This window comes from Macrotis lagotis, chromosome 1 (genome assembly GCF_037893015.1).
Source record: "Macrotis lagotis isolate mMagLag1 chromosome 1, bilby.v1.9.chrom.fasta, whole genome shotgun sequence".
In the NCBI taxonomy this organism is placed as follows: domain Eukaryota; kingdom Metazoa; phylum Chordata; class Mammalia; order Peramelemorphia; family Peramelidae; genus Macrotis; species Macrotis lagotis.
The window spans coordinates 99,662,973-99,735,061 of NC_133658.1; the positions used below are offsets into that span (position 1 = coordinate 99,662,973).

General features: G+C 38.9%; 1 protein-coding gene across 1 annotated transcript; it reads right to left on the reverse strand.

The window, feature by feature from the left end:
• Positions 1–1,053: 1,053 nt before the first annotated feature.
• Positions 1,054–53,223, reverse strand: KCNK12 (potassium two pore domain channel subfamily K member 12). The gene is made up of 2 exons (XM_074205424.1): positions 52,635–53,223; positions 1,054–1,949 (listed from the first exon to the last, which is right to left on the reverse strand). Exons 1-2 carry the CDS (start codon positions 53,014–53,016, stop codon positions 1,054–1,056), a joined length of 1,278 nt encoding a protein of 425 aa, XP_074061525.1. The 5' UTR covers positions 53,017–53,223.
• Between the last annotated feature and the right edge of the window lie 18,866 nt (positions 53,224–72,089).

Below are 72,089 nucleotides of genomic sequence, written 5' to 3' on the forward strand. Positions count from 1 at the left end.
AGCGGGGGGGAACCTGAGAGTTATTCTTGGCAACTGGAATATGAAATCAAATGATTGATACAGTGCTCTGGGGAGCTGTTTTCCCATGGTGTCATGTTATTCTGAGGCTATATGGGCTTGTGGGGTGGTAGGTGGGATTGGGGAGTGGGTGAACACCCTGAAATTTCCCTTCACTTTGATTTCATCTGGCCCTTACACCTCTCTTCATTTTTCTCCTACCTCCCCATGTAGCAGTGTTCCTAGGTCATGGAATTCTGTCTCATTGTCAGAGTAGGTACTTGACTCACCTGTGTCTAGAGACTACTAATGGAGTTGTTTCCAGATCAAGAAAAGGATGAAACAATTCTCCTTATCTGGTGCAAGTTCAGAATGGGGGGGAGCAGTAGTCTTTGACTAAGTGATATGTTTCATCTCATTGCATCAAACTGTGTGTATAATAGGTGTACTGTATACATACATATATAATATATACATATCTATATACACACATACACATAGACATATATATGCAACACATAACTCTCCCCACCCCCAACCTCTCCTAACTAGAACTGCTATTTTTGGAGAATCAAAAAGAAATTGCTATTTTTGGTCCAAATTGTAAATCCTGGACAATTAATATCAAAGCCATAAGAAAGTGCACCATACATTTTGGGGTTTAGAAGAAATGCTATTTCTTGTAGGGACTTGGTGTTGTCCTCACAGATGACCCTCTGGCAGGGGAATACTCTCCAGGTTTCTACCAGCAGAGAGAAACCTAGGACTGTCTTTCTTCTCCAAAGAGCTGAGGTGTCATCTCAGTGCCTGCTAGGTAGAGGCGAAGATTTCCAACATATTTGGGAAGAGACTCTTGAGTTAGCAGATAGCTTAGGATGTTCTTAAATCAACTGGTGATCCTATTAGCCCTGGTAGGATCACTTGATATTTGGTATCTTATTTCGTCTTGTTAGATAAAGAATTAGATAGTGCCACTTTCATAGGGCAAATTTAAAAAGGAAACCAAAAAGCTGCATCTTCTGTCCTTCCCACCCCACCCCACCCCCAGCACCCTATCTACCTGGAATCACTTGTTTCTGCCAGTCGATTGTTCATGATCCCAAGAGCCCCCACACCCCCTGAGAAGCCATTCTGCCGTGTGTTGACACACACACTTCGGGGATAGCCATTAGCTGTCTCAGACAACTGCTTCTGTAAGAGGGCCAGGGAGACCTTGTTGGAAGCAATCAAGTCCCTCATAGAGATCATCTCTCCTGATAACCTCCGGCCTTCTGCATCACTATCATAGTGCCCATCAGCCTCCATTGCGGTGAGGTGGTGGCGGAAGCGAGAGCCAGGGGTGATGGCATTGCGTCTTCCCAGGCGAGAACTGGGTCTCCGACATCGGTTGCAACACTGGCAGCTGAGTTTCTTCAGCATCCAGTTCAGAACCTGCTTGATGATGATGGAGATGACATTGAAGAGGGAATAGATGCAGCACACCCCCATGAGAATGAAGAGGAAATTGCCCAGTCGGTACAACCCTTGGTTTCGGTAGGCCTCTTGCTGACTGCTGACCAGGTCCCCAAAGCCAATGGTGCTGAAAGTCACAAAGCAGTAGTAGAGGGAGTCCATGTAATCCCAACCCTCCACACTGGTGTACATGGCAGAGGCACAGCAGGAGAGGATAATGGCAAAGATGCCCAGGATAAGCATCACGTGGTAGACTGAGGGCTTCCAACCCACCAGGCTGTCTGCCTCTGACAGAGCCGAGCCACGGCGAAAGTTGGGGGGCAGCAGGCCACTCCGGCGTAGCTGCCGTTCATGGCAGGCCCTCATGATGAATGCCAGAAGAGAAATGATACGCTCCAAGAAAAGGTTAAAGAAGAGAATGGTCCCTGCACACCCAAACAGGCCATACGCAATGAGGAAGGCTTTCCCAGCCACAGTTGAAGGTGTAGTCATGCCAAAACCTGTGAAGACAGAGCAGATATCAGTGAAAAGGAGACTGGTAAAATGGTGAGCTCTGGGAATTGTAGCCGTTGGGCATGGGCTAGACAAGATTCTTGCCCTGAGGCAACCCTTAGTCTATGGATGCCACCCTTTGAGGGCTCCAACATTATTGCATCTCTCTTCTTTCCCTGCCTTCCCTCTGTAGCACCAAGCAAGAGGTGATGTTTTGTTGTGGTGGTGGTGGTGGCTTTTAGGTTTTTGTAAGGCAATGGGGTTAAGTGGCTTGCCCAAGGCCACACAGCTAGGTAATTATTAAGTGTCTGAGGCCGGATTTGAACTCAGGTCCTCCTGACTCCAGTGTGCCACCTAGCCGCCCCCAAGAGGCGATGTTTTAATTGTTTGTCCTCTGTTCTCAAAGGGGGCCAATGTCACCTGAAGGACGATGTCTTGACTTTCAAGTGAATTGAATTTAAGTGAGGCAGAGCTGTGCAAATTCACCGTCATGTTGACCTTAAACCCAAGAAGATTGCTGAGTAGGGAAGCCTGTGCCATTTGTTATATATTATCATCTATGTTGGCAGCACGTGTGGGATGCTCTGGAGTCTTTGCCTCTCTTCATTCTGACTTCTTTCTTACCCCTTCTTTGCCCCCATCTCAGTCCCAAATGTACTGCCCTAGTTGCCATCATTCTGTTATAGTTCTCACCAAGCAATCAATCAAGAAACATTTAGAAAGTGCTCATTACTTGCCACTTATTGTGCTGATCACTAGAGATAAAAAAAAGTGGCAAGTCTGTCCCTGCCCTCAAGGAGCTTACAAAAGAATGGAGTAGATGACTTGCAAATGAATATATACAAAGCAATCTATGTTCAATATAAATAGGAAATAATTAACAGGGAGAAGGCATTAATATTGATCAAATGGCATTGACCAAATCTTTCTTATGTTTAGGCAGTCCCTGTATGGGGACTGAACTCCATAAAAGAGGTCAGGTATAGTCTGGAGCTCAGTATTCCTTCGATCAATCAATCAATCATAAAAATAGTTCTTGAAATTGGAAATACTGCAGTTATCAGTCTCTGACATAAGTTTGGCCAGCATTGCCCTGAAGAATTCCATGAACAAATTAGTCAATTGTTTTCTAAGGAAGACCAATACTGATTTTTTTTTTCTTTTCTTTTAAGGCAATGGGGTTATGTGACTTGCCAAAGGTCACATGGCTAGATAATTATTAAGTGTCTGAGGTTGGATTTGAACTCAGGGATTCCTGACTCCAGGGCAGGTGGCTCTATCCACTGTGCCACCTAGCTGCCCCTGATACTGAATTTTAACATACAGGCTAACTCAAGGTCCATGGGAATCTTCATATAATATGTATACTAGATTTTTTTTTAAATGAAAGATGCAGCTTGATAGTGTGCAAAAAGCACACGATTTGGTGTCTGAAAGACCTGAGTTCAAGTATACACCTTAACACTTAACCAACCTCTGAGCAAGTCACTTAATCATTCTTAGCCTCAGTTTAAATCTAATCTCAAGTATTTACTAGCTGAATAACTCTGAGCAAATCATTTAACCTTATTTGCCTCAGTTTCCTTATCTGGAAAATGAGCAGGATAAGGAAAGGGCAGGCCATTTCAGTATCTTTGCCAAGAAAACCCCAAATGGCATCATGAAGAGTTAGATATGACTGAAATGATTGAACAACAACAAGCCTTGGTCAACTCCTTTTCAGTAAAATGGGCCCACAACCACCACCGACTTCCTAGGACTGGACGAAAATTGCATCAAACCTTAAATTTTTTTTATTATAAAACATGAAGTACAACAGAATAGTAAGGGTTACCATGGTGTCACTGCACTGAAGTCTCCCTTTGATGCTTCATACTGTGTCATGGAAGTATCCTTTTCTTAGCAGATTAGAAAAGTTTTGAATAAGGCTAGTAGATAGATTAGATGTCTATTATCTCTCCTCTTGGAGGACAGGAATTGTTTTATTGTTTGTCATCTGTGACCCCAGTGTCTAGCCCAGTGTTTGTAGGATTTAGTACATATTTAACACTTGCTTATTGTTATTCTCACATTTGCTCAGAGTTCTGAGAGGCTTATAAATGAGGAGCTTTGCTGTTGCTGTTATTTTTGTTTGCTTTGCTGTAGAAGCAGATTGACTGTATTTTCTGTCCTCTGACTGTATTTCCTGATTCCTCCCAGGGACATACTGCTGATATTGTCTATGGATCAGGACTCCACATCTTTACTTCAGGACTTGCTCTTAAATTATCCATGGAATGGCCTGTTGGTTTACCATAAAGTGTTATCTGGTTGATACCTCTTTGTGCCACCAGGATTCATGTTTATTATGATTGTAAAAATAAAATCACTGGTATTCATTGCATATCAGGAAAGTACCAAATAAAAACAAGCTCATTCTGACCTATGTAATAATGATCACCAACCTTAGCCCTAGAGAAGAGATGGAGAATTACACGTTTCTTCCCTCTTTTCAGGAGTGAGGACCTATTGTTGTGTAATATTGCCTATATTGTTGATATTTTGCTTAGTAAACTAAGTTCAGTAAACTGAAAATCCCCCCCCCTCTTTTTTACTTTTTACCTTTTTACTCTACCTTTTTACTTTTTTTTTTTTTAAACAAGGGATGGCTGTCTTGGTAGGCGGGGGAAGAGAAATATTTGGAAATGAAGGTGATGTTAAGAGATATCAACATCAAATAACCTCAATGATTTTAGGCAAACATGGAAAAACTTGCATGAAATAATGAAAAATAAAATGAAGAGAACCAAGAGAACTTGTATGCAATAATAGCAATATTGTTTTAAGAATGACTTCGATCAAATAATTTACTTTGGCTATTATAAAATACCCAAATTAACTATAGAGGACATGTGAAGAAAGACACTAATTGTACAAAGAGAAAGAACTTATAAATAGAAGGTTAATTTTATTTGTCTATATCTATATCTATTTACTTATCTGTCTAACTATATGTATCTATGTATCCGTCTATGTATCTGTCTGTCTATCTATCTATCTATCTATCTATCTATCTATCTATCTATCTGTCTGTCTGTCTAATGTGTAGTCCTCTCTAGGGTGGGGGAACAAAGAAAAGAAAAAAGGAAGAGAAAAAATTTACATGATAATTTTGTTGCATGTTTGAAAAGAATAGCAAGTTATGTATGGTAAATTTGTGTTTCAAGTACAATCATCTTATTTATAGAAATGTTTGTGTAATTCCATAAATTAAAAATAAAATTTAGTAATAAAAGAAAAAAGATATCAATAAAATTTCTTTAATCAGTTCTGAACAAGCACAAAATAATTGACTTTTCAATATGCAAATTACCCTTTCAGGGAAGCTCTGTGGCACAGTGGATAGAGAACCAGGTCTGGAGTCAGGAAGACTAATCTTCCTTAGTTCAAATCTGACCTCAGACACTTATTAGCTGTTTGAACCTGGGCAAGTCACTTAAGCCTATTTATCTCAGTTCCTTATCTGTAAAATGAGCTGGAGAAGGAAATGACAAACTACTTTAGTATCTTTGCCAAGAAAATCCCACAGACATAACTGAAAATGTTTGAACTACAGTTCTTTGGAAAAAAACACCCCTAGTGAGGGCATTACTTTGCTAAATATTTAAAAATACAAAAGAAAATTTGAGTCATCTATTCTGTAAAATCAAAATAACTGACTAAGTAGTTCTCTAATGCAAGAAGCAGGGGAACCTGTGATTTCATTGAACTACTTTTTTTTTTATGCTCAGGGTTAGCATATTGCTATCTACAACAACATACTCCTTTTATTGTTCCCGATATTGAAATTTGGACACCTCATTATTCCTGAACCTGTCTACTAAGGCACTTTTATTTTCAGAGATGGGCTCTGCTTTAAAGAGAAGTAGAGCATCAAAACCTGGATTTTCTTCACAAATGCAATGTTCCTCTCTTTGCAATTCCAAAGCCAAGGAAAGCTGTAGTTATCCTTTCTACCACTTGACAGAAGTCAGGGTAGTAAATTTTTTTTGTGTGGTCTTTCTTTTTTCTTTTTGAATAATCATTTTTGGAAAGGTTTTGAGTTTCACATTTTTCCTCCCACCTTCTTTCCCTCCTCTTACCCTGACAAAGAGCAATTTAATAGTTATAAATTTATTTCCATATTAATCATGAAAGAAGGATCAGAACAAAAAGAATAAACTAAAAATATAAAACATTTTTAAAATTGAAAATAGTAAACTTTGGTCTGCATTCATACTCCATAGTTCCTTCTCTAGATGTGGATGTATTTCCCATCACACATCCTTTAGAACTGTCTTTGATTATTGTACTGCTGAGATGAGCAAATCCATCATAATACAATATTGCCATTAATGTACACAATGTTCTTATGGTTCTGCTCAATTCACTTAGCATCAGTTCATGTAAATATTTAAAAACCTTTTGAAGTCCTACTCCTTATGATTTGTATAGAATGATAGAACTCCATCACATTCAAAAGGGATTGTCCTCGTGGGTTTCAAGTCATCAGATCAGAGCACAGGGACTTTTGAAGAAGAGTTCATCCAACTTTTACTTTTGCCAGTATTTTAATATCAAGGTGAGCACCTTTTGGACATTAGTCAAGTCCAGGGTTAGCACTGATGGTGCTAAGGTGATTGAGAAGCAGACAGTGATTGGAGCTCAGTCACTGTGACAAATGCATGGGCCAAAGCAGGTGTCATTAGTCAAGGGCTCTTCCCACTCTTATCATGGCTCTACCCAACACTGTAAGACCCTTTGAGTAAATGTCATATTACTGTTCAGTCATTTCAGTCACATCTGAGTCTTCATTAATTCCATTTGATTTTTTTCTCAGCAAAATTACTATATTGTTTTGTCCTTTCCTTCTCCAGCTCATTTTACCAATGAGGAAACTAAGGGAAGTAGGCTAAAATGACATGTCCAGGGTCACACAGTTCGCAAGTGTCTGAGACTCAGGAGAAAATGAGTCTTCTTGCCTCCAAACCCAGAACCTCTAACTGTGACTAGCCACAAGCTGGCTATTATTTTCCCCTTGACACTACCCCTTTGTGAGAGTTATAATATTTTTCTCATTGGTCTAAGTGATTTATCCAATCAAATTTCATGAATTACTTCCATTCTACTCTAGGAAAAAACCCCTTTTTTTATCTTGATCCCTGCTGTATTACCTAATTACTCAATCTTCCATGTAATTTTAGAATAAATGTTTAATTGAAGTAATTAAAATGTGTCAAGAGAGTAATATCAATTCTCATTCACCCATTCACATGATTTCTATTTTTGATAACTCAATCTATCTTGTTTTATCCATCTTTGGAGTGCAAACAGTGGGAGGGAGTCAGAACAGAGTCAGGGCTTGGAAGATCCAGTTGTCCCATCACATCAAAAAATGTGGCATTTACATAGTTAGTTCATTCTTTCCTGCTCCAGATCCCCTGTAATCCCTGCTCCATTTTCTGGATACAATAAACCCAATGTAATACCATGCAAATCCAGACCTCACTCATACATGAATGAAGACATTGTCATTAAAACACTGGCAAAGGTAAACAGCTATACCACATGGCGCTTTGGCCCTATTTTAATTACTATTTTTGCTTCTGCTTCATTTCAACCCTTCTTCCAAAGTCCTAAAAAATTAGAAATTAATTTTAATCCCATTTTGCTAAGACAATCAAGCTAGATTTAATAATATTCCTTTTTTATTACTTACCTTTGAAAACTTCACCCATCAGGGTGGCTAGGTGGCGCAATTGGGGCGGCTAGGTTGCGCAATGGATAGAGCACAGGCCCTGGAGTCAGGAGTACCTGAGTGCATATCTAGCCTCAGACACTTCATAATTACCTAGCTGTGTGGCCTTGGCAAGCCACTTAACCCCACTGCCTTGCAAAAAAAAAACCCAAAAAGCTTCACCCATCACCCATATCCCAGAGAAACTTGGCTAATGTTTATTTTTTGTCTTTGTAATACCATCTTTGTAACCCCACCCATCACCCATTTTCTAGAAAAATGGGGTCAAATTCCATCAATTCCCAACATATGAAAACTATTCCCATTACCTGGAAGCCTTTTTTCCCCCATTCTTTTCCTGTGGTTAAGGGTTTTTCAGAAAGGGAGGACCAAATGATGTAATCTCAATGTTGATTATATCTTTGATGGACAATCAGAAGAAGTAATTCCTATATTGCTTGAAATTCTGCCCTGTCATTTTACTAATTGTTATAAAACACCATTGTCATTCCTCACTTAAGGTCTTAGGTCATTGAAAGAGGTCATTGACCCAATTTATTGGTTACTGATAGTTGAATTAATAAATTAATCATTCTTAGAACTTTACTACCTTGTTTATCTTAACTTTAACATCATCACTGTCTATCCTGAAGACTCTTCAGATTGCCTGTGCAATCTCTCAGCTCCATGTTTTTGAATTAGACCAAACTTTTTTTTTTTTTAGTTTTTTGCAAGACAATGGGGTTAAGTGGCTTGCCCAAGGCCACACAGCTAGGTAATTATGAAGTGTCTGAGGCTGGATTTGAACTCAGGTACTCCTGACTCCAAGGCCAGTGCTCTATCCACTGTACCACCTAGATGCCCCAAGACCAAACTTTTTAAGAGTTAGTACATACATTGCTAAATTAACCTTACCAACTACAAGAACAGGTTACCAAGTCATGTCAAATAATGAGAGTGTTGAGCACTGAAAGACATAAGCTTAAAGAATGCTAAATGTCCTTCCTCAAAAAGCTCATAACAATGGGAGGAGACTGAAAAGGGAGAAGAGTGAGAGGGTTTGGTGGAGAGAATCTGGTGAGCAATGAAGACATGGTTGCCCCTTAAAATGGAGGTCTCAGAAGAAGGGATCCCAGGGCGATTGGATTACCAAGTGTGTGGAGGAGGACAGGAACAAGCCTTTATCAAATGCCTATTCTATGTCAGACACTATGTGAAGCATTTTACAGACATTATCTCATTGGACCTTCATAACAATTCTGTGAGATCTTTATTTATTCCCACTTTACAGTTGAGGAAACTGAGGCTGCCAGAGGTTAAGTTAACATTGAGGGTCTCAGAGCTAGTAAGTATGGAAGGTGGATTTAAATTGAAATCTTCTTGATTCCAGCTCTGCATTCTTATTTATCACACCATTCAGATACCTGTGGGGAGACAGAGAGTGGGCAACTAGCTGATATCTGAGCCCTTGGACAGGACCCTGGACCTGTTTTCTTGGGGAGGTATCTGAATGGCTCTGGGCAAGGTGTTTTTATCTTGATAGAGGGAGTTCATAAAGCTTCAAATAAACAATTAGAAAATGTTCACCATTCCTGTGATAAACCTTTCCTTTCAATTCTTTGGTTTTCCAGTAACAAGAGGTTCCTGCCCAAGAGCAGGATGTTTTGTTTATAATGTGATTAAACTGCCACCCAGGTTTTGCAGAAAACAGACTTAATTTGCTGCTTTGACAAAAGCTGTGAAACACCTTTCCATGATTTTCCTGGTGCTGCCTTATCAAATAGGGAAGCACCTGTAGCACTCTAGGTAATACCATAATTACCATACTGTAATGTATACTGTAATATTTAACAGGGATTTCAGAGGCTTGCTGGGAGCTTGTTGGCAAACATTCTGATTCTGAGCTTCAATTGCACAGCAAATCAGAGATCCCAGAATTAAATCCTCTTGTCTAATTTGACTCTGGAACATAAGTAACCAGCCTTCATGGCATATTTCCCTCCTAAGCCCTCAGCAAAATGAGTGGAGGAAATTCTTCAAAGCAGAGCCCTGAAATTCAAGGACTGTGTAATGTGTAATATGGATAGTAAAAGTGTAATGTGGAACAGAAAGACTTTTAGGGAGGACAACAGAATATCTATCAATTCATCCTTTTATCCAAGTATGATGGAAGTTGGAGAGGGAGAGAAAACAGGAACGGTTAGAAAATATTCTCCCTCCAACCATTAACATATAATGCTGTAGAATGTTGTAGAAAGAGAGACTTCAGGGAGGATAAGAGAACATCTATGCATCCATTTATCAATCCATCTATCCCTCCAGGTATGATGGAAGTTTCAGGAAAGAATTAAGATTGATGCCAGAAAAAACTTCCAAATATTTATACCTATTCAAAAGTGAATTGTACTGTTTTTTTTAGTTTAGTTTTTTTTTTTAGTTTTTGCAAGGCAATGGGGTTAAGTGACTTGCCCAAGGCCACATAGCTAGGTAATTATTAAGTGTCTGAGGTCAGATTTGAACTCAAGTACTCCTGACTCCAGGGCCGGTGCTCTATCCACTGCGCCACCTAGCTGCCCTTCTGTGCCACCTAGCGGCCCTGGATTGTGCTGTTTTGGGAAGCAGAAAATTCTTGCTTATTAGAAATTTTTAAGCAAAGACTGAATGACTATCATACTTGTTGTAAAGAGATTCTAGTTCAGACATAAGTTGCATTATGACTTCCAAATAAGTTTCTATGAAAAATATTAAAACAAGTCTTACCATAAAGGAACTTACAACAGGGAAGGGTCACCTCAAAGGGAAATGTGATAAGTTCTGAATATTATTTTATTTTTTCAATTACATGAAAAGATAGTTTTCACCATTCACCTTCTTATGAGCTTTTGAGTTCTACACTTTTCTGCCTCCTTCCCTTCCCTTCCCTCTCCCAATGATAGCAAGTAATTTGATATAGGGTAAATATGAACAATCCTGTTTAACATATTTCCATATCAATCATTTTGTGAAAGAAGAATCAGAACTAAAGGGAGAAAAACATGAAAAAGAAAAAAACATAAAGCAAGTTTTAAAAACTGAAAATAGGGGGCGGCTCGGCAGCTCGGTGGCGCAGTGGATAGAGCACCGGCCCTGGAGTCAGGTGTACCTGAGTTCAAATCTGGCCTCACACACTTAATAATTACCTAGCTGTGTGGTCGTGGGCAAGCCACTTAACCCCATTTGCCTTGCAAAAACCTAAAAAACAAACAAACATGAAAAAATATGCTTTGGTTTATATTCAGACTCCAAAGTTTTTCCTCTGGATATAGATTGCAATTTCCATAACAGGTTTCTCAGGAAAATTTAATAAGTTCTATGAAATGAAAAAAGTGCTTGGAGGATTCAGAGGAGGCAGAAATATTATGACTGGTCTATTAGATAGAGAAAGGCTTCATTTAGTGAATGGAGTTTAATCTAGGAGAGATAGATAGGAGAATGCTCCTGGAAGAGGGAATAGCAAGAAAAGAGGCACAATTTGGAAAGAATGAGGAATATTGGAGAAAATGGGAGAATCCAAATTTATTGGCAAGTAGGCTATTTTGAGAACATTACAAGAAAATACTAGACAGACATCTGGTAAATCTAGCAGTAGCAACAGTAGGAGTAGACTGGTTCTGTGACCAGGGTGTAGTGTGAAACTGAAATCAATACTCAACATCTAGGGAACCAAAGAGCTGTTGGGCATCTTTGGGGATTTATTACATAACTGTACCCAACATCTGTCAGGCTGTCTAGCTATGCTGGACAGTCTTATTTATTTAATCTTGATAATAGTGAAGAATTGTGCATCTTTATCATTTTAGGGACAGGATCCCCGCTTTATGAGAAATCAACCAATTTAAAAATTAGCAAATATTATGAACAAGGCCCACACTCTTTGTCTCCTAGATAAGAGATTAAAATTAATTGCTGGAAATGTGTGTCTATGTCTGTGTCTGTGTCTTGGGGAGGGTAAGCTGATCAGACTGTGCTAAAATAAATACAGGCATTGAAAGAGCAATGTATTGTTGTTAGAAGACCAGGACACTAATCTGGGCTTTGCTAGTTCACAAGTCACAACACCCTTGACAAATAATTTCATCTCTTTTACAACTCTTGGTTTCTTCAACAATTAACCAAGGAGATTATGATCATATTTTCTGATCTCATTTATTTTCTCCACTCACAGGCTAACTCTATTTTGAACCCTTATTGTCTCCTGCTATGATGATTACTGAAGTCTCCCAATCGGTCTCTCTGCTTCCAAGCTCTTCCTTCTCCATCCTATCCTTCACAAAGTTGCCAAAATAAACTTCCTAAGAAGGTCTGACCATGTTCTTCTTTGCTCAAAAACCATCAGAAGCTCTTCCATTGCCTTTAAAGCAAAATATCATCACTTTGACCTACACTTTCACAGTCAGTTTCCAAACCACTTTTTTTTTTTTAGTTTTTGCAAGGCAATGGGGTTAAGTGGCTTGCCCAAGGCTACACAGCTAAGTAATTATTAAGTGTCCTGAGACCGGATTTGAATCCAGGTACTCCTGACTCCAAGGCCGGTGCTTTATCCACTACGCCACCTAGCCGCCCCTCCAAACCGCTTTTCTAGAGAGGTTTACTTGTTATTTCCTAGAGAGAACATTGTATCTTCAGCTCTTATCAGTTAGTAAATAAATATTTAAGTATCTTCTATGTGATATGCACTGTATTAAATGCTGTATATACAAAGAAAGGCAAAGAGAGCCACTGCCCTCAAGGAACTTTCATTCTAATGGGAGGAAACAACATGCAAAAACTAAGTGCAAATGAGATATATAGGAGATAAAATGAAGATAGTCTAACAGAAGAAGGTACTAGCATTCGTGAGAGAAGAATCAGCAAAGGATTCCTATAAGTGTGGTTTTTTAACTGGATTGCCAAGGAAGTCAGGAGATAAAAATGAGGAGGGGGAGCATTCCAGGCATGGGGGACAGTCAGAGAAAATGCTTTAAGTTGGGAGATAATAGAGTCATTCAAAACAAAAACATGGGAGTCATGTTACCTTCTCATAGAAAATGTGGTGGTTGAAGTATAAGGCATAAGAAGACTTGAAAGTTGGGTGCCAGATTTTGAAAGGCTTTCAAAATGATAGATGAGTCAGAAGCTACTGGAGTTACCTGAGTAGGGGAAGGACATAGTCAGACCTGGAGCACTTCGGCAGCAGTTTTCCTAACACCAGTGAATGGCTGAAGACCAATTGGAGTGGGGAGAGACTTGTTAGATACCAACTAACAGGCTATTTCAATAATCCAGGAGTGAGGTGAAGAGGACCTGCCCCAGGGTAGTGGTGGGGTCAGAGGGAAGAAAAGGGCATATCCTACATGCTACAAGCTATTCTACAAGAGCAAAACTGACTGAATGAACATAGGGCATGAGAGAGTGTGAGGAGTCAAGGTGTGAGACTGGATCCCTGGGAAGATAGTGGGGTACTCATAAAGAATTTAGGAAGAGGAGAGGGTTTCGGGAGAAAGAGAATGGATTTGTTTTTGAACCCAGTGAGTTTAAGCTGTCTATGGGACATTCAATTCAAGATGTCCAGTAGGTAGCCAGTCACGTGAGACAGAAGATTAGCAGAGATGCCAGTTAAGTAGATTTGAGAGTAAATCCGTGGAAGCTGTTGGGATTACTGAGTAAAACAGATTAGAGGGAGAAGAGAAGAAGATTGAAGGCAGAGCCCTATGGAAAACTGATAACTATTATGCATGAATTTGATGAGGATCCAGTGGAGGAACTGAGAAGGAGCAGTTGGGTAAATTGGAGGAGAGCCAGGAGAGAGCATCACAAAAACCTAGTGAGAAGAAAAGTATCTGAGAGACTGTCATTTGGAATTTCCAGTCATCTTCATGGTTCAGAACAAGGTCTTACATTTCTCAAACCCCAATTGTTCATCCTCTCCATCCATGGAAGCCATTTTAGATATATTATTCATATTTTTGTATTTCTTTGTCAACCGAGATATGTTGCTTTTTTGCAGTAGAATATTAACTCCTTACAGGACAAAACTATTTAGTTTTCAGTTTTGCTCCAACAACTAGAGTGACTCCTGTATAAATGAATGAATTATCTCCCTGTTTGACATCTCAAAAACCTGCAGCCACAGAAACCAGAGTAAAATGTGATGGATAAATATTTAATAAAATAAATAAAATACAAAATGTTTTAAAACTAATCAATATGCACTTCATATTCAATATCACTGGTGCATAGAATGTTGAATCTGGTGTCAGGAAAGCAACTTCAAACCCAACTTTACTAGATATGCAACTGTGGACAGCAGCTTTCAAAATGAAACTTTTGAAGCCTCAGTTTCCTCATTTATAAAATATAGATAATAATCCTTGTTTCACTATCTCATTCTAAGTGAGAAAAAAGAATTGCTATGGGCTTCTAGGTTGGGGAAGAGGTTGTGTAATCTCCTCAACTGGCTGCCATTGAGTTATAAATTCATGCTACCATATTTTCTAGTTATTTCTTTGTATTTGTTCTTTCCTGATCTTAACAAATACATTTTGTAGACAGACACAGGCTATAAAAATGTAGCTTCAAAAAAAATCAGAAGAACCATTCAAAGTCCCATTAGCAATTTGGAGCTGGTAGTAGTAGTGATTGAGCTGATGAGAAACTGTTTTTTGTGGCGTTTGACAGACTCTAGGACTGAACTGATCTGGCAGTCAAGATACACAGAGATGAATTTGATGCACAATTTATGAAGGGTGAAAGAACTTCCAAAACACTCCTGCCCCTCCCCTCACTTTAGGAGTGGATGTTTTCTAGTAATTACTTCAAGTTTGAGTCTACTTTCCCTAGGAACCAAATGGGTGTATAGAGAGAATAATGTTTCCCTGAGTTGGAGGCATGTTGTTATACTTCAGTCTTTGATATTTTTTTTGTCCTTCATTCTTGAAGAAGACCAGGACATCAGGGAGGTGAAGCTATGGCAAGCACATGAATTGAATGTGAATTGGAGGGGGCAGTGCTGTGCTAAGTCATCAGCCTCACTTTCTCCTCCAGAGTCATCTGGGTCCAGTGGCCAGATATGGATCAGGACAACTGGAGATGACCCCGGATGTGAGGCAATCAGGGTTAAGTGACTTGCTCAAGGTCACACAACTAGTAAGAGTCAAGTGTCTGAGGAAGGATTTGAATTCCTGTCTTCCTTCTATTCAGAGGCAACTAGGTGGTGCAATGGATAGAACACTGACCCTAGAGTCCAGTTTCAGACATTTACCAGCATTTTGGATAAATCATTGACCTCTCTGTTTCCTCAGCTATAAAATAACAATGATGATGGTGATGTTCATCACAGGGTTTCTGTGATGATTAAATGAAATCAAATCAGGGAATGGCTCTTGGCAAGGCAAAAAGATTCTTCTCTTCATAGTTGTCATCCATAGAAAAGTTTAAAGTAGGTAGTTTTTAGTTAATATCTTCCCTCTCCTCCCATGGTGCCTAGGATAATGATGAACATATTAGGTAGTCTTCAGTAAAATATCTCTCAGGTAGATAAATAAGAGGATACATAAGTTGGCTGATTCAACTTAGTCACAGCCCTCCAGTTCTCACCTAGAAAATGAGCTGCACTCAAATCTTATGATTCTCATGGTCTCTTTTATCCCAGGGACATGCTGCAGGTAACTTGACTGAGCATTTGCACCTTAGAAAATCAGCAAACCCCACAAATCAGGGCTTAATTTATTGTTTTATTGATTGTCTAAGCTTCAAAAAGAGCATCTAGGTGATAGTAGGTAGAGTGCCAACCCTGGAGTCAGGAAGACCTGAGTTAAAATCTGAACCCAGATCTCTCTATCTGTGACCCTGTGTAATCCTGTCTGCCTCAGTTTCTTCATCTACAAAATGAGCTGGAGGAGAAGATGGCAAACCATTCCAGTATCTTTGCCAAGAAAACTCCAATAGGGGTCAGGAAGAGTCAGACATGACTGGAATGACTGAACAACAACAAAAGCTTAAGAAAGTGATGAATAGGGGCAGCTAGGTGGCACAGTGGATAGAGCACCAACCCTGAAGTCAGGAGGACCTGAGTTCAAATCTGACCTCAGACACTTAATCTTTACTTAGCTGTGTGACCTTGGGCAAGTCACTTAACCCCAATGCCTTGCAAAAAGCAAAAAAAAGTGATGAATAAAATGTTAAGGCAGATTGAACTTAAAGTGTGTCTGATGAATTTCAACACCCTCACCCCCACTCCTAGAGTTGGTGTTAAATATTTCCCAGCATTCTACTGCTTTCACCTCTAAAACCTTAGGTTGAAGCAGATACAGACAATCACAGATTTAGAGCTGGGAGTTAACTGAGAAACCACTGAGTCCAACTCTTTCATTTTTCAGATAAGGGAATTGAGATACAAAATAATGTGCCACAAGTCAAGTCTAAAGAAGGATTTGAACCCAGACCTTCTGATTCCAAGTCCAGTGTCTTTTCTACTACACCATGTGATTTCCAAGAATTATCAGATCCTAATAACTCCATTTGATTGATTAATTTCTAGATTTCCTTTCCCCGATAATAGCTAGTCTCTATATATTGCCCTAAAGTTTGAAAAGCACTTAATAAATATTATCTCATTTTATCTTTACAACAGTGCTGGAAAGTAGGTACATTTTTATTGCCATTTTATAGATAGCAGCCAGCAATGAAATAACTTTCTTAGAGTTGCAACTCTAGTTAATTATCTGAGGCAGGATTTGAACTCTGGATTTCTTGCCTTGGGCTCTATCCAGTGCATCTTTAGAGTCAAGAACGACTTTCGTTTGTCTGGGATGGCTTTGTTCAGTCCCTGTTAAGAGGCAAGGGAATGGACTAAAAGACCTTTCAGGAGCTCCTCCAGTCCGACTGTGGGACCTGGCTTCATTCCTCTCTACTTTTCTCTACACCATATAGTGGCAGCAGGGATAACAGGATGAGACGCTCAATTCTCTAGCCCTGATCTTGCGGCAGTGTTTATATTTATCCTGTTAACTGTGGGAGCCTGTTTATACTCGGAGAAATAACCTTACAGGCAAGAGTAGTGAGCTGCCAAGAAATCAGCTGGTTCTGTGCGGCAAGCTGGGCTCTTCCGGGCCACAGCTACTCCCTAGGAGATCCCAAAATAACTACCCCTTGGATTTCTCCTGAACATGGTCCCCTGAGGCTCACTCAGATCTGCCCTCACACCATCCCCACTTGAGCAGGGTCAAGGATTATTCTCCCCAGGGAGATGTGACATTAAAATTTGTGATGTTGGTGAATGGTTTTTAGTTGCGTCTGACTAATGGGACTGATTTTAAGTAACCCTATTACAACTTATTCATACAAATGAATTTTGTCTCTAGGCCTCAGAAGAGGGGTTTCTGTACGAATAGGGCCCCATAAATAACTATGGAACAAATACAAGTATAAATAATTCTGTTGGGTCAAGGGGAGTTTGGTTTCCAGTTAGTTGTAGCCTAAATGTCCTCAAATAGGGTATTATCTCCAACCCAGGGGCAAGGCTAGCCCATCTGTTCCCTTCAAAATAGTTTCCTTTAGAGTAAGTCTAAAACACCCCATATTGCCTAGAAAAAGATGAACGTATACTGGACACACACAAAGCCACACTCAAAACTGTTGGTTGATAATCCCCCAAATTGCATTTGAGTCAGCATTTTTTTCTCTCTCTGAAAAGTGGCAGAGTGGGCAGATTTGTATGCTAATTAGGTTTGCTCAGGACAGAGGTAAACCCTCCAGGAAGAAAAACTTCATCATCAAAATTCTGATGTGTTTGTTTAAAGACAGCAACAAAGTTAGGGGAAGTCAAGGAGAAGAGAGAGAAAGAGATAGAAAGATCCAGTTATAATCAGTTATGTTAGGCAGGTGCTCTTAACTTAGGGTAATTAAATTTTAATTTAATATGTTTCAATATAATTAGCTTTCTTTATAAAATACTAAGTATTTTATACATTTAAAAACATTCTTTTGAGAAGGAACACAGTTCCACCAGACTTTATTGTCAAAGGGATGGAAGATCCCCAAAATGTTAAAAAAATCCAGAAAGTCACATCTTATCAAAGATGTAAGGAAGCAAGTAATCACAGCACTCAGAGCAAGCAAGCTCTACAAAATGTCCCTAGGTCCATTTTTTTCCTAAAGGGAACTCTTGGAGAATTTAACAAGTAACTAAAAAAGATTTTGGCAAATATACAACTTTTTTTTTGCCTTGTCTAATTTTTCCCCCCTTACAATTATTGATGTTGTCATGTCTTTCAAGGAATATAATATGATTTTTGAGCTATGGTTGGAAGACATCTGGTTGGATTAGAGACCTGCTTGAAGGTGACTTTTGCTGTGCCAAATCAAAATGCCTTCTATTCTCAACAAACAATGATCACAATGGGATCTTATTTTTCTCTAGTTTCAGTTCATTGTAAAATTGTAATGATGTCCAACATTGTGATGGTGGAGGTCTAGTCAGTCATTCGATCAATAAGCATTTATTAAAAGTGACTGTCATTCACTCTACTAAGACAAAGGATGCAAAGAAAGGCAAAATTCCTACCCTTAAGAAGCTTCTATGCTGCGGGAGGAGACAGCAAATGGATAATTATGTATATACAAGATATCAGCAAGATAGAAAGAGGAAAATCTTAGCCGGAAGACTAATACTGAGTTTAGAAGGAAGGAACTGGGGGGAGAGGAGAAGGAGGTCTTCTTCAAAAGGAGATATTTAAGCAGAGTTTTGATGGAAGCTAAGAAAGCTGGGAGTTGGATATAAGATCATGAACATAGTCTAAGATGCTCCTGTTTATATCTGACATTGTGTTGATTGCACCAACTTGTAGAAAAATTCAGTTTCCTCAAAGAGATTCATAGCAAGCCACTCCAAAGCATTTGGCCTTTCCACTCAAATGAAAAAGACCAAGTGGATGAACATTGTCTGTTGGGCAGATTGTGAGGTATACAAATGGATGGAAAAGCTATAGAACTTTTCTTTCAGTCTATATTTGGGAGAGTTATTTGGACTCACTCTTGAACACAGGGAGGAAAATAGGTTATACTTGCATTTGAATCTACTCTACCTGGAACAGAGTAAGTTCTTAATTAATGTGAGTTGGTTGATCCAAAGTTATAGAGTTCTTTTAACAGCCATAACATTGCTGATGTAGAATGCAAGAATTAGAAATGATTATCACAAAGAGGGCAATGGAGACATCCAAGGTAAACATGAGCAGGCAGTGTAAAATGAATGAGGAATGCCAAAGACAAAAAAGGGAGAAAAATATGTATTCAAGGACTTGTATAATAGGAATAGAAAAATGGGATGATCCTGTGGTTAATAATAAGAATTTGCCTTTATATTTATATTTTTTATATATCTATATATTTATATCTACATTTTCATTGCCCAGAGTTCATCAATATTGTACAATTATTAAATGACGATGTGCATACCCGGGTTCTGGATGATGGATCATGCTCTGGAGATTTCCCAATCATCAATGGTGTGAAACAAGGATGTTTCCTTGCTCCCAAGCTTTTTAGCATGATGTTTTCAGCCATGTTATCAAACACCTTCAATGAGGATGAACATGGTCTCAAGGTCAGCTCCTACAATGATGGTAAATTCTTCAACTTGAAAAAGCTACAAATGAAGACCAAAGTGGAGGAAGTGTTGTTGCACAATCTTCTATTTGTAGATGATTGTGCTCTTAAGGCAGCCTCTGAAGCTGAGATGTAACAAAGAATGGATCAATCTATGCTCCTTGTACTCATTTGGGTCTAACAATAAACACCAAGAAAACACAGGTGCTCCATCAGGCAGCACCACACCATCCATGTGTGGAATTATCAATTATAGTAAATGGAGAAGTTCTGAGTACTGTGGACAAGTTCACTTACCTTGGCAGTTCCTTTCCAGAGAGATACACATTGAAAATGAGGTTGAAATATGCATTGCCAGAGTTAGCTCAGTATGGGAGACTCCAGAAGAAAGTGTGGGGGAGAGAAGAGGTATTAGACTGACCACCAAACTGGAGGTCACAGAGTCGTTGTGCTGATCTCATTGCTGTATGCCTGTGAAACCTGGACTGTCTACCAGTGCCATGTCAGGAAACTGAATGGCTTCCATATAAATTGTCTTAGGAAGATTCTGAAAATCACCTGGCAGGAGAAGATACCAGACAGTGAAGTGCTTTCTCAAGCTAAACTGCCCAGCATTCCAACATTAGTACAGAGAGTGCAACTATGATGAGCAGGACACATTGTTAGAATACCAGAAAAGCTATTTTACGGATAACTCACACAGAGCAATGGTTCACAAGGTGGGATCAGAAGAAGCGATATGAGACACCCTAAAGGTCTCTCTTAAGAACTTTAGAATTGATTGCCAGCATGGGAGACACTGGCACAGGACCGCCCAGCATGGCATGTCATCATCAGCGAGGGGGCTGCACTCTAAAAATTGAACCAACTCAAAGGAAACATGACATTCATAAATTTAGAGTACCCACCCCAGGTGTTCACATGGACTATTTGTGCTTGACCTGGGGCAAAGCATTCTAAACTCGTATTGGTCTAATGAGCCAGTTTCATTTTATCATCACAACAACCTTGGGGGGGTGGGTGCTATTATTATTTCCATTTTACAGATAGGGAAACCATATTTGATGAAGATATAAATATTTTATGAGGGAGACTGAGTGATGAGAAAGGCAAATCTCTGAGAGAGGATTTGAACTCAGCTCTTTCTGACTTCAAGATGAAAGATGACAGGCCGATAGTCAAAGCCCTCCACTGGAACTCTCACAATCTGAAAAAAAATCTTCTAGAATGTTGGATGGATAATCTATTTCAAATTTATGGGGAGACAAAATAGTCCTCTAGGAATTGTAGACAGTGATGAGTTTTGAACTATCTTATTGGAGAAAGCTCCAAAAGATCACAGGCCTATGAATATTTTTTAAAAGGCAAGCATTTATTGAATGATCCATCAGAAAAGACATTCTTTATATTTACCTGACTAAAGAAATGAAATCTTAGCTAATCAAAAAAATTAAACTTGATTTCAAAATGCAACTTTGCAAAGGACTCCTAATAAAACCTTTTCTATTCTTTTAAAATGCAGAACAATATTTTCAGTCTTGTCTTATCTTAAGGGGTCCAAAAGAACTGTCATTTCCAGCTTCATATTTTGCCATGAAGGACAAGTGGTAGAATTCAAGGACTGGAATCATATGTACATCCTTTTAAATTGCAGCATTTGCTTTTATTATTTTTTTTGCCTTCCTTGGGTCATATTTATTTACTGAGTCATAAGAAGTATAGTAGTCAGAGGAGGCAGGGGGTGGGGGGGGAGGATATCCAATTGATTTTTCTGTGACCCAGTTGCTTTGGGGAGTACCAGAGTTGGAGCAGTGGCTGCTGGACCTGGATTAAGAATACATGGGAACAGAAAGTTCACCTGACTCCATTAGAGACATCAGTTCTTTATCACCAGACTAGGCAAAGAAGCAGGCTAGATAGTGTGCAAGGTAGAGGAAAAGAGCCAGTCACTGCAAGCAATTAAATCAGTAGATAGGTCTCCTACTCCTTCCCACCCTAAAGCTGAACAGAGGGAAGTGAGTAGGAAGCAAAGGAAGGAAATAGAAAAAGGGTTGGTGACAGTTTTAACAATGAGAGTTCTGGGATTTGAGACTGAGAAAAATGCCACTGCCCCAAAGTATTCCTAACACCAGGTCATTGTTTCATTAGAGTGTGCACACCTAGCACACACCCCTGTGTTCCTGGAAAGGATCAGGAAAGGAGCCCTTAAATCACTGTTTTATGACAAATTCTTAAGTTGGGTAAGACCTTAAGACCTCAGGGAGAGACCTCAAATCTCATTCAGGTCTCTCATGCTATGAACCTGATGCCAAGGAAGGGAGAGCATCATGGTCAACTAGGCAGATGCTCACCTGAGCTCCCCTAATGGTCTAGGGTGGAGGATGGAGTTGGGGGGGCGGTAGCAAACAATCCAATAATTTCCCTGTTTCATTAATTATTCTTGTCAATTAGATGTTTATCTCTTCTTTTCCTTTCCCCTTTCCCCCTCTCTTTTTCCTGTCCCCTTGACCTTCACCAAAATAGGGGCTGTTTGACTTTTTGTCTGTGGCTCTATAGTTTCTCTACATTACTATGAATGTTTCTCTGTGAACAATCTCACTGCAGTCCTGTTAATGACTGTCTTCTCTTACATTGGAGCTCTGGGCTTACCTTTTACAGGAAAATAGTACAGAATAGTAATAGCTTAGCATTAGCAAGGCCAGGGTCTTGGATCTGGAGTCAGACAGGCCAGGGTTTAATTCTGTGTATGTGATTACTAGCAAATCACTTCCCCTCATTGTCCAGCAGTTTCCTAATTGCAGTCTTTTATGCTGGAGGGATGTTAGCTAAACAATAGCACTATTAACTGGATTTAAAGGGGTTGAAAAATAATCAGACCTATTGTGTAGTTATAAATGGAACTAGGAAGGAAGCCCAGAGGCTATCTCAGACATCCATGTTTGACCCTAAAGTGTTAAACAATTTTGTCAATACCATAACAAAATTTGCAGATGATACAAAGTAAGAAAGAATCCCTATCTGTGGATTAGTGAATACAGATCAAAAGAAATTTTGATAGGCTAGTCTATTGGGCTGAATCTAATAAGATGAGTTTAAATAGGAAGAAATACATTTATATTTGAGTTCAAAAATTGACTTTACAAGTATAGGATGGGGAAAATCATGGCTAAGTAGCAGATTGTTTAATATTTGGGAGATTTATTTAAGGGGGGGTTAATGGGACGACACGGCACTCAAGAAACCTTAAGACTTCTTGGGCCACATTTAGAAGTATACCTTGCAGAAATAAGGAAGTGATGATCTCTATGTGTGTCACCTTAGTTAGACAACACCTGGAGAACTAGGTCAGTTTCCAGGTATCACATTTTATGAAGAACTTAGATGTGCTGGAAAGAATCTAGATTATGGTGATTAGGATGGTATAGGTCCTAGAGTTGATGCCATATCAAAAGTGATTGAAAGAATCAACTGTTTAACTTGTAGAAGAGATTTTGTGTTTGTGTGTTTGTGTGTGTGTGTGTGTGTGTGTGTGTGTGTGTGTTCAAGAAAACCTGACCTTGAATCCTGTCTTTTATACCTACCATCTGTGTGACCTGGGGCAAATTAATTACTCTTTTGGAACATCAGTCCATTCACAAGATAGGCAAGATGTGTCTTTAGTCTGCAGGGTTGCCAAGAGGTTAGCATGAGATGAGAAACGCAAAGCACTTGACAAACTCTGAATGTCATCCTCCTTGTTGCTGTTGTCACCAGCTGCTCAGGCTGTTAGAGATCTCTCCTTCCTATGGGGTCCTTGCCCTCAGCTCTCCAGTCTTCTCTCATCTTCTGCTCAGAGACATCTGAGCTTCCATTTCTAGCTCTTGGCAAATACTCCTAAAATGCTGAGGGGGTGGTTAGAGCCCCTGTCCAAGGGCATTCCACTGTCAAAAAAATTCACACTGTTCTTTTGAAAAAGGGGAAAAAAAACTTGTTCAGTCTTCATCCTCTGCCCTCGGGTAGTTATTTGTGTAAAATGAAAGGCCAGGCACCATTTTAAATGTCATCACCAAAATTATATTTCTCTTCATCCTGAACCACATCCAACTCACCCCAGGGATTTTTTAAAAGATGAAAAGGAAAATTTAAGCTGACAAACAGAAAGGAATAACCACCTTGGCTTGGTCTACACATGCACATACTGTCCTTGGGTCTATAGAAAATACTGCAAGGTGTGCCTCTAACCTCAAGGAACATGGAGCTCTCCTGGGAAGATAAGAAATGTACCAGATGAAAAAATAACCCCTATACATCAGTGGATGATAGGGGCTATGAATGGTATAGCCTCCAAATGAGGAGGCAGGCATACAAAGGAGGAGGTAGTCAAGGAAATCTTTATGAAATAAATGGGACTTGGGTTAGACCTCAAGAGCAGTACAAGATTTGGTCCAGGTGAAATGCATGGACATAAGATAATTCAGAGCATTTATATTCCAAGGACTACCTAAAAGGGTAGTTGTGAGGATCCAATAAGATAATTTATAAAGCACTCCAGTAAAAAAAAAATAACGCAATGCAGTAACTGTTACTTAAGAAATACTTGGTCCATTCTGCCCCCTCCCCCCCCCCCCCCCACTCCCTGCCGTGGTTGTCAGTCCCTGTCAGCACTAATTGTGTGACTTTGAGGAAGCTACTTAAATTTTTATCTCAGTTTTCTTTTCCATAAAATGGAAGAATTAGATGATAACTCATGTCCTTTTCCAGTCTTCCTGACTCTCTTTGCTCTAGGATGGTGGTCCAATTTTCTCCTTTTATAAGAGAGAATTTGGATTTCCTGATTATAGTTTAAAATAATAAATGGTGGGCTTCTGGAAATAAAGTATATGTGACAAGACCTGGTAAGAATGTCAGAAGTATTGTGAATCTCAACAAAATATGGAGGAGGACAGAGAAAGCTGACTATATACATATGGCAAACCAGATTCCATAGAAAGTGGTAGGAAAACAAAAAGAAGTGTTTCTCAGGACACAATATCTAAGAAAGGACCTAGTGATGAGCACAGTCTCAGACATACATGTCCAAAATGTGGATGATGAGCAAGGAGAACTAGTGATCTCAATGCAATGAGACAAAATTAGCCCCACAAGTATCAATGAGACTTGTTGGTTTATGTTCATGAGTAGAATATGAGTATGGAAGGCATGCCTTATTCAGAGGATTGATATAAAAGAAAGTGAAGAGGCATTGAACTTTCAGATAGCTATGTGAACAAACCCATGAAGGATTAGAGGGTAAGCATGATGGAGAGCATTCAGACGGAATTCAATGGAGGAAGAAGAGTATACAATAAACCACTTACTCAGAAGGCAGAAACAGATATGAAGATTAAGAACATCACAACTTGACCAGAATGATAAAGTGATAAAGGACTCAATCTGGATGCCTGTTAGAATTTTCCCTCTTTGCCAAAAGCAAAGCACCTGGTACTTGACTAGTCTCTAACAATTATATATTGTTATTTTTAATATTTAATTCATTTATTAGATAAACACCCTCACAATTTATTTGTTTAGTAAATATGGATTTTCTCATTTGGGGTTTTATTTTTTATTTATTTAACTATTTTTTAAGGTAATTGGGAATAAATGACTTGCTCAGGGTTACACAACTAGTAAGCATAAAGTGTCTGAGGCTGAATTTGAACTCAGGTCCTCCTGACTTCAGTACGATACTCTAGCTACTGCACAACTTAGTTAATCCTATAATATACAGTAATTACAAGAGATGTATATTAGAAAAAGACACAAGATCTTAGATAAATTCAGAGAGAGAAGGCTGTTTGTCAGCTGAGAAGGAGCTTGTACATTCTGTTCCTGATCTGATCAATCCCTGTTCCTTCGTAATACACAGCTGTATACACACAAAAACACAGACATAGACATACACACACACACACACACAAAGACACAGACACACACAGACACAGATGCACACACAAAGACACAGACACAGATGCACACACACACACACACACACACACTTATTGTCAGTCCATGGTTTGTCATTGCTTTGAAGGGAAGCTCTTTCAGTGGTCTATCTTTTTAGCAGGTTCTGGCATCATAGACAAATCAAATTGATGCCCTGTGAAAGTCAAGAGTGACTTGGCAGGAAGAGGCACCACCATAGCCCTTTAGAAAGTATCTAGATCACAGTATCTGGAGATCACAGTGTGCTCTAATTTTATCTGAACAGTTACTTTCCATGAAGCTCACAAAACCAAGTATTGTGGGATGAACACTGAATTTGGAAAGAAAATCTGGATTCAAATCTCCCCTCTACCAGTTACTAACTGTAAGACCTTAAAGCTCTTCATTGGGTCTTACCTTCCTCACTAATAGAAGGAAGAACCTTAACTCAATGACTCTCAGGTTTCCTTTCTGCTTCAATTAAATCCTATAAATGTGGGATTTATCCAGTTGTGGAATAGCTATTTATCTATTGGTAAGTTTTTATGTATATAAAAAGTTTTTAGATAGAGGAATAGGGGAGCGCTTGATGGGCTTCAATTTGATATTCCTTGGATAGAGGCTAGGACTTGAATTCAAATCCTGACTTGACTACTTCCTACCCATGTGACCTTGGACTAGTCACAATTCCTCTTGGCCTCAGTTTCCTCAACTGTAAAATGAGAGAATGATCTCTCAGGTTTCTTGTAGCTCTAGGATTGACTCTGTAAATACAGGGAGCAAATAATGGAGTTGGGATTTGAACCCAGGTCTTCTGATTCCAAAGCCAGTGGGTTCTCCATTGGATCCTTCTGCTACCCTCATTAAGCAAATATAGTCAACTTCTACTGTGATCAGAACACTGTACTAAATGATATGGGGAAAATATAACATTTAGATAAGATAAAGTCCCTGGTTTCCTGAAATTTACAGATTAAAAATAGGGAGAAGTCAAAAAAAGAGAACTATAATATTTTATCTCTTTTGTATTTATATCTATATTTATATATTATTGCATACTGATACAACCTTACATGACAGAGATGCCACAAAATAAGGTTCTAGGAGAAATGAGAGTGATAAAAATAACTGACAAGGATTACCAAGATAGCTTTCAGGAGGATGTGACATTTCTTATTATTTTTAATAAAAGGTTGCATATGATCTAGGTTTTAAAGAATGCTTATTGGGGCGGCTAGGTGGCGCAGTGGATAGAGTGGATAGCCCCTGAGTCAGGAGTATCTGAGTTCAAATGCGGCCTCAGACACTTAATAATTACCTAGCTGCGTGGCCTTGGGCAAGTCACTTAACCCCATTGCCTTGCAAAAACCTAAAAAAAAAAAAGAATGTGTATGCTTTCAGTAAGTGAAGAGGGTAAGGAAAGGCATTTAAATCACAAGAAAGAGCAAAATAATGCAGAATCAGCAAAAACGAGTATGCCATCTAGGATAAGGTTGGAAAGGTTGGGTAGCACCAGATTGTGGCCTATTGGGCAATAGGAGTCATTTAAGACTTTGGAGTAGGGAAGTGGGATGCCAGATTTATGTATTAGGAGAGCAAGTCTTGTGGTGGTGTGAAGGGGGAGTTTTGGAAGGAGAGAAAATCTGTTGAGAGGTTATTACAAAGGTTCAGGCAGGTTAATAATAATAGGGACCTGTACTAGGGTGTTGGCAGTGAGAAAAAAGAGGATGAAATGGATGTGAGAAATATTATAATGGTGAACAGGAGAAGACTTGGTAATCAATTGAATATGAAGGAGGGAGAAGGAAAAAATAAAAGATAAAAGGGGTGGCTAGTTGGCACAGTGGATAAAGCACCGGCCCTGGAGTCAGGAGTACCTTGGGTTCAAACCCAGTCTCAGACACTTAATAATTACCTAGCTGTGTGGCCTTGGGCAAGCCACTTAACCCCATTTGCCTTGCAAAAACCTAAAAAAAAAAATTCTGGGGCGCTAGGTGGCACAATGGATAGAGTGCAGGCCCTGGAGTCAGGAGTACCTGGATTCAAATCTGGCCTCAGACACTTAATGATTGCCTAGCTGTGTGGCCTTGGGTAAGCTACTTAACCCCATTGCCTTGCAAAAACCTAAAAAAAAAAAAGAATAAAAGATAAAATTAAGGAATAAAACATGGGAGGCAGGGTAAATGATGTTGCTGCTGCCAAAAATAGAGAAATCAGGAGGAAGAGGTTTAGGGGAGAAATAGAACAAGCCTGGTTTTGGACATGTTCAGTTCAGGGCAGCCAGGGATCATCCAAGTAAAGATGTCCTATAGTTGCAGTTGTCGGTGTAGTTCTCAGAAGAAAGGTTGGTTGGAGATTTGGAACTTAACTACAAAAGAAAAAAAAAGAAGAGGGACAAAGGACAGGGACTTTGAGAGGAACCTCTACATTGAGGTACTTGGAAAACACAGTAGGAATGATTAAAGAGGGAAAACCAGAAGAGGGTGGTATTTCTGAAGCTAAAGAAAGGAAAGAGAGAGAGAGAGAAAGAAAAAAGAGAGAAAGTTCATTAGAAGATGGCCAACAGTAGTTTAATTAATATGTTTTTGATAATCTCAGAGAGAGCCTCAATGGAACAGTGAGGGCCAAAGCCAAACTGAAGGGTGATGAGACAGTAGGTGGTGAGGAATTGCTGGCTAGGTAGGCTTGAGATCCAGTGGCCTCATGTTTGGTGTGTCCTTCTCCAGCACAAGTGCCCAAATGGTGATCCTTAAAGATGAGTTTTTAGTGAATAGTCATAACAGGAGTTTAGATGTTCTTGGATTCCTCAGTTAGTATGTTTGGCTATAGGATGTGTTTTGTTTGTTTGTTTCTGCAGCTGCATTTTCCAAGAAGATAAACACTTCCAGGAGGATCAGCCCAAAGCATAACATGGGGGAGGTATTCAGACAGTGAAGAACTGAGGAGATGGTGAAATGATAATGTGAAGTTTCACAAAATATTTCTCATTCCAGGATTGTAAGCATTACCTCCTGTGAGAGTCTAAGAAGAGTTATTGTTTATATCTCATGTTTAAAGTCATTAATTATTATTTATGAGACTTCGGTGTTTTAAACAATGTATGTATAGAAAATAAATAGCTGTATACATTAGATACCTTTCTAATCCTTTTTTGGAAGACCTGAAGTTTGGGAGACTAATCTTTTAATGATTTTCCCTTTCTTTAAAGGTCAGTTTCCCCTATCATTGAACTCAGTCCATGAGCCCATATCTGGGATTATTTAGTGGGAGAGGGTACCTCAGTTCCCCAGACCAGCAAATCTGTTTCAAGTCATACACATACATGTGTTTTAGTCACCCAACTGGACTGTAAATCTCATGAAGGTAGGGGTCCTAGCTTAAACTTCTTTGTACTCTTCACAATAATACATATTCATATATTCATGAGAGAATGAATAAGGACAGTGCTTTCCATTTGTATCATTTCCTTTAAATGAACTTTCATATATAAGTATATATGTTTATATATTTATATATAGATACACACATAAACACACACACACATATATATAATATATCCCTCTTCATATCTCTATATGTGTGTATATATAAAATTTCACTTGCTCCTCAAAATAACCTTATGAGGAAGACAGAGAAAGTACTCATTTTATAAAGGCAGAAGTAAGGTCTAGAAATGTTTAATGATTGTCCCAAGGTCATAGGTATGTTTGAAACATAGGTGTCTAAAAAGCCAAACCAGGGCTCACCCCACTCTCTTGTGGCAATATAGCTCCTGCAATAGAGTGAGAAAAAAATTCCCAGTCATTCATTCTGGGATCCACCAGCCTGCACCCAGATCTCTGCCTTCAATATACTCAGTCACAACCAGTCATGTTCACCACCTGGAGAGCTAGTCAGTGACTCTGGCAGTTATTATTTTTCAGGGGAGCCACAGATCCAATGAGAGACTTCCACTTCACACGGCCTCTTGCCTGCTGATAAAACGAAACTTAAATCAATGGCCCAAAGAAATAAATGAGCATATAACCGGCTCTTCGAGTACAGCAGGGGACAACCTCTGGGATAGGACTGGAGTCATCGTAGGCTCCATTTCTCCTACTTCCTCATTCCAGGGAGCTCTGGGTTTCATGGTGGGAGTTGTGGTTTTATTATCATCACCCTACCTCCAATGACTATGGAGTGTTTGATGGCCCCTACATGTCCTTTCAAATGGCAGAGTGCCCCTTTAAAGGTCTTTGAAAAGGTCTAATCTTTTTTTTTCTGTAGAAAGATTTTATTAATTTTGAGTTTTACAATTTTCCCCCCATTCTTGCTTCCCTCCCCCCATCCCCCCCCCCCAGAAGGCAGACTGTTAGTCTTTACATTATTTCCATGGTATACATTGATCTCGGCTGAATGTGATGAGAGAGAAATCATATCCTTAAGGAAGAAAAATAAAGTATAAGAGATAGCAAAATTAACATAATAAGATAACTTTTTTTTTTTCTAAATTGAAGGTAATAGTGAAAAGGTCTAATCTTGAGCTTTGTTTTCTCTTGAGTTTCCTAATTGATTTTAGGGAAAGAGCACTAGGTTTGAGTCAGAAGACCAATATTTGAGTTTTATCTTTCCAGTTTGCTACTTGAATGACCTTGGAATCTTACTGGTCCTTACTTTCCTCATCTGTAAATTAAAGGGGTTGGATTACATGGTACTTTAAAGTCTCTTCTAGTTGTAACATCTGGGGTGATTTTCGCCTTTAGCTGTTTCTCATAGTACTCTGTGTACCTTTCCTATGCACTTACCTTATTCTATTTTCTATTTATATAAATGTCCCATCTCCCTTACTGGATTGTAATGTTCCATGAAGGCAGAGATTTTGTGTTTCATTCCACTTTGTGTCACCATATCAAACACAATACTGTGAAGTATTGAATTCTTTGTCATTTCCACTATAGACACTATAGTCCAAATCCTCATTCTGTCTCTTAGACTTTTGCAAAAGCCTCCATATTTGTTTTCTGGAATTCATTCTTCCCTCTCCAAGTCATCCTTCATCCCTATGGGCTTGTGGAAAGGACTTAGGTGATAAGGTGGTTGGACCTAAAGTTAGAAAGACCTGAACTTGAATTCTAACTTACACCCTTACTGTGTGAGGACAAGTTGGGCAAAGCATTAATCTCCCTCAGTTTCTTCATTTGTGAAGTAAGAATTAATAAGAGCACCTACCTCAAAGAATCATTAATTAGCAAATGAGAAAAAAATAGAGAATATTGCAAACTATGGTTGCTACCTGGGATTACTGAGTCCAGTTCTCTAAATCTGTTAATAAAGAAACTGAAATAGGGAGAAATGAAATGACTTATTCAAAGTCACACAGACAGATACAGCAGAGTCTAGATCTCTAACTCCAATGCTATCACTCATTTTTGCTATTTTAATATTTTATTTATTTTTTAAAACCATTTTTATTTAAAATTTTGAGTCCCAAATTCTAATCCTTCTTCCTCTCCTTCCTCCTTAAGATGGTAAGCAATCAGATATAGGTTTTATGTATATGTATGTGTGTGTATGTGAAATTATATGAAATATTTCTATATTAGTCATTTTGTTTAAGAAAATTCAAAAGACAAAGAGAAAAAAAAGTGAAAATTAGCATGCTTCTGTCTGTATTCTATCAATATCAGTTCTTTCACTGGAGGCAGAGAATATGCTTCATTATTAGTCCTTTGGTATTGTCTTAGAGCATTTCATCCTCCTGGTTCTATTCACTTCACTATGCATCAGTTTATGTAACACTTTCAGGTTTTTCTTAAATCATTCTGCTTTGTCATTTCTTTTTTTTTTTAATTATTTATTTAAGGAAACAGGATTAAGTGACTTGCCCAAGGTCACACACAGCTAGGCAATTATTAAGTGTCTGATGTCACATTTGAACTAAGATCCTCCTGACTCCAGGACTAGTGCTCTATTCACTGTACCACCTCGCTTCCCCTGCTTGTTATTTCTTATAGTACAGTAATATTCTATTATAAGCATATAACATAGCTTATTTAGCCATTCTCCAATTGATGGGCATTCCTTTGATTTCCAATTCTTAGCCACCATAAAAAGAGTTGCTATAAATATTTTGTACGTATGGGTCCTTTCCCCCTTTTTTATGATCTCTTTGTTGAATCAAAGAGTTTGCACAACTTAGTAACCATTTGGGCATAGTTCCAAATAGATCTCCAGAATGGTTGGAGAAGTTCATAACTCCACCAATAGTATCACTCTCTTTTGATGTGCCATTATGTCTCTCTTCATACCATTGACAGAAATCTTCCTAAAATATTGCCTTGATAATATCATGTTAGCTCAAAAATTTTCAGTAACTACTATCTACATGATAATGCTCAAACACTCCATTTAAGTCCCCCCGCCAATCTGATTCCACTTGACCAATCCAATATTATTCCACACGGTTCCTCTATGCAAAATCTGTGTTCCTATTAGATTCAGCACCCCCTCACTCAAATCCAGTTCATTTGCTTGTCACCTCCCTGAGAATTATCGTCTTCTTTGAGAACAAAGGACTAATATCATTAAATTTAATTTCCAGAATGAGATTTTGTATTATCTATTTGACAATCTTTGTTTATGTGGTACTCATATCTGGAATGCTCTCCCCTTATCTAAATCTTTCAAGATCCAAATTACATACTCTTTGCCCTATGAAGGTTTTTCTTAGACCACTCTAGGCAACAGTTATATTATTTTCTCTTTTCTGAACATTACACCATTTATTGTCTCCTTCACTCATTTTGCCCATAGCATATGCTGTTAACCTCATTTTGTTAGCTGACTTTTTATGTGAATAAGTGTCATTTCCCAAATGAGAGTATAAATTTCTTGAGGATAGAAGTCAGGTCTTACAAGTATCCATGCCCCATCTGCTATTCCCAGCATAGGGATGAATAGGTATCAGTAAACTTTTGATGACTGATTTTTCTCTAGAAGTAAATTGTCACAGGAAGAGGTTCAAAGCATTACATACTAAGTACTATCTTGAAATGTTGGACAGATAGTCTCTTTTAGAAATGGATCTTTGGCTCCAGAAGTCAAAGTCTTCCAACTGCAGCATTTCCTAACATTTCTCCTGGAAGTGCTCAAAGGCAGAAAAAAAGAAGTTGATGGAATATTTTGAATATATCCTTTTATTTGGAAAAATGTCAGGCCAGTTCTCTATGTTAATTCAAATGAAAAAATTAGACAGAAAACTTTAAGTGTTTTCAAAAAACTAGAAAAAAAGATGCCAAACCATTATGGAATGACTGACTATTAATGATATATGAATGTTGGGGGTTATTATTGTACCATAGTAAGTGAAGAATAGAAGAAATTAAAAAAAATTAGGAGGAAGACTTAGATGAACTGATGTTGACTGAAGAACCAGAAAAATAATATACACAATGACTTCAACAATGTAAATGAAAGACTAACTGGCAGCTGAACTCAGAACAATAAATGAAAATAGATGATCAAGACATTTTTTCTTAATAAAGAAATGGGGAAACCAGAGGTTGATTTCAATTTCCTATGTACATAATTTCTTGCAGATCATCAGCAATTTTTTATTTGAAAATCTCTTGTGACAAGGAGTTTACTACCTTACGAAGGAACCCATTTTTTCAGATAATTCAGATTATTGGGCAAATTCTCCCTTATATTGATCTGAAGTACTCCTCTTTGTAATTATTACCCTTAACTCTAGTTTTGGAAACATAATGCAAGCTTAATTCCCTTCTGCAAGAAAGCCTTTCAAATAGTGTCCCCAAAAATCTTAAAGCTGAGTAGTTTAATAGTTTAAAACTGCACTAAGACTTTTGGGACACACTATATTTAAGCACAGAGACCATGTGATCCTTAAGACATCTCTTCTCAAGGCTAAAATATCATTAGTTCTTTCATATGGTGCAATCTTGGGCCTCCTAATTCCTAAATTCCTCCTTCCTCTGGATATGTTCCAGTTTGCTAATGTCCCTCTTACAATGAGACATCCAGAACTGAACAAAGTATTCTAATTATGGTTTGATCAACACACCTCCCTTGATTTGGATACATTTCTACTAATATAGCCCAAAGTTATATTAGGTTTCTTGGCAATTCATATTTTCCTCATCTTTCATTTGTACAGTTCGTTTTTTAAAAAATCTATGAGCAGAAAGGTCTATTTTTCAGCATCAAATTTCATCTTAGTAAGAGTCAACCCAATATTCTAGCATGTCAAAAATTTTTTGAATCTCCAGTAAGATATGAAGTTTTCTCATTAATTCATTTATTCATAAAATAAATTATATATCCCTTCAAACTTCATTATCACCTGCAAATGTGATATATACACCATCCAAATCTATCCAAATCACAGCAAAAATAGTGAGACAACAAAACAAAAAATGAAAACTTGTTCTTTTTTTTTACATTTTCGCAAGGCAAATGGAGTTAAGTGACTTGCCCAAGGCCACACAGCTAGGTAATTATTAAGTGTCTGAGACCAGACTTGAACCCAGGTACTCCTGACTCCAGGGCTGGTGCTTTATCCACTGCACCACCTAGCCGCCCTGAAAACTTGTTCTTTCAGTCATCCTTCTCCAGCTCATTTCATAGATGAGGAAACTGAAACAAATAGGGTTAGGTGACTTGCCCAGGGTCACACAGCTAGTAAGTATCTAAGGTCAGATTTGAATGCAAGAAGATGAGCCTGGCCCAGCACTTTGCCACCTAATGCCAACTAGACTTGTGATCAACTACTAAAAACTTACAAGTAGCTTAGCTTGGTACTGATCATTTAACATGCATTCTTTGGATACAATAATTAAAGCATTTGTGAATCTACCTCCCTTTACCACTATCTAGTAAATACCTCTCCCTTTTCTCCCTAACAGTCTAATGAGAAGATGTTCCAAAGACCTTGCTGAAATCCTGTTATTACCGCATCTACTCCATGGTAATGATTTGTCAGTCTAGAAACCCTATCAAAATGAAAAAAGAAAAAGAAAAATGAGGTCAGTATGGCATGACATGCTCTTAGTGAATGCATGCTGTCTCCCAGGGATCCTCATTTCCCTTTCTAAGAGATCATAAATCAATCATTTAAATTTTTATTCTAAAATTTTCTTAGAGATTGGTGTAAAGGCAATGAGGAGTTCTTGGGTTTGCCCAGAAAGGAGAACTGTCCGACACTTCATCTCATTCCACTAGGAATCATGCTCCAGAGACCTCTCTCCCCCTGAATCAGATCAAGTTCTGACATGCAAGGTATAGAATATCAGTAGAGAGCAAGTTCGTTGAGGGAAGAAACTGTTCATTTTGTCTTTGCTCTAGCACAGTGACTTCCTACCATAGACATTAAATAAATTTAAAAATGTTTTTAAATTAAAAAAAATTTTTTTTTTGAGAATGGGTCTCCCTCTCTCTCCCAGGCTATAAATGTAGTAGCTACTCATGGGACTAATCCTACTCCTGATCGGCACCAAAATCTTGACCTGCTCTATTAAATGGTTAAATGGTTTGGAGCAAGCAAGTAGGCGATGGAATGGATAGAGCATCAGCCTAAAATCTGAAAGACTCATCTTCTTAAGTTCAAATCTGGCACTTACTAGTATCCCTGGGCAAGTCACTTAACCCTCTTTGCCTTGGTTTCCTCATCTGTAAAATAACCTCCAGAAGGAAATGGCAAACTACTCCAGTCTTTGCCAAGAAAATTCGAAGTGGGGTCATGAAGAGTCAGATAAGACTGAAAAATGACTAAACAGCAACAAAAGTGGCCTGGTGCCCTCCTTTCATTGAGAAGCTCCTCATGTTGATGTCAGACTTAGTGAAGACAGCAGAATGACTATCTGCAGCTCAGAACCCTGGAGCTCAAATGATCCACCAGCCTCTGCCTCCCCAGGAGTGGGGATTACAAGCACCCGCCTCCTGCCCAGCTTTAATCAATGCTTGTTGAATTGAACTGACTACAAACAAGTCCAAATAATACAATTCTAGATACCTCCTGGAAGGAACCATACTATGAAGGATGAGAAACAAGTCAATCAATCAACAAGCATATTATTAAATGCCTACTCAAAGCCAGCTCCAAATTTTCTGAAGACTGGAGCTCAGGGAAGTCATTTAGTCATTTATCAGCCATCTTAGTCCCTTTCCACTAGCCTAGTTTCTCATCAAAAAAAACTCCTCCCAGGGAAATTGGTCTGAATTTCTGCTTTCCTTGAAGCAATCTGGCTGAGTTGAAAATGCCCAGGTCTTGAGTTTGACTCCTGACTCTGATACTCCATAGCTATATAATTATGGACTTAATCTCACTTTTTAAAAAATTAATATTATTTTAGTTTATTTTTCCAATGATATGCAAAGACAATTTTCAATATTCATCTTTTTATAAGTTTTTGAGTTTCACATTTTGCTACCACCCTCCCTTTCCTCCTCTAGCCCCAAGACTGCAAATAATCTGATATAGGTTGTACATGGACAATTGTGTTTAACATATGTCCACATTAGTCATGTTGTAAAAGAAGAATTGGAACTGAAGGGGGGGAAGTCATGAGAAAGAAAGAAAAGATGTAAAATAAATTTTAAAAGTGACTATAATATTCTTTGTTCTACATTCATACTCCATAGTTTTTTTTTTTTATTTAAGGCAATGGGATTAAGTGACTTGGCCAAGATCACACAGCTAGGCAATTATTAAGTATCTGAGGTCAAATTTGAACCCAGGTCCTCCTGACACTACAGGACCAGAACTCTGTCGACTGTGCCACCTAGCTGCCCCCAGACTAAGTCTTTTAGAATTGTCCTTGAAAAAAAAAATCTGATATCTTATTATATAATCTTACTATCTCTTATACTTTAAGTTTCTTCCTTAAGGATATGATTTCTCTCTCATCACATTCAATTTGGATTAATGTACAACATGAAAACAATGTAAAGACTGACAAATTACTTTCTGTGGGGGTGGAGGGAGGAAAGCAAGATTAGGGGAAAAATTGTAAAACTCAAAATAAATAAAATCTTTAAAAGGAAAAAAAAGAATTGTCCTTGGTCACTTGAGCTGCTGAGAGGAACTGAGTCCACCATAGTTGATCATCTCACAATGGGACTTAACCTCTTTAAAACTGTTTCCTCTCCTAAAAAAACAAAATAGGAAAAGAAACTAGACATATTTTGAGGGTTTTATGGGAGGGCAATCAGGCTTAAGGGTCCCTTTAAGTGGCCAGGGTCACATTGCTAGTAAGTGTGACTGAGGCTGGATTTGAACTCAGGTCCATCCAGGTCCAATGATCTATCCACTGAGCCTCCTAGTTATCCATTGATCCTTGTGTTTTCTATGATGTAGATAATTCCTGGTGAGTCACTCCCTCTATCCCCTCTGCAAGCTTAAAGACTTGGCCAGAGCACTGAGAGGTGAGCACTTGCTTAAGGTTATACATCTAATATATGTTAGAAGGCCACTTGAACCCCACTCTTCCTCACTTTATCCTCTGTACCTTGCAACCCCTATAGAATATGGATAACACTATTTCTACCTACTTTTCAGGGTTTTTGTGATGAAAAGTCCCCAAACATTCTATAAATGTAAACAATTACAATTATTATTTTCTGACACACCTTCCACTTGAGATCCTCTGTGGCAGTGGAAGAAAGATAGAAATCTAAGGACCTGGAGAGTTTATCTGAGATCCTTTTCAACAATTGAGAAATAGGGCTTTGCACAATCAGTCCCCCAGAGGGGCGTCTCTGGAGAGCAGGACAGTGCCCTTGATGCTCTCCCACCTGCCTGGTGATTTGCTGTCAACCCCATGTTTCTGCCTCTTTGCTATCAGACAGGGGGACTGGTTGAGTGAATGATGAAGAAATTGTTCCTAGACTCCAACACTGCAAAGGAGCTGCAACCAGCCCCTGCTGGCTGCTCATTGCTGTAGTCACACAGCAATGCAGTGTTCGTCAGACAACTCTGCCCAGCTCCCTGGACTAGCCCTTCAGGCTCTGGTCCCAAAGAAGAACATGTCCTGGAGATCTGGCCCCAAATGGCTTCTTGCTTCCCACTTTTTAAATCCTACAGAATTTCCAAAGTCATTCAAGGCTTGATTTTAAAGTAACAGCCACACAACCTAAAAAGAACAGGGGGATCTTTTTGCCTTACATTCTACTCTTCAAAATAACTTGATTATCTGAACATATCGACACTTTTTGACATCCATGTTTTTGCCCACATAGTACCCTCTCTTCTCAGACCCTGACTGAATTCTTATCCATCCTTTAAAACCCACTTCAAAGGCTGCCTCCTTTATGAAGTCTTTTCTTCCTCTCCTTGTGAGGAACATTCTTCTTCCCCTGATCTCCTGTTGTACTGTTGGGATAATAGGCATATCAAGTTATATTATGAATCAAAGTTATTTTTAAATATTTTAACCCCTTTAGTAGATAGAGTTTCATGAAGAACTAGTGGGATCTTAGTAAATATTTAACAACTGGGTCTCTGAGAAAACAAAATGTATGAATGACACACTTTTACATTTAATCTACATTGACATTATCTCTATAACTTTACTTAGTCTAGAAAATCAACAAGACAATAAATCAAATCCTGATATGAAACATATGCTGATATCCAAGGTATAATATCCACATTGAAAATTTAACAATAGGTTTTTGCTGGTATGAACCATTCTCTTGTCAAGAATCAAAAATCTACTTAAGATTTATACCAAAGTATAATATGGCCCAGATATCCCCTATTCACCTCCCAGGCAACCACATGGCTGCCTGAGCATTTTAATGAGCCAAAAATGACCCTAAATTTAAGGCCATTTACAAGCGCTCCTTCCTTCTTCCTCTTCCTCCTCTCACATCACTCAGCTGCCTTCTGCCACTGTCTCCACCTTTACTCTTGTCTCTCAGAATGAACGACCCTTTTCTTTGCCACAGTCACTCCCTCAACCTGCACAAGTGATCCTCTTTCATTCCATCTTCTCCAGCAGACAACTCCTTCATCACTCTGACTCTCCCACTTGTCTTCAGTCTCTCCCCATTGACTAGCTGCTTCCCTTCTGCCTACAAACATCCCCATGTTTCTCTCATCTTTAAAAAGCTCTTCCTCTGTACATTAATTCCTCTTTATCCTTTATCTAGGATATTTGTTGTTTGTTGTCATTCTCATTAGAGCGAGATTCTTGTAAGTAGAGACTGTTTTTTAGCTGACTTTGTAATCTCAGGACTTAGAAGAGTGCCTAATGAATAGTAGGTGCCTAATAAATATTTATCAACTGACTGCTTCCAAGCATGTGGCAATCAGGCACTAAAAAGACTTGCTGTTTTGGGATGATGTGGTGAACCCCAATTGCTTTATTAGTCATAGAATCACAGAATTGGAGACCTGGAAATCAGTTCAACCCAGCCTATGCCAAAGGAATTCCTACTACCCTATATCCAATGAACGATCATCCAATCTCTGATTAAAGACCTCCAAGGAGGGGGAATCCATTGCTTCTTGAGGCAGCCCATTCCCCCTTTGGATAACCCTGTTAGGAAGTTTTTCCTCAGGTGAAGCCTCTGTTTTACTATCAATGGATGAATTTTTGTAAATGTTTTAGTATTTCTTTAATGCATTAAAAAAGGAATGCTTGTCCTTTTTTCTGATCCACATTGTATAATAAGTACTTTTCTACTTTTGCAGAGAAACCCTAAATGTAAACCTAAAACTTAAATTATAAATAAATAGGCCCTGGGATACTACAATGGGTTTTAATAAACCAAAGATGTGAGAAAAAGAAAGTCTAGAATTCTCTTCCTTCCCATTAAAGGTCAGGCTCCTCTAGGCAGAATCTACTGTCAAAAGGCCCCTTAGTGAAGATGATAATGCTGTACCCCCAGGCTCTCTAGACTCAACAGTGGATCATCCAGATTAGAGGGGCAAAGCACAATACTCTATACACAGAAGATGTTTAATAAATGTTTCATGAATTGAAATGAAACTGAAGTGGGGGGGGGGGGGAGGATGAACAGGGACTATTTCTTTTTCTCCCAAAGGGCCTAGCGCAAGGCTGTTGGCTTTATTCATTAAACATCTCTTTCCTGAATTCATGGAAGGCGGAGGTAGGGAGATTTGGCCCTGGAATGAGAAGTCCTGGGTTCAAGCTTTGATGACTTAGCTGGGTGACCCTGGGTAAGTTCTCTTAACCTCTTTCCATTTCCTCTTCTGAAAAAATGAGCGTCTTAGGCCAGATGATCATCCAGGTCTCTCTGGCTCTTAATCTGCGTTCTTATGAAACACCTAGTCTAATACAACTTGTGAGTTCGCTTTGAATGTTTAATAAGATGATGTGTTAAATGGAAATGGTTAGAATGAGGTAAAGAGTCCCAGCAAAGGATGTGAGATGATATTATGAAGAAGAGAAGGCTTTGGTTGGGAAGATAAGGTCTACAGATTATAAAAAGTTCAATAACATTCTAGTTGTAATTGCAGAGCAATATCAGACAGAAATACAAGGGATGTCACAAGAATTGGTGTGTGATTGATTGACCAGAGAACTGAAGATGACATCCCTGCAGGAAACCACTAAGGCCTCAGGAGGCTGAAGAAAAAGAACATGATGCTGACAAATATGGTCAGAACTATCAGAAAATAAGGGGAAGGTTCTTGGGCTGTCCTGAGGGAGGACAGAGCTCACCAAGTCAGGATTTAAACTGGGGCCTAACTAGTGATTGATTAATTTTATTTTTTAATTTCATCCATCCATCCATCCATCCATCCATCCATCCATCCATCCATCCATCCATCCATCCATCCATTTGTTTATTTAGGTAGTTGCAAGGCTATGGGGTTAAGTGACTTGCCCAAGGTCACACAGCTAGTAATTATTATTAATTACTGAATTTAAACTCAGGTCCTCTTGACTCCAGAGCCACCCAGTTGCCCCCATTTGACTAATTTTAACCAAATTTATCTAAGGTCAAGTAGGGTTTCCCTAGCAGTATAAATTATCCTCAAATCCAGTCTCAGATATTTATCAGTTGCATGACCCTGGGCCACTCACTTCACTTCTGTCTGCCTCAATTTCCTCAATGGTAAAATGGGGAAAATTTAGCTCCTAGTTCAAATGGCTGTTGTGAAGTTCAAATGAGATAGAATTTGTAATGTGCTGGCACATAATAGATGCTGAATAAATTCTTATTTCTAAAGGAAAATGAACTTCCTTGTACTGGTAAAAACTGTTAATTATTATTATTTGTATAGACAATAGTTGCATACTTTTAGTGATAGGGTATTTGTTTCAAAGAGCACATGCTGGGATGAGGGAGAGAAGAGGAAGGGAAGGCAGTGGGGATCTGTAGGGCAAATTATTAAAGAGAACTTAAAACTATCTTAATACAACACTACTATATACTAAATTCTTTGCCAATATCTCATTTAGTCCTTTGAAGAAAGTGCTATGATGACTACCCCTCCCCAATTTACCATTGAAGAAATAGATTAAATGACTCCTCTAAGCTCATTTAGCTAGTAAATGTCTAAGGTTAGATTTGAGTTGCAACCTGAGGATATAGTGTAAAGAATGCTAACCTAAACAAATTGCTGTGTGACTGAACAATTCATTTGATTTCACTTGACCTCTGTTTCTTCTTCTATAAATGAGGTTGACCTTGGTATGCTCTAAGGCAGAGTTTCATAATTCATATTCTACTTTGAACTATGAAAGCATCTAAATGTTCCATTTCAGACCACTCTGTCTTTGGAACCATTAGTATGTTGATTTTTTAGAAGTTCAAGGGAAGATTTGAGGATGGGAATGGAAAAGGGAGGATCAAGAAGGAAGGAAGAAAGGGGAAGAGAAGTGGTAAAGGTTAGATATTCATAACTTTTAAAAAGTAAGAATCTTTGGCCATAAATGTTAAATTATATGCATCACTGGTTGAGCAGTATTACTCCAAGGTCCCTTTTAGCATTAACATCTTCTTTTTTTTTACCATTAACATCTTAAACAGGTAAAGCTGGCCACCTGACCTTCATCAATTATTAATGATTCACATCCCATCCAACCATCCACTGAGGTTACCTTAATCTGCCTAACCATGACTACAACCTTGTTTCTCCTCACTTAAAGAACACTTGGCATTCTGGACTTCCAAAGTCCTGATTTCTGGGAAAATTAACCGTCTTATTAGCTTTGGAATTAATATCCTTAGGATAACTTTTCTTGAGCAATTGCAAACTGACCTATCCAGCTTGTTTCAGATCAGATGAGATGATGCTTCACATCTTATCCAGTCAACATTTTGCCGTCTACCTTGCTACTGGGTGTGTTTCAGTATTGAGACCCATTCCTCTTCCCACAACTGCTTTTCCCCTCTTGCTCTCAGTAGAATACAGAGATATGGTTTTTCAAAGAATATGTCAATTGACTTCTCTATGGATCATCTCACTGTCCCAGGGATTCCCCAATTCAAAACTCCCTTCCCTGGCCACCACTCCCTTAGAATATAAGCTTTGTGAAGTCAGGAATTGTCTCACCATTCTTTGTATTCCCATTGTCTGGAAACTAGTAGGCACTTAATAAATGTTCACTGATGGAGATGTGGGAAAATTGGAATACTAATACACTAATACACTGTAGGTGGAGTTGTGAACTGATCCAACCATTATGGAGAATAATCTAGAACAATATCTAGAACAATATAGAACAGCTATACAATTGTGCATGCCCTTTGATCCAGGAATACCACTACTAGGTCTGTATCCCCAAAAATCATAAAAAAAATCACATGTACAAAAATATTCACAGTAGCTCTTTTTGTGGTGACAAAATATTGTAAACTGAGAGAATGCTCATCAATTGAGGAATGACTGAACAAGAAATGGAATACTGTTGTTCTATAAGAAAAGATGAACAGGAAGATTTCAGAAAAACCTGGAAAGATTTACATGAACTGATACTGAGTGAAATGAGCAGAATCATTTTATGCGGTTACAACAATACTATGTGTTGATCTATTATAATAGATTTAATTCATCTTAGGAATACAATGATCCAAGATAATTCTAAAAGAATCATAATGAAAAATACTAACAACATCCAAAGGAAAAATTTTGGAGTCTTAAGGCAGATCAAAGCATACTATTTCACTCTTGTTTTTTTTTTTTTATGATTTTTCTCTTTTGTTCTGATTCTTCTTTCATGATTAATGTGGAAATATTCTTAATATAATTCTACAAATTTAATGTTTATCAGATTGCTTGCTCACTTGGGGAAGAGGGAGGAAAAATTTGGAAATCAACATTTTACAAAAATGAATGTAGAAAACTATCTCTACATGTAATTGGAAAAAATACTATTTAGTGCAAAAAAACAAAAAATAAATGCTGACTGAATAACTGACTTTTTTTTATTCCTCTTGCTTATCATAATACCAGTTACAGAGTAAAGGTCCAATAAAATGTGTTCTCATTTGTTGAGCTCAGCACCTATTAAATATTTGCTCTGTAAATAAACTGAGAATTAGTTGTCTCCCCAACTCCCAACAAGAAATTTAGTGAGTTGCCCAAAGGGGAGCCTGGAATTTGAAATATAAAAGATTCAGGAAAAATTTCTTTCTGGTATTTAGAAGGAAGTGATAGGAAGTTGACTGGCTGCAGAAGGAGGGCAGACAAGACTATATTATTGCTTGTGAAACTAGGCTTTACCATTAACATCTTACTGAGTCCAAATTTATTTATCTGCAAAATGGGAATGATAAGATATCTGTTATCCTTATGTAGAAAATACTTTGTAAATGTTGAAGGATTATATAAATAATAGCTATTAGTATTATTTCTTAGGTTCCTTCCAACTCTAAATTCTATTATCCTAAAATGTGTTTCTTGAGAAGCATAAGAAGAAGGTAAAAAGAGCTTACCTTATGTCATGGTCTCCTTCCATATCAAAGGAGAACTGTTTTATTATTATTATTATTATTATTATTATTATTATTATTATTATATAAACCTTAATCACTGGATAGTGAATATGCTTCAACAAATTGAATGGGACAGATAATGAGAGAACAGGTAAAGGTAGGATGTCTAAGTACTACAGCCAAAGACACTTTCTCAAAAGGACTGAAAAAAGGAAAATGGATGTGGATTATATGTGCCAGAAGAACTATATTTCAGCCAAGGCAAGTATGTCTAGTTGCAGGAAAAAACCTATAATCTCATTTGTTCTTAAGCTTTTAAATTTTATTTTTATTGCTTTGGTTTTTCCTTCATTTGCTAATAAATGTTCCTTTTAAGAACTTCAATCTTGCTCCTTATCTAAGGGGAAAAGGAGATTGTTTTCTTTTTATACACTTCAGACAAGATAGCAGCTTGAAATATCCAGAAAGGCCAGGTCTGGCTTGTTTTTGATCACAGTTCCTTGGAAGAGCTGATGGAACTGAAACAGAGAAAAGAAGTCAAGGGCCATATGGGAAAAAGTGGTGGACAGCTGTGACTACTACTGACATCTTTCCATGTGGGGTTTTCCTTCATATTATGGATTATAACTCTGTTGAACTTATTTGGGGAAAATCACAATACATTGATGACTGAGCCCCTCAGTGATATAAAAAGGGGTCAGATAATAGCCTGGAGAATAGTAGAGGAAGTCATTGTAGAATTGTAATATCATAGGTGTCCAGCTGGAAGGGACTTTAGAGGCCATACAATCTATCTGTTCTATTTTACAGATGAGAAAACCGATTCCAGAGAATTTAAGTCACTTGCAAAAGGGCAACAGGTAATAGTATAAGAAGGTAATAAATGGAAGAATTAGAATTCAAACCCAAGTCTAGTCCTTAAACTCTAAATCTGATACTATTTCTTAACTGTTACCTTGACAATGAGCCAAGATCCTAAGGGTAGGTTTTCAAGCTTATGTGGTCCGGCTGAATGTGAGAGCTGAGCCTTTTGTGGAAATGATGTCATTAACAGTCAATCAATAACATTTATTATTCACCTACTAATATCCAGACACTGTGCTAAGCCTTGCAGATACAAAGAAAGAAGAAAGTATCCTTAGGGATCAATTCGTCTCCTATCCTACTTCCCCACCCAAGTCCTCAAAGCCTGATCTTCATAAAGAAACCTTCTTCCAGTAAGTAGCTTCTCACTTTCATCCACACAGTTGCCTCTTCTTATATTCTCCAAAGCCCCAGGATTTTTTCCCCTTAAATCAAAGGCACCAAATTCACCAATCAGCATCAAGTTCAGACAGATTTTACCTTGGTAAAGCAGAGGAAGCTAGTAGTGCAGTGAACAGAGGACGGGAAGATCTGCATTCAAATCTAACTTTAGACACCTACTAACTGCATGACCTTAGGCATGTCACTTAGTCTCTGTTTGCATGAGTTTTCTGAGCTATAAAAAAGGGATAGCAGCACATTTACTTTGCAGGGTTATTGTGAAGATCAGATGATAAAATATTTGTAAAAAGAGCTTAGTATATAGTAGGCATTATAAAAATGCTTATTGTTTCCCTTGGTAATTTTCATGAATTTGATCTAATGTTTGCCTGGAGAGTGGGCTTATTATTTAGAAATCTTCAATCACTTTTCCTTCTTTACCAAGTCAGATCTTTCCAGCCTCTAAAATTCTGCTCAAACTCATCTGCCCCAGGAAACCATTCTTAGTAAATGCCACAACCTCAATCACTCCATTCACTCCAACATCCCCATCACCACTATGTATCCTGTGCAGGACAGCTACAATTAATTACGAGCGTACCTGCTTATCTATTTTGTTTGCATCTTTGTCTTTAGCTTGTTTTACAGTGTTTATCACCTGCACTCTCCTAAAAATGGTCCACCATAACAAGCTCTCAAGTTAGGTTTCTTTTCAGTCAAGACACAATCCCATGGGCTCTGTTTAGTGGAAGGAATCTTCAACAAAGAGAGGAAATAAAAGGGAGAGCTGTAATCTAGACCCAGTTTTTCCACTAACTTGTTGAGTGACCTTGGGAAATCACTATCTTTAAGTCTGTTTTCTCACTTTGAACAAAAATCGCTTCTTTTACTAGAAGTCTTCCTCAATCCCTCTTAATTCCAGTACCTTTCCTCTGTAAACTACCTCCTATTTCTCACACAGAAAGCTTGTTTTGTATATATTTGCTTGCAAGTTGTTGCCACCATTAGATGGTAAGGTTATTGAGGGTAGGCATTGTCTTTTGCTTCCTTTTGTACCTCCATCTACTCCAGTACCATTTCTGGAGTAGGTACTTAATAAGTGTTTATTGATTGACTGTAACATGAGGAAGTTGGATTAGATGATTCTACTAAGTCCCTTTTAAGAAAGCATCTCTATCTCTGGAATCTCTTCTCCATTTGGGAAGATGGTTATCAATCATTGGGATCTTTTTGCACCCAACCAATTATAATTATAGAGGCTATAAGGTCAGGCTGATCTCCAATAAACCAGAATGTTCCACATATTATCTTCTCCAGAGGATCATTCCCATGCACATATGGATGGGAGGGGAAGGCATAGTACCTGATAATACTGAGCACTTCATAAATGCTCACTAGTTGATTGAGGAGAGAAAAATTCTCTCTTTGTACCCCAACCCATAATTCTCTAGTAGTTGTTCCACTTTTTAAATACTTCACAGTAATTCTCTTCTCTATGCACAGTACTTCTCTGAGGGGACAACTATCATTAAGGAGAGGGAACTAATATATATTCACCAGAGCTTGGACAGCTACCAATAGACCTAGACTAGACCCCTTGCTAGCAGAATTTTTGCCCCTGGCAAGGAGTTTGATGTAGGCCACAGTCAATCTATCACAATAGACTTTGTAGCTTAGCTGCAGGGACATAATTCACTGAATTTAACAAATCTCCCTTGGGTGTGTGTGTGTGTGTGTGTGTGTGTGTATTGTGTGTGTGTATGTGTTTTATAGACAGAATATATTACAGGGACTCTTACCATTTTTATGTCTCATGGATCCTTTTGGCAGTTTAGTAAAGCTTAAGGACTTCTAAAATCCATGAAATAAAATGTGCAGAATTACAAAGGAAACCAATTATATTGAAATATGATTTTCAATTTAAAAACATGTTCATGATGCTAGATTAAGAACCCTTAACCTAAAACTGTTAACTCTCCTCTTAAACCCTAGAAAAACAAAGAAGAGGGATTTTCTCTCTCTTCAAAAAAATATTCCATTTCAGGTTAAAAACATCTTTCTTAAAGGGTTCTGATGTGCCTAAACAAGGGTTTCCCAGTTGGAGAGCATATGTGTCAGAGGAGAAATGATGTTTTAATACCGCTTTGACATTTAGGTCTTTTAACATCTCAGTTTCCTTTGCGGCAGAAACATTTATTTTTAAAAACCCACATTTATATGATGGGAGGGAAAAGTTAGTCCTTGTTATGAATCTGATGGTTGGATAATTAAGCATTCCCTAATTCTGAAAGCAGCAAACTCAATTATTCTGAATCGAGCGTGACACCTCTCACACCTTCTTCTCTGCGTCTCTGATAGCGGCATGATTAGAAGTTCTGTAGCTAAAATATACTTCCCGAGAACTGAATAACAGGAGGCAAAAATATTTCTGTTTATAACAAGCTGCCATTTGAAGAAGATTTTAAAATATGTTCCTCTTCCACACACACAACTCTGACAGCAGTTGCATAATTAAAGCCCCAACAAGACAGTTTCTTTTAATCCATTCAAGTAAATCAGTGAAAAATCCTTTAGGAAGTTAAAAAATGAATTGTTTTAAGTCATGTTAGATTATTTCAAACATATGAAAGTGAAGAAAATGCACAGGACTCCTCCCCTACAGAATGCTGAGCACAAAGCTGCCCTTATCAGCCTCCTTGAAATAGCTCTGAACAACATGGCTGGGGCTGCATCTTTCATAGGCTCTTGTCTTTAGACCTGGAAGGGACTTCAGAGGCCAACCAGGGTAAACTTTTCTTTTTATAGATAAGGTCACTGAAGAGGTTTAAATAATTTGCCTAAGGTCATACAGTTAGTATGAAGGAGAGCTGGAATTTGAACCCAGGTTTCTCTCATCAGTTTGTTTTAGATTCACATTAAAAAATATTCAGTCTATCTGTTGTTCTCTCTGTATCTCCATTGATTCAGTGCAAAAGAAAGCAGAGAATTGATAATTGTATAGTTTTCTGAACCTGTGTAGCCTTATTAAGTGTATAAGACAGGCTCCAAAATGTTATCTTTTTGGGTACAGTATGCATTTTGAATATTTATACTGCATAAGTCTTATCAGTAATTTGTTAAGTCTTTTCTTATGCCTTGTTAGACATGAACTATGTCTGCAAAAATGGTCAATTGCCAAATATTTTCAAAAGTCCAGATTCTGAACACTTGGTAGAATAAATATCTGGGTGACAGAACATTTCCATTTTCATCTAGAATTGTGTCCCTCTGGTCTTCATGAGAGGGCACTTTGGTCCTTCCAGAAATTGATCTCTGTATTCTTTCTTCCAGGATGATGATAGCATCATCATGCCTCCTTCACTTTATCAGGAGGAAGTTGTGTCTTTAGGACTCTTTCTTCATCTGGGCTTCAAGCACAAATCTATAAATCCCTGTCCACCCACAATGAGCAAGAGGCATAAAGCTTCTTGCTCTGTGCCTGAGGACCACAGCTCATGATAGTTTCCCCTTCTCTTTGGTATGAGACATCTCTGAGGCCTTGACTGTCTAGACAGTTTTAGTTGATTACCTGGTTGACCTGTGATATCTTTCTGATCCTCCCAACCTATGGACCTTAGATGCCATCAAGAGTATCTCCTTCTTTTCACAGATGAGAAAAATGAGGCTAAAGAACTAATTAGTGTCCTAGGTAAGGTCTGAATTAAGATTGACTTTAAATACAACATCTTGTCTCTTAGACCACATTTCTTCCTCTTACACTTTGGCTACTTCAGCCTAAAGTGGTGATAGTGAATGCCAGCTAGAATTCTGTTACCTAGTGAGATTCTAGATTATCACCCCCTTTGAGACAACTACTCTAACTACTTCCCATTACTCTATTTTTCTTTTTTCATCTGTGTATTCTGATACCGTGCAGTTACAATCTTTTGAATAATTCAAAACAAATTTATTCTAAAGATGTACCCTATCTGTATACCTAAAATGACCATGCAGTTGACTGACCATCAATAATTAATACTGATCATATGTCAAGATGAAAAAAAAATCTAACAGTAGTGCTTTAAGGTGTACAAAGTATTATATGCATGATTTCATTTGATCCTCACAAAAACTCTATAATTATCACTTTTGCCATTTTGCAGATAAGGAAACTGAAGCTGATAGGTGACTTGTTGAGGGTCATGTAACTAGTGACAAAAGGGTGAGGTCCAGACTGACCACAGTAGATACAGACCAAGCCTTGCCACATAGAAAATAAGGCTTGACCTCAGATTAAGAATACCATATTTTAGAGACTCATGTGAATCATTAAACTGAGTCAACATAGCATAAAGAGGGGGAAAAATTAAATTAGTCCATGTAGACAGTCAAACCAGATCATTTAAGCCTAATAAATTCCATATTTGTGAATGAATTATATAAATTGCCTGGGTGAGTCAATCAAAGAAAATGACTATTTGTTCATTTTGTACTCCACTTAGGGCTGAGAAGACAAAGCCATGATTACCAGTTTGGGACATACCCCTGGGCCCTTTGAACTGTTGGGCAGACAAAAGTAGCTGTGGTGATAATTATGACTCTCAAGACCAAGGGGATTTCAGGACAAGGCGTTTTGTAAGCAGATGAAATTAGTACCATATATTCAGAAAACTGACACATTTAGTCTCTTGCTTTAATATAAGTCCATTTTCACAAAGAGCAAGTCTCTTTATTTGGGTACTTGAACAGGATCTTTATGTAGGAAAGAAAGGTCTCATCAGAAGTGTAGATCATTTAAAATTGTGACCTCAAACCAACATTGGCAGAGACCTTGGAAGACTAGTCCCTGCTGTTCATAAGGTCGTTTGAACAAATCGTAAGAAATCATTCCACCAAGTTTCCTGTGGGTTGGTTCTGTGGCCATGAATATAGATTCATTCTAAAACTAAAATTTTCCTGTAGCACATTTTAGAGGTGATGTGTGGGAGGAAGCAGAAAGTGTACCGGATTTGGAGTCACAGAATCTGGGTTTGAATCCCAGCTCTAGTGTTTACTACTTGTGTGACCTTAGGTAAGTTGTCAATCTCTCTGGGCTGCAATTTCTTTTCTTGTAAATGAAAGAGGAGGGATGAGCATTTATTAAATGCCTATTCTGTGCTAGAACATCAGAACTGCAGTCAAAATGACCTGAGTTCAAATCCTGTCTCAGACACTTACTGGCTGTGTGACCTTTGACAAGTCTCTTAAACCTGATGGACCTCCAATCCAGGGACATCTCCAGTCATCCTGATTCATATTTGGCCATTAGATCCAGATGACTCCAAGGGAGAAAGTGAGACTGGTAACTTAGCATACATAGTACCCTCTCAAATCCAGTTCACATGCATGTCATGGCATCGCCTCCTTGATGTCATGATCTTCAAGAATGAAGGACAAGGGGTGGCTAGGTGGTGCAGTGGATAGAGCACCAGCCTTGGAGTCAGGAGTACCTGAGTTCAAATCCGACCTCAGACACTTGATAATTACCTAGCCATGTGGCCTTGGGCAAGCCACTTAACCCCATTGCCTTGCAAAATCTAAAAAAAATTTTAAAAAAAGAATAAAAGAATGAAGGACAAGGGGTGGCTAGGTGGCACAGTGGATGGAGCAACAGCCCTGAAGTCAGGAGTTCAAATCTGGCCTCCTACACTTAATAATTACCTATCTGTGTGGCCTCGGACAAGTCATTTAACCCCATTGCCTTGCAAAAAGAAAACAAAAGAAGAACAAAGGATAAACATTATCATTACTATGTACTAGGAGCTGTGCTAAATACAGATATTATCACACTTGATCCTTACAACATTAACCATTTTTTAGTTGAAGAAACTGAGGCAGACAAAAGTTAAAGTGTGACTTGTCCAGAGTCACAGAGATAATTAAACATCTCAGATTGGATTTGAATTCACATCTTCCATCATCAAGCCCAGAAATTAGTCCACTGTAGGACCTATTTGCTAGAGGATTGGATTAGTCTAATTCTAAAGTCTCTTTCAGTTCTAAATCCCATAATGAATATAATACCACTAATCTGGGTAATATGAAAGGTAAAATCATATCCTTCAATGCATTGCTTATGTAAATGTATTACTTTTATGGAAAAAAAATAGAACATTCCCAAGCCCCAGAAAGAGAACACAGTGCCTCTTGGCTTGACTGTGGTATAACCCAAATCTGGAAAAGGTGAAAAGACAAGCTAGAGAACAATCTTCAAACATGAGATCCTGATTTCTTTTAAATAGCTGAAGCACACTTTGGAAGCCCCATTCATGATATGTATTGTGCGGCCTTTGAGGTAGCAATGGGAGGGTTGGCTAGGGCCTGCAGGACATCCACAGACCTGAGATACAATTAGCCTCTCATTGGAACACATGGGCCAGAAGAAAAAAGGTGACTGCCACCAACCCCATCTTCAGACAAGAGGATTCATCAGGGAGCCAACGCATGTCTTTAGGAACAGAATGGCATGTCTATTGCTTGTGTGCACAGATGTTCTTTTGAATGGAATAATGAGGGAATAAAGGCTAACCGTGCATTTATAACATTAAGGGCAGAGTCAATGTGAGTGTGCACATGATGTCATCTTTCAGCTGGTAGTGGCAGCGCTTTCAAAGCACTTTAAAACTCTAGTTACTATGGCAACTTGAAGAAGCTCTTAAAAGGAACTTTTTTGGGTTATTTTGTATCTTTAATCACCATAACAACATAATATAGCTTTAAAAGTGTATTTTTATCCAATTTGTGTTTGTCTTAGATAGTCTGCATTTGCCTCTTCCCTTTATGAAAAAAAAAACATGTAAAGCATGACACACAAAAATCATTATAGGGAAAGGAATAATTAATAGCTTGTGCATATCTATGTATCTATATTTATTGTATTATAAAAATACATACATACACACACATAACCAGATCCATGCATCTCCTTAGCCTCAAAACAAACTTTTTGGTTTGTTTACATCCTGCATAGAAAATCTTACAAAACCAATGGTTCAGTCCAGTCCCCTGCCTCCCAGCTGGCATCACTGACCCATCCCCAATCTTATCCAGGAACTGATGTCACAATTTCTTTTGCTTACACAACTCAGTGTATCCCACCCTTCAGAAACAGCAAAGGGCAGCAACTAAGAAACTTAGGATGGTAGATCACATTTTTTTTTATTACTGCAGTGGGAATCTTCTCATTGATCAGCATGCATCATCAAGGTGGCACCCTTCTCTAGAACCTATGGGACAGATCTGAAGTTCCACTGAACTGGAGTAGAACTGTTTCTTCAAAACTTTCTAAAGAGGTGTGTGATGAATATATCTGCTGCCAACTGTGCTTCCATATAACAATTGGACTTAGGGTATATGGGAAAGTAATGGGAAAGTTAAGGGTGAAGAAGGGAAGAGGGTGAGGGATATGAATTGAAGGAATTTAAGGTAAAAAGTTGAAGGCAAGCAAAAAGAGAAATTTATCCAGAAAGTTAGAGAAAGCAAAGATTAAGGGATTGGGAAAAGTACAGAAGAGGGAGAGGGTTGTAGAAAAAAATGGAAACAGAAGCAGAATATAAAAATGTTTGATCTACACTTATGATCTTTCAAATTTGGAACTTTCATATTTAATGAATAAAAAATAAGGAACAACCAATCTATTAGAAGGACTTGAGATCAAGGTGGTAAAGGATTGTAAAGGGAAGAGAAGAGAGAAAGGAGAAAGGAAAGGAGACAGAAGAGAATTAAATAAGAGGAGGTGAGAGAGGGATCAAGGAATATTCAAGCTGAAAGAAACTATTTAAAAGATAACCTTCTCTTATTTCCCTCTCTCATCCTTTCCCTTCTTCCTGAATGGTGCAGAGCACTGACATGGCAGTCAGAAGTCAGGGCCTATTCACAAGTTACTTTGTTTTTCTGGGCCTCAATTTTCCCATCTGTAAAATGAAAATGCTTTGGTTCTTTCTTTTTTAATTAAATGGTGCTTTTAAAGAATAAGAGAAGAGAAGGGAAAGGATTAAGAAGGGAGGAGAAGGGAAGGGGTAGCAAGAGATTAAGTGAAAGAAGGGAAAGAGAAAGGGAGAGGAAATAACTAGGAGAAGGAGGGCAAATGAGAGGGGAAGGAAAGAGAAGAAGAAAGGAAATAGGGGAAAGGAGAGAGGGAATGGTGTGGGAACGCGAAAAGCACAAGAGGGAAAGGATGCCCGCGTGTGCGGCTTACCTATAGTGGAGACCACGGTGCCCACGAAGTAGAAGGCTCCGGTGAAGTCCCAGCGCGGCCGGAGAGCGTCGGCTCGGATCCCCGCAGCCAGGGCAGCCTCATAGTCCCGAAGGAAAGCGAGCAGCTCCTCCTCGGCCACGCCGTGCGCCGCGCTGAAGTTGCGCAGCGTCGCAGCCCAGCGCTCCCGCGCCGCCGCCTCCGAGGGACTCTCCAGGGCCGAGAAGACCGTGGCGCCGGCCACCAGGTAGAGGCCGATGAGCGCGGCCAGCAGGACGAAGCGGCCAGTGTCCTCGTTGAGATGCGAGCGGCGGCAGCAGCAGCAGCAGCAGAGCAGGAGGTGGTGGCAGCGGCGGGGCTGGGGCCGGGGACTCCGGGCTGACATGGTCCGGACCTCAGCCCCTCGGGGGTAGCATGCTCGGCCGGAGGCGCTGCATCCCCCCAGCGGGTGGCACGGAAAGGATCCCGCCGGAGGAAGAAGGGGAGCGAGAGGATGGTGACAATGGGCTTGGAGAGAGCTCAGCCTCTCCGGTCTTTCCAGACTCCCGCAGAGCCCTAAACGCCACCCCCGAAGGGCCAGTCGGCTGCTGCCGGAAGGGCGGCTCCCAGCCTCTCCCCGGAGCCTTTAGGCACAGAACGGAGTCGCCTGCCCCTTCTGCTCTGGCACAGGGGCTGGGATTTGCTCTGAGCGCTGCCGAGCCAGGATGCTCTTCTCAGCCCCCCGACGCCGGCTCCACTCACCGCTCTCCGCTTGCTCCTCCCTTCGGCTCAGGACCATCCAGCTAGCTCCCTGCCGCCCGGTGGCCGGGACCCGTGGACCTCTGGCCCTCATACTCCTCTCTGGGGAAACCATGGAGCTGAGGGCAGGGAGGAGCTCCCTATTCCGGGACCCGACTCCAGGCGCCTAGGCTTGAGAGGCGGCAGGTGTAGGGGACAAGCCCCAGTCACGTCCCATGAAAGCAATCCAACTAGCCAGATGCCGGCTTCCGAGGTTCCTTGGCTGGTAGTCCGGCCCTTTCCCTCCTCTGCTCGGCAACGGGTTTAGAGCCAGGTCCGGGGAAAGCAGCCTCTACCTTAGCTCCTGGCAGAGAACTGTTTGGTGTAGAGAGGCGGAGTCACCCGCGCCTGGGGCGGGGTATGTGTGGGAGGGGGGGGGGGGAGAACTAAACTGCAGTGATGCCTCCCAGTCCTCTTGCCCGCTCCACACCGACTACCTGAGTATTAGAACAGGTGTCTGGCCCCTCTGGCAGCCCAGCCCCTGGGGGACTAGTCCCTCTCCTTCCTCTTTGGGCCCTCCACTAAACTCTCACTGATGGCGCTTCGAACTTTACACGCCTTGCGGACCCCTTGCGGACTTTGGAGACGGGACTGGGCGGATGGGGTTGGGAGCTGGTATCCTGCAGACTTCTGGCATCCAAAGAATAAGGTCCAAAGTTCAGTTTATCTTCTCCCTTCTTTCTGAAAATTTCTAACTTGAGGGGACGGTGCAGAGAGACTGTCAAGCCAAAAATTGTTGGCCCCTAGCCTGAGCTGACCTCTCCAGGTTTGTCCACAGATGATTGGCCACCCTTCCTCTAGAAGCGCCCCCCCCCCCGACCTCGAGAGCTCTTGGGGGCTGCGTCATATCAGGTACTAGTTAGTACCTGCTAGCCTTCCCTTGTCTTCCTGTACCCCAGACCCAAGCTTCACCAACTCTTTCCCCGAGTTCTGCTTCGCTTCAGCACCACGGACAGCGCGGCCGGCGGGGCACAGTCTCCGGCAGAATCTAGGCTAGCCCCTCCCCAGACTCCGCCCTGCCTAACTCCACTCCTGCACCTACGCGGCCCTATTGCCGCCCCAGGATGGGGAGCTGACTACCAGAGAGGAGGGGAATAGGGGAATCTGGGGGGGGGGGGGAAGGGAGCAAGTAGCATTTTAGGGCCTGGCTGTGGGAAAACGAGGAGGTGAGGGAGTGGGGAGGTAAGGACAGGTAATCACTCCCCTGCCCAAACTGCTGACACCCAGGAGGAAGCCCCCTTTCCCTTCCCGGTCCGATTGGGAGCCTGGAGTCAGTAACAGCGGGAAGGGAAGGAAGTACTGCCCGGGTTCCCAGCCGCAGAACTGGCACTTGGAGGCGGGGGTTCCGGGATGTGTGTATCGTAGAGGGGAGGTTGGGAAGCAAAGGAGGAGAAAAGGGGGGTGAACTCCAGAGCGGAGTTACGCTTACCGCGCCCCCATCCCTTCCCCTCGGGCTCTCCACTTTCATTGTACCCTGAATCTCAGTATTCAGTGTCTGGAAAGGTAATTTTCTTTTGGCTCCCCAGTCCCCCTAGCTTTCTTCACCCTGAATCAGTCTGGCCTGCTCCAAATTGGGTCCAGAACCAGGTGTGGGAAATATAGAGCAATCTTTATTAACAAAGTTAAATTCTAAATGCCTTCAGAACAGAAGCGAGATGACCCCCCCCCCGAAATTCTATTCCTTATTCCTTTTTTCCTCCTTTCCCTCCAACCTTCCAGGATAAAAATACAACAGTAACAACAAAAATACAAAATAGCAACAACAAAGCGACCTAAGAGGGAAAGGTTTGCGGCCCCCTAAGATCCGTGAAAGCCTCAGACAACATCTTCTCTCCCCGCTGGTTCCTGTTTCTTTCCTTCAACGCAAATCTGGCTTTTTTCGAGTTGCAGTCAGAATTTCTGGAAAGATCCTGAACTGATACACCGTGATTTAGAGCGAGACTCTCTAGAACGAAGTTTCTTAATCAAAGTTGGAGTCGCTTGTATATTTGCTCTCTACGAGGACTTCCTTTTCAAGGTTCAGTAGTGAATCTGTTGCAGAAATTTTTCTATTGTAAGAGGTAGTATGTTGAACTAAGAGACACACTCCTTTTCGCTCTTGTCTTTTCCCAAGTTCCATTCCAGATGCCACTTCTTTGGGCTTTATGCTGTTATTTTTCACAAAAGGAACAGGATCAAAGCTTCATCAAAATTTGAACATTGCTGAAGTTTCTGTCTCCCTGAAATAGTTATAATAACCCCTTTCGTTTGCTTAGTACAGCTAACTCTTAAGTGTTTGGTAGAACAATTTTCACTATTCCTGTTTCATATAGGGGGAAAGGAGTTCAAAAAGTCTCAACAAGACTTGTCTAAGATGGCAAAGCTGATTATAGACCTCCAATCTTCTGATGATGAGCTTCAGTATCACTTTCATTTCTAAACCTATTTTCTTTTGATTTCAAACCCTGTAGTTTTTTTTTTACTGGACCTCACTTCTCAGATCCTTAGAAGTGGGTTCATGTTTCTTCTTCCAATCATATGAATCCTATAGGCCCACGATTCAGCTCAGCCCAGCTATTAACTATACTATTCATGAAAGAAACTAATTCTACTCATTTCCATTTCATAGGTGGGAAACCAGATCAAGATTCCTTTCCCTTTGTCTAGGCAAAATTGTCCCAAGGTCTCAGATATCAAGGTCTAGGCTTTTCTCAAGGTTTTAACTAGGAGGCATTCCTCTTATTTCTGTCTGCTCCCCCCCTCCCCACTCACTGTGCATTAATTTTTTGAATACCTCTATGGACCAAAGTCAAGATGTCCCTGCCTCTACTTCTATTTGTCACTATTCTTCAACCAGCATAGGGCTCATTGGAACTTCCCACTATTCACTAAAAACAAATGTTTTTTTTCATATTGTTTACATAAATTAATATATTATTTATTAAAAACTGTGTTCATTCAAATCTGTCCCTGCCCAACCATTAAACCTTATGTTTATCTTCAGTTCCCCTTATCTCAGTCCTATTTCTGACAACATTTTTACAACTGGCCACCCCTTAAGAAAATCCAACCCCTACTAGACATCTTTCACTTGAAAGAACCTAAAGAAAACAATATTTATTTGACTCCACTTCTGATTCCTCAAATGTTTACAACCAGGATAGGTTTTCACTGGGCACTGTACTCAGGATGTCATAGAAGCATATCAAAGGACAAAAAGAAACTATTCATATGAGGTTTTAGTGCCTGTGTAAAGACACCTGAGAAAGGTCAGGAAGGAGGTGAAACTGCCCAGTATGTCTGTAGCTATTGGCACAATTCTTTGTCCACTTGGCAGAGTTAGCTGCTTTGTCCTCCAACTTGCTGTCCAGCTTGATTAGCAACAAATACTTGCCATAAATCTTTGCTGTGGATGATCTAATCAATTTATGTAATAGGGAAATGATTAGTTCTCTTTGAATGTGCAAGGATTTTTAAAAAACCAACACCATGATAAATATTGTTTTTGTGTACTGACATAGTATTGAAATATTGAACTTTCCAGTCAGTTAAACTCAAAGTTTATTTGTTTCATGCCTGGCTTATTAAACAGCAGCTGAACAGATCTTTCCCAGGTTTCTCTCCCCTACAACCCATTTTGCATGCCACCAGTTTAATTTTCTTAAAACTTGGCTTTCATGACAGACATTTTCTGACTTCAAAACTTTTAATAACTCTGGGATAAAGTCTAAACTTATTACTTTTTGCTAATTCCATTAAGGAAATTTTTTGCTCTAGGGATTTCATTATCACTTAAATATTACCTGCCATTTATCAGTGGGAGAGTCTTGGTGTGAGAACTCTATCCTTTTGAAGTAGATAACAAACTTCTATGATTAACAGTTTTAGAAAGTTGTATGAGACTTAGAGATAATAAGTCTCCTGACTTCAAGTGGAGAACTCTATCCTCTATGCCACACTATCTCTCATTATATAAATACTTTTGCTCAAATGCAATTTCAAGTTTTACTCATTTAGTATCTCTTTCTTGGTATAGTTTTCTTCCTTCCCTACTCCATTCAAATCCTACCCATTCTTTAAGGCCCAGCTCTCAATTTTCATCTTGCTCATGAATTCTTTCTTAACCATTTTATTATCTCTCACTGGTCTTTATCTTCACAGAACTCCTATAGTATCTCTTGTGAGTATCATTCATTTGTCAGTTATACATGACTTTTTATTGTTATTTAAAAGTTTTATATGCACATAGCTTACTTTGCCAACTAGATTGTGAACTACCCAAAAGTAGCAATTTTATTTAATAGATTTTATATCTACTTTAGTATTTTTAATACTTAGGACTTCAAATACAGTAGCTACTTAGTAACTATTTGCTAATGAGTTAGTAAGAGTTTATTAAATATCTACTATGTGACAGGAATTAGGCACATAGTTGGGTCTCATGAATATAGGTCCCCAAAATAAAACAGTCTTTACCCTCAAGGAGAATACATTCTATAAGCATGGGGGAGGGGCAGCTAGGTGGCACAGTGGATAAGGCATCAGGGAATCAGGAGTACCTGAGTTCAAATCTGGTCTCAGACACTTAATAATTACCTAGTTGTGTGGCCTTGGGCAAGCCACTTAACCCCATTCGCCTTGCAAAAAAAAAAAGCCAAAAAAAAGAGTGGGAGGGGAAAGACATGTAAATATATGTAATATATATATAATTTACATGTACACATACAAATATATAAAATGTATTAGATAATTTGAATAAAGAGGGAAATATTAGTGAAAGCTAGAGTAGAAAGGATGAATCAGGTTAGTCACAATATGTTGAACTTTAAAGGAAGCTACTCATTCTGTACCAAATGTTGAGATTACAGGGATGGGTGGTAGTGAAAAAGTTGTTCTAAGAGGAGATCCAAGGATGTTTTGGGCAAGACTCATGTCCACCTTCCCTGACTACACAAGAATAGTCAGCAGTGACAGAGTCATCCAGGGGACTATATGGAAGATCAAGGAAGGCAATGGTGACAGAAGACATGTCCTGAAAAAGAAAGAATACTGGAGGGAGATATTAATTGATCTAAGAGATTAACTGACCTTTAGGGGAACCCATAATAGTGGTGGGAAGAATAGATGGTTGGTTTATTGGTTGGTTATTGTCCTTTGTTACCAAAGAAACCAAAATGACATCACTATGTTTGAGACAAATTACACTATGTCCAACTGTGGCTAATCAGACCAATACAAACTCTACTACAGGTATAGCACAAATAGTCCATATGAACACCTGGGTTACTTAGTCTACATTTAGGTATGTCACATTCCTTTGAGTTGCTTCAATTCTGCCTTCCTCATTAGCATAGCACCCCCACTGATGAGGGCATGCCATACTGGGTGATCCTATGCCAGTGTTTTCCATGCTGTATAATCAATTCTAAAATTCTTAAGAAAAACCTTCAAGGTATCCAGCATCACTTCTTCTGACCTGCTTGTGAGCACTTGCCCAGTGTGAGCTGTCCTTGAAATAGTCTTTTTGGCAAGCATACTTCTAGCATTCTAACAACTTGACCAACCCATTGTATTTGCACTTTCTGTAGTAAGGTTGGAAATGCATGACAGTTTAGCCTGAGAAAGAATCTCAGTGTTTGATATCTTCCACCAGGTGATCTTCAGAATCTTCCTAAGATAATTTAATTGCAAGTAATTCAGTTTCCTGACATGACTCTGGTAGACAGTCCAGGTTTCACAGCAAACAGCACCTCTTCTCTTCCATACTTTCTTTCGGAATCTCCTGAATACTGAGTTCTGGCAATGCATGTGTCAACCTTATTGTCAATGTGTACCACCCTGGAAAGTACACTGTCAAGGGAAGTGAACTTGTCCACAATACTCAAAATATCTCCATTTGCTGTAACCAGTGGTTCTACATATGGATGATGTGGTGCTCTCTTATGGAGCATCTGTTTTCTTGGTGTTTCCTTGAGAAGAATAGGTAGTCTTTTGTTGATAAGGCTACATATTGAGAAGTAATGGTTTCTAGCTGAAACAACATCAGACTTGGAATCAGATTCTGAGGATGCAGATTCTGACTCTGAATGATACAAATCAAATCTTATCTAAGCCTGTTTCCTCACCTATAAAAAGGAGAGTAATACTTGTCCCACTTACCTTAAAGAGGCTTTGTGAGGAAAGTGCTTTGTAGATCTTAATGCACTACAGCTATTTGTCAATGTAGTATGGTACAATTGTCAAATTATCCATTATTTCAAAGTTCTCCTCTGAGGCTTCATCATAATATGGAGGGTATTCAGGAGGACTAGCATCTATGGTATGAGTGCTTGCCAAGAACTTTTCAGGGCTGCTTTATCCATCTTTGGTGTCCACTTGATTTACCCAATTCTTACCTGTGGGTTCAAGAAGTTGTAGCATGTGCAGTGTCTCAGAAGATAGTTTAAACTAGGTTGAGGGTAACTGAGGGGTCTCAAACCCATATGTGATTTAGGGGAATTTCTACCCCAAACATGTGAAGACTTGCCCTTTTATATCCAGAATAGATGAATGAGATCAGTTTGTTCCAATAGGCCATGAAGGCAACTGAAGCACTTAAAGCTAGGTTAGACAAGGAAGCTGCCAAGGTCCACTGAATCCTGGGCCATTACCAGTCATCCTGATCTTTGTCCTGCCATTGGACTTCAGTGACTTAGGAAGAAGTGGAATTTGTGCAACTCTGCCTCACTTAAATTTAATTCATGAGGAATTCAAGACATCACCCTTTGAGGTCATTGGTTCTCTCTGAAAATGAAGGACTAACAACATTTGTTGACTAAGGAGCAAACTACCTTAATTCAGACTAATTGCAGGGTGATCTAACTTGTGGTCCTAGAAATTCATGAATATCATGATCTTAATTTGTGTAAGTAGGAAATTGAGGAAATCATGACTCTTTAAAGTACAGAAGTGCACTATCAAAACTAGAAGTTATTTAGTGACTAGGGCTGGCAAAAAGAAAATTGTAACTGAGGCCTTAAAAAGAGAGAAAGCTTGAACTTTTCTTTCTCTCCTTTTATAGGTCATAGAGTAGGTAGCAACTCCTGGATCAGTGGCCAATCATATTTATTATAACCCTTCCCCCCATCCCTCAAGTTACAGAGTACCAATCAAAAGTTGCTGTGTCATCCCAGCAAAGTGAATGTCTCTCAACGAGAGGTTCCTGTTTTACTTACAAAGGGGCACTTTGCTAACTAGGTGACACTAGTCAGCTCTGTTTCCCAAGTTTCTGAGTTTGGGTTCAGACTGAGAAGAAGATGCTCATGCCTCAGATAATATTCCTGTCAACTCCCTTCCCTACCCCACCTGGCTGCCCTAGCACAAGAGTTACACCTCAGTATGCCTCTAGGGTGTCTTCCTTTCTTCTTCAGTCTAACCCAGCCTCTTCTTCTGCTGTGCTTCCTACCACGTCACCATTCTCATTTTCTGCTGCATCTTGTTGGAGAGATGAATGTGTTGGAGCCTCAGCAGCCGTCACCCCTGGCATCCAGCCTAGGTACCAGTGAATAAACATAGAACGAAGATGAAAAAAAAATCTGACTAGATACAATTCCCTTCTGGAGAGAGGATATTATTTTGGAAAGGATTTCTGCCATAGAACAGTTGCCCTTTAAATGAGTTCTGTGATTGGATCGCTTTTGGATAATGACAAAAAAGTATCTAGTGTTAGCTGTATCTATGGCAGGGGTTCAGTTAATGTTGAATTGAATCCAGGAACTACATTTCATCATGCATGGCAGTCCTATGCCAAGACAGTGGCAGCATTTTGCCCTCTCATTAAGAAGGCTATATGTTTTCTAGAACAAGGAACATTGTGAGTTCTGTTTTATAAGTAGGAAAATTGAGACCTTAGAAAATAATACCTAAGCTTTATATAGCTTATAATAATATTATTCATTTGTTCCTTGAGACAACATAGTAAGTAAGAGAAGGTGATTCAGGTATTATTACCTCTAAGAGAAAATGAAAGAGATCCAGAACTATTATGTGTCAAAAAACAGAATTCAAATTCAGGTTTTTTTCTGATTCCAAATTTAAGATTCTTTCCATAGCACCACAATGTCTTAATTTTGTGGCCTTGATTCAGCCATGGAAGCATTAGTAGGTGAATCTGGGATGAAATCCAATTTTTGGACATCTCTCCACTCCCCCCTTCCTCTATCTTATTCTACTTCTTATGGTTCTAATGCGAAATAGAGTTGAAGGAAACAGTTGGTCTTATGAAGACTTTTGGATGGCAGGGGTGAGAAAGAAATTTAGAATGTAGTAGAAACTTAGGATTTAGATCTGTGGGAGTCTTTGAAGTCAAAGAGTCTTATATGAGTCAGTCATGTAATGTGGCAATTAAAAAATGCAGTTCTAATCACCAAAATCACTTTTATATACATGGAGTTTATATATTGTACCTTCTCCCTCTTTACTTAGGGAGGCTGGCTTAGCTCCAAACCCTCACACATTGAGTTCAGTCCTAAGGGAGCCTGAGTCTGGGATGTTCTTGGTCTCATTGTCTCTGTCTCTTTATGTCTTTACCCAGGAGACTTGAAGAATTGCTTAAAGCTTAGATTTTGACTCATATCTTATATCTACCCAAAGGAGAAAACAGAAAATCACTCAATATACAACATAGATAAGGTATAGGACAGCTATTTATTTCTTTTGCATAAAAGAAATATTAATCATAAAAGACAGAGGGAAAAACACTTCCATTTATAGAAAAAAGAAGAACTAGCAGTAAATAATATAATCACTGCTGTATTTTCCTGGGAGAATGAGACCTAAAATTATCAAAACACAGCATTTTGCAGAACTGCTAAATAGACATTTTACCTTCAACCTCTATTTTGTACTGTGCAAATAAGTCTCTTTAAGATCCATGTTTTCTGTCAAAACAAACCAAGGATTAACCTTGTTCTCCAACTGGTGGTCAGCTTCTATTGAAAGTATGATAAAAAGGGGCAGCTAGGTGGCACAGTGGATAGAGCACGGCATTGGCGTCAGGAGTACCTGAGTTCAAATCCGGCCTCAGGCACTTACCTAGCTGTGTGGCCTTGGGCAAGCCACTTAACCCCACTGCCTTGCAAAAAAAAAAAATAAAAAAAGAAAGTATGATAAATAGTGAGAGGACAGTGTTTATGAACTTGATTAATCAGTTCCTTACTAACTGAAGAACTCAGGAATGCTAACTTCTTGGATTCACAAGGTGGCCTCAAAATCTGGACAGACCCATCTCTAGATTTTGTTCAGTCACCTATAATCAGGGAATCAAATGCTCCAAGGCTCAGGTTTGGTTTGCTTAGCCAAGCTTAAGCTGCTATGTATTAGCAGATGCCATGTTGCTAGAGTGAGGGGAAAGAACACACTCATCACCCTTTTCCCACCCACTCACAGGAGGTCTAGTGAGCATTACTTTTCAGAAGGGAAAATCACAGGAAGGAGGATGGTGAGGGGAAGCTGTCTTTGTAAATTCATGTAGCCCCTACTCTACAAGACTAAGAAACCAGTAAGTGAATTGTTTTCATCATCCTTAAGTAATTGAATATTTTAGGGTTGAGATAGAACAAATAACTAAAAGCAGAAAAGATACACTCTTTGGGTTATAAATCATATTACATAATATTAGGCTGCATCAAAGAAAGGCAGCATGGTAAAGTGGTTAGAGAATCTTTCTTGGAGTAGATCTTACCTAGAGAAATCTAGGTTGATCCTGCTTCTGACACATACTGACTATGTAAACTTGGTCAGGTTACTTAACCTCTCTGACCCCTGGAAACTTTTTCAGACTTTAAGTTTCAGAAAAAAAGTATTAATCTGCATTGATGAATCCACAAATACAGTTTAAAAATTAGTTCCTGGAACACAGGAGGAGTATTGTGTTTAGTTCTAAGTGAGCCATTTTAGGAATAGCATTAATGAGTTGGAGAAAGTATAGACATGTTGGAGAACCATAAGACCATGCCACATGAGGATTAGTTGAAGGATAAAGCATTGCTCTTTAAGTCAGGAAGACCTGGGTCCAAATTCTACTTATTTTGGATACTAGCAAGTTACTTACCTTTTCTGTAATTTTTGCATTAGATTGTGAGTTCCTTGAGGGTAGGAGCTATCTTATGTCTCTTTGTTCCCCAGAACTAAATGCATATTGATTGACTGACTATTTCAGTTAAGGAAACATAAAATGAAGCAATCATACATAATAGTCTCAGATGATTGTTTAAATCTATGATCCTATGATTATATAAAGATTTAGTTAGTGTATGATAGCTACCTCCTACTATTTGAAAGAGTATGTGAAACATGGAGAGAACATTTATTGAGCACTTACTATATGATTTTAATACAAAGGAAAATTGAACAAGACAATAAAAACATTTTTAGCATTTTTTAAAAATTTTAAATTCTAAATTCTATCCTTCCCTTCCTCCCCAATCCCCTTCCTGACTTGGTAAGCAATGTGATATAGATTATACATATGCAATTAACATATTTCCATAATAGTCATTCATGGAAGAAAGAGAAATAATAAAGGAAGAAAGAGGAAAAAGGAAGGAAAGAGAGAAAGAAAGAGACAGAAAGAAAAAGAAAGGAAAGACAAAGAAAGACTGAATGAAAGACAAAGGAAGGAAGAAGAGAAAGGAAGAGAGAGAGAGGGAGAAAGAAAGAAAGAAAGAAAGAAAGAAAGAAAGAAAGAAAGAAAGAAAGAAAGAAAGAAAGAAAGAAAGAAAGGAAGGAAGGAAGAAAAAGAAAGAAAGAAAGAAAGAAAAAGAAATAGCATGTTTCTATCTATATTCAGATGCCATCAGTTCTTGAGATGCATAGCTTTTTTTCATCATGAGCCCTTTGGGAATGTCTTAGCTCATTTGATAACTTAGTTATTCACAGTTCTTCATCATACAATATTGCTGTTACTGTGTACAATGTTCTCCTGGTTCTGTTTACTTTGCTTTGCATCAGTTCTTTCCAGGCTTTTCTGAAATCATCCTGCCTGTCATTTCTTATAGCAAAGTAGTATTTCATTACAATTATATACCACAACTTGTCCTTCCATTTCCCAATCAATGGTCATCCTCTTAATTTCCAATTTTTACCCATAGTGAAAAGAGTGCTATAAATATTTTTGTACAAATGGATTCCTCTTTTCTCCCCCTCCCTCCTTGTAAAATCTCTTTGGGAATGATCTTACTGGATCAAACAGTGTATACAGTTTTATAGCCCATTGGCCATAAGGAACTTACTTTTTAAGGAAGGAAGACAGCATATAAGGGGAAGGTAGAAGATGGGGAAGGAAGGAGTGGAACCCAGAATTAAGTGAATGTGACTGGGATCTCTCATGAAATGAAGGCTTGGGTTAAGGTCTCCTCAATCACCAGAGCAAGTTTTTAGGACTTTTCCAGACATTTCTAGGATGAGGAGGCTGCTGGAGAAGAAAGGAAGTATGGACAGATCAGATTTGATCTGCTTGGTTCCTGAGGGCAGATAAATGAGCAATTGTTATAGAGAGAGACAAATTTAGCTCTGATATGAGGTTAAACTGATGAGGATATGAGGTTAAATTGGAGATTTCCATAAGTAGAACTTTTAAATAGGATGTCTTTGGGAGCTAATGGGTTCTTCAGGAAAAAAGATCTTAAAAAAAAAGGTGAATGACCACTGATCAAATACGTTGCAAAGAGGATTCTTATATAGGTACAATGTAAAACGAACTAGTTGACTTCTAAGATCAGTTTCAGCTCTGAGATTCTATAATTCTAGTTCCAATTCTGGTCCTGCCATTGATTAAATGTGTGACTCTCTTTTACTTATCTGTAAAGTGGGGATAATAATGCTTGTTCTGCCCATGTCACAAAGTCATATAAGAAAAATTCTTTGTAAAGCTAATAGTACCAAAGAAATTGTGAGCTGTTATCATTCTGACAGCAGGACTGGGATCATTTGTTTCTTTCTAGAAATAGCCACAATTCTTCACAATTCTAAGAGATGTCATCAGCTACTCTAAAGAAAACAGTCTAGTAATGACTCATTCTTTGAGGAAAAAATGACATTTAAAAAAGTATGGAATTTCCAGTGTTTAAAGTAAAGAATCAGACATATCAATTGACACAAAATTTGCTTGGTCCTTTGAAGTACTTTTAAATTTCAATCTTTCTATAAGCTAGGAATTATCTAATGAAATGGTCCTCATTTATTTTCCATGGGCCGATATTTTAGGCTCTCTTCCATGTGGAAATTCTATTGCCTCTTGATTTAGCTGCAGGATACAAAGGGGAAGTGGCATGGATAATCCCAAAGAGAAGATTTAAACACACTCAGATATTTAATTTAGAAAAATGTTAGGTTGTTTTAAAAGAACAGATATCTTTTTCTATCTTTTAATAACATTCTTAGGGTGTCTGTTATGTGCAGAACTAATATGAAACAACTTTCCATTCTCTAAATATATCATTGACAAGGTGGCTTGGAAGGCAACTGGGAGCATGCAGGGCAAAAGGGAAAAGGTAAAGAGTTCAAGTTGAAGAACTTGCCAGATAATTTCATAGAGCCATGAATACCAAGGGGTATTGCCAACCCCAGAGATTTCACACCTTGGGAAAGTTTACTATTGGTAATCCCATCCCTTATCTGAAGTGGTATTTTGAAAACCATCTTCTTAATGATATGGTCTCATCTTCCATATTTAGAAGGAAAGGTCCAATGAGGTAGAAGAAAGACTGGGAGTCAGGACATAGTTTGAATTCCAGCTCTTTCCTTACCATTTTTAGGATCATGGACAAGATATGCATCTTTAGAAATTCCTCTTCTGGTTTATTAAACTTTGAAGACTAGAGGTGAAAGGGGCTGTGGATAGTAGGAGAATGGCTAGATAGTTAGATAGTTAGATAGTTAGGCATAACCCTTTCTATCCCCTGTCCCCAAATGGACCTACCCATTCGCTGACTACCCTAATAAGGAACTTGATACACTGTGCTCCAATATTAATAGAGGAAGAAATCAACAAATAATTGTTCTGTCTATTCCTCAAAGCCAAACTTCCAAGGAGGCTTCAAATTAGACAATTTATCTGGCAATCATTTATCAAAAGCTGACTTGGCATTGGGGAAAACATAATAATAATTAAGATATGGTCCCTGATTTTATGGAATTTAGAATCATTCAGCCACAGTATTCTTTTTCGTCTGTAGGCTTTTGGAGGCTGTCTTGATTTATCTTCCCAACACATCGCAAAAATGACCAAAAAAGTTCCTTTATCATAGAACCATATACTATTTGATAGGAAAGGGATCTTATGATCCATCTATTACATCTCTTACCTCATGCATGAATTTCCTTTTTCAACCTCCCTCAAAATAGTCATCTAGCCTTTACTTGAACTTCTATTGATGGGAAACTCACTTAGTGAAATAGCTCATTTCCTTTTCAGACAGTTCTAATCCAATGTCTACCTTTTCATAACTTGTACTCTTTAGTCCTAGGAGCTCTAATGGAGCCATACAGTATCCTTATTTTAAACAACCACCCTTCAAATTTTTGAAACTATCAAATCTTTTTTCCAGATTAATTATACATAGTTCTTTCACATTTTTTGTATGTGAAATAATTTGTCTCTTCCCCCTATCCCATTCACCCTTTTCTAAATCCTAAAAATTATGATGAACATGATATTCTAGAAACATCTTCATCTGTATATGACAAGAAAATAGGAGAACGGACCAATGAGGACTCAGTCCTGAAAGCACGTACAATAGGACTTGTCTGCTCCCAACCCATACTGGGAGTTTGGTAGATTTGTTTCTGAAATGTGTGCTGGTATGAAATGGAGGAAAGCTCTGATTCAGGGCACCAGTAAGGATATTGTGACTATTTCTTGTCTATTTAACAATTGTTGAGTGTGCATTCAAATTTTCCAGTGACTGGACCTCTTCCTCCCTTTTTCCAGGGAGGCAAGAACTGCTCCTAGATGGGTCCCAGATTGCTATTTTCCCCACCTGGGTTGATGAGAATCCATGAGAACTTTGTGAGGCTGTTGCATTATCTCTGTTGTGCTTCATTCTTTTGTAATCTTAGATGAATTGAGTGGTAGAGATGGAAAAGATTAGGTTATGATGTTGCAAACTTTGAAAGGCTAGAACGGAGTCATTAGAGGCCTAGGAACAAGAGATCATCCCAGAGTGGACCAATAGTCACTCCCAAGGACCTAGTATAAACTTGAGAAATGACTTATCAAAGACTCATCAAGCAGCTTTGTCCTGCATGCAAGGGAGAAACTCCATCCATCAGCTGTGCCACATTCTGAAGTAAATTTGGGATACTTTTTTTGTTGAGCTTAAAATTCTATTCTTGCTATTTTCTCAGTAAATGTCATTTTTAAAAAAAGCTAATTGATCTTGAACGGCTAATTGACATTGGGTCAGTAGTAAATGATGATTGATAATGAGAGTAAATACAAAAATGGAACTTGAGCTAAAAGTATTGGAAAGACACCCAGTCTCCGAAGCCTTAGAAGTCCAAGAAATATCTGTCTTCTGGGGACCTGCCTTGCCAGTGGAAATAGGAGCTGGGGTAAAGAGCCTACAGTTTTATTTATGCTACTTATGTCTTTGGCCCTTCTCCCTATACTGTCTTCCCTCTTCTAGACACTTTCCTAGAACTGAGGTACTAGTTGATATATAACTATATATGAAATGTATCACATACATATATAATAAATATTAGTTTATTATTATTATTATTCAAATCCAGCCTCAGACACTTACTAGCGATCTGATTCTGAGCAAATTACTTTACTTCTATTTGCCTCCATTTCCTCATGTACATAATAAAGCAAATAACAGCTCTTCTCTTCCAGGGTTGTTGAGAGGATCCAATAATATAATAAATATAAAGAGCTTAGCACAATGATTAGCACATAGTAGACACTATATAAATATTATCTCTTATTATTAACTATAGTGATCATGATAGAAGCCTGGCCATCACTTTTCTTCACTTAGTTAATTTATTATTAATGGAGTTGAAGATCACATTAGAGAAGCAATGTGGCATGATAGAGAGCTGGCTGTGGGTGGAGTCAGGAAGACTGGACTTCAAGTTGACTTCCAGTTACTACTAGCTATATCATCATGGGCAATTTACATAATCTCTCTGAACTCTGGACAACTTGCTAAGACTATAGATGATAGGGGCGGCTAGGTGGTGCAGTGGATAGAGCACTGGCCCTGGAGTCAGGAGTACCTGAGTTCAAATCCGGTCAAAGACACTTAATAATTACCTAGCTGGGCAAGCCACTTAACTCCATTGTCTTGCAAAAAAAATCTTAAAAAAAAGACTATAAATGATAGAGGAGTTGTTGATTTTCTCGTCTCTCATCTTCTTGCTGCTCCTACTCTACCAGGTACTGGAGGACCTATTGCAGGAGACACTTTCACATGAACTAGTTTGTTTGTTTTTTAACTTTGGTGCAAGATTTAATGTTTCATCTTCTTAAAGTCAATCTATCATTATTCCAGCCTGTGGATAACTTGCTTCTGTCCTCAGATGAATTAACTGTACTTTTCAGTTTCATGTCTTTTGCAATTTGATAAAGATTGATTTCTAATTGTAATTTCTAATTTCTAAAGATTGCTTTTCATCCAAATCAATGGTAAATATATTAAACTAGCCAAGGTCAATGAAACAGTTATGTGAAACATTACTGAGGACATGAATCTAGTGTCATATGTTGATACTAATCCACTAACTAACAGAGTAAAGTGAAAAAAAAAAGACCCAGCTCTTCTGCCAATAATGAACTGTGGTGTTTTTCAGTCATTTTAAGCCATGGTAAGCTTCTCATGATCCCATTTGGGGTTTTCTTGGTAAAGATACTGGAGTGCTTTGCTATATTTTCCTTCAGTTCATTTTTACAGATGAGGAAACTGAGGCTATCAAGGTGAAGTGACTTGCCCAGGGTCACATAGCTAGTAAGGATCTGAGATCAGATTTGAACTTATGAAGATGAATCTTCCTGACTCCAGGTCTGGTGCACAATCCATTACACCACCGCACCATCCTAACTATGTAGACTTGGGTAAATCCTTCAGTTTTTCTTGGCCTCAGTTTCCTCATCTCTAAAGCAGGGATACATCATATTTTGGCTAGTTGCCTCATAGGGTTATTGTGAGAATCAAATGACAAATCACATAGGAAGTCAGTTGGTTGGCCTATAAATATTTTTAAAGCACCTAATGTTCAAGGCATTGGGCAAATGATGTTTCTAGCCCTCAAGGAGTTCACAGTCTAATATGAAGAAAGTGCTTTGTAATTATGAAATCTAACACCATTATGAGGCATTATTAATCTTTTAGTGTCAGTCATCCAGAAAGATTATAAATCCACTTAAGCATGGTAGCATTTATCCAACATTTCCCTATCTTATCCATTAAGATATTGTAAGAGACTCTAGTGTCTTGCCAAAATTCAGACACAGTAATTGACTGACTAACTGATAATTGGCAATCCCCAAACTCTTATTCAGAGTTTCAGATTCTTTCCTTTTTCCATATACTTTGCAAAGGAGACAGAGCAGATAGATTTGGACATCGTTCTCTCGTTTCATGGTTTGTCTGGAAGATTGTTTGATTTAAGACAACTGGATGGGGGTAGACAGACCCCTTCTGAAACTGACACCAACAGAGATTTCTTCCTATTTCCCTTTAGGGACAAGCATCTCTGGGTGAGACCCAAATCCTAGAGATCATTAGGAGTAAGAAAGGAGACTTTCTTAATGGAAGACTGAGGGTCTTTTGGAGCCTTAATACTTTGGTAGGTCTGTGATCTCATGGATACTCTCCTCAAAGGTACTGATAAAAACCTAGCCACGTTTTCCAGTTACTGTAATTTTTTACTTGTGCTCCCAAAAATTCTTCATAGAGGACTTAAACAGCATATTAGAGAGCTTCCACTAGATCAAGTATTTTTTTTTGTTTTTTTTTCCTGCGTTATGAACTACTGTGCCAGTGTAGTGAAAGTTATAGACTCCTCAGAATAATGTTTTTTTAAAATGATTGAAATGGTAACTTAATTTGAGGTTAGTGAAAAATAAAGACTCAAGTTTACAAATCTCTTGAAATGGATCCATGGATTCCAGATTAGGAATCTTTGATCTAGGTCTTTTAATCTTAAATACCCTTATGGTACTTAGACTATCTATTACTCTCTTCTAAGGATCAATCAACACATTGTTTTTGCTAATGATTCATTTCCTAGCTATCTTTTATGTTGTTTCTTTTGTGCAAATTGTTAGCAATATGTTGTGGCTTATGCTCATTATGAATCTCTCCACTGCTCTTTTTAAAGATTGTGGTCCATGATGATATTCCCTAATAGTAATAATGGCACTTTATAGTTTGCAAAGCACTCTCTGACTTGATCCTCAACTCTGAGAGGTAAGTGATGGTATTACTCCCATGTTTCTGATGAGAAAACTGAGGCCTGAGAAAACTGAGGCCAACAGTTAAAGAATTTAATCTCACAGTCACAAAGCTAGCTAGTGTCAAAGGTAGGATTTGAATTCAGGTCTTCCTAAGAATAAGTACATTGCTTTATCCATTACATTATCTTTCTGCCTATGATCTATCACCAGCCAGTGTCACAATAAAATCTGACCCATAGTAGTTAAGAGAGAATAAGGAAGGGGCTGAATTAGGAAGTTATTGTAATTGTGTAGGAGAAAGGTAATTAGCACCTGAACTAAAGTGCTAGTCTCTTGATTGGAGAGAAGAAAGAGGAGGAAGGAAGAAAAAAGTGTGATGGATGATAACTAATATTTGGGAACTGCCAGGCTGACCAGTCAGGAATGACAGATTAAATCTTCCCATCAAATTTCATTCTCCACCCAGAAGGAGGTTGGGTGCTTGGAGAAGTCCTCTTTCCTTTCTTGGTAGAGAAAGCACTTGAGGTAGGCCTTAAAGGATGGGGAAGAGTTTTCTGACTCAGGATGTCCCCAGAAGGTCTCCACTCATCTTTATCACTTCTTTGCTTATAGAGGAGTTTCATCTTGTATTTTGTTCTTGAAGCTCAAATTCTTTAGGCTCCCATTCAAAGTCTTCCACTATGTAATATTGCCTTACCTTTCCATATCATTCCTCCATGGATACTCCACAGGCCAGCCAAACTGATATTCCCTCAATAGAGTCCTTGTATACACTCCATGCTTTTCCTGCCTTTGTTTATCCCCATGAGTCAGAGATACTCTCCTCCTTCCCTTTCTACCAACTGAAATCATATTGATTCTTTAAAACCTATCTCAGATGGCATTTCATTCATGATGTTTTCTCTGATCCCCGCAATTAATAATGATTTTTCTCCTGTCATAACTTACAGAGCACTTTGCATCTTGCAAACACTTTGTAATCCTATTGTTTCAAGGAAAAGTAGGTACCTGAGATAAAAAAGATGTTTGAGATAGCAGGAGTTTGCATAATAGGAGGGTGATGGCTACCAGAGCCAGAAGATTTTCTATAAGGTAATACGAATGTTTAGTCACCAGACATTAAGTTCCTAAAATGTACTTTGCATGTGCTAAGACATCAAGTATTTACAGTCTAGGAGATACCAGAAGAGAACAGCCAGAATGGTAAAGAGACCCAAGAATATATCTTTCAAGAACTGGTTGAAGAAATGTGATGTTCA

Coding starts and splice junctions, on each gene's coding strand:
- KCNK12 (XM_074205424.1), bottom strand. CDS start 53,016: ATGTCAGCCCGGAGTCCCCGGCCCCAGCCCCGCCGCTGCCACCACCTC. Junction 1,950..52,634: donor CACCGTGGTCTCCACTATAG/GTAAGCCGCACA, acceptor CTGTCTTCACAG/GTTTTGGCATGACTACACCT.